General features: G+C 44.0%; 3 protein-coding genes across 4 annotated transcripts; all 3 read right to left on the reverse strand.

Annotated features, from left to right (window-relative positions):
• Positions 1–897: 897 nt before the first annotated feature.
• Positions 898–6821, reverse strand: adamts1 (ADAM metallopeptidase with thrombospondin type 1 motif, 1). The gene is made up of 8 exons (XM_030750158.1): positions 5799–6821; positions 4641–4981; positions 4407–4539; positions 3852–4309; positions 3558–3744; positions 3257–3435; positions 2882–3057; positions 898–2771 (listed from the first exon to the last, which is right to left on the reverse strand). Exons 1-8 carry the CDS (start codon positions 6421–6423, stop codon positions 2030–2032), a joined length of 2841 nt encoding a protein of 946 aa, XP_030606018.1. The 5' UTR covers positions 6424–6821; the 3' UTR covers positions 898–2029.
• A 3522-nt stretch (positions 6822–10343) lies between these two features.
• adamts5 (ADAM metallopeptidase with thrombospondin type 1 motif, 5 (aggrecanase-2)) lies at positions 10344–27210 on the reverse strand. Its single transcript, XM_030751089.1, has 8 exons — positions 25898–27210; positions 19285–19417; positions 18917–19084; positions 18098–18381; positions 16562–16745; positions 16280–16455; positions 16016–16191; positions 10344–14709 (listed from the first exon to the last, which is right to left on the reverse strand). The coding sequence occupies exons 1-8, from the start codon at positions 26984–26986 to the stop codon at positions 14001–14003; spliced, it is 2919 nt and encodes a 972-aa protein (XP_030606949.1). The 5' UTR covers positions 26987–27210; the 3' UTR covers positions 10344–14000.
• A 5648-nt stretch (positions 27211–32858) lies between these two features.
• LOC115791069 (sodium- and chloride-dependent GABA transporter 2-like) lies at positions 32859–48961 on the reverse strand. 2 transcript variants are annotated; one of them, XM_030745162.1, is made up of 15 exons: positions 48836–48961; positions 47759–47998; positions 47398–47531; positions 42861–43001; positions 42669–42759; positions 42446–42578; positions 40646–40780; positions 39860–39963; positions 38097–38221; positions 37730–37842; positions 37493–37630; positions 37280–37382; positions 35257–35357; positions 33230–33400; positions 32859–33133 (listed from the first exon to the last, which is right to left on the reverse strand). In XM_030745162.1, the coding sequence occupies exons 4-15, from the start codon at positions 42976–42978 to the stop codon at positions 32996–32998; spliced, it is 1470 nt and encodes a 489-aa protein (XP_030601022.1). In that variant the 5' UTR covers positions 42979–43001; positions 47398–47531; positions 47759–47998; positions 48836–48961; the 3' UTR covers positions 32859–32995. The 2 variants fall into 2 exon arrangements, with proteins under 2 accessions (XP_030601022.1, XP_030601028.1); XM_030745168.1 differs by lacking the exon at positions 48836–48961 and adding an exon at positions 48136–48653.
• Between the last annotated feature and the right edge of the window lie 22475 nt (positions 48962–71436).

The following is a 71436-nucleotide window of genomic DNA, read 5'->3' on the forward strand; positions in this document are numbered from 1 at the left end:
AGTTTTGTATGTGTTGCCCCAGACTTCCACACAGTACTCTAGGTATGGCAATATAAGTGGACAGTAAAGTAGACGGAGTGATTTGTAGTGCAAAAGATGTTTTGCTGTACTCAGTACAGAGATGCTTCTTGACAGTTTAGTTTGTATATGCTATATGTGAGGTTTCCAGCAGATTTTATTTAAAGGCTCGCTCTATTTCGACATATTTATCAGGATTTTAACTCCAGCATCTTTTCTGCAATTTCTAAATAAGATAACTTTAGTTTTGTTCAAATTTAGTGAACTTGTTTCAATCAAACCATGTTTTCAACTATATAGCAATATATCAGATGTTGTACATATATCATTGACGTACAGGATAAACAATTTTGTTCCCAGTAATTAGAGCTCGATTTTTAAGACCGATACTCATACCGATATTTAGTGATTTAAAAATTTAATATATCTGCCAATATTTTTTCTTTTAGAAACATGAAACATAAATGGATTTCCCTCATATTTGTTAAGAGTAGTTATAAATGAGTCCTTATTAAGATAATATGACAATTCCATTTAAAAATCATCTAGGATTACTTGTTTACACTCCGCCATTGCAGAGTGCCCTCTGTTGGACAAATTATGCAATGTCAACACCGACCACATGGTTCACAAGTGTTTGTCCTTTACTCTTAAAATTTTCATTTCATTATAAATGCCAGAACCAAGATATTGGCAAATAGCTAATATCAGCTGATATAGGCTAAACTCTACTAATGATGCATAACTTTGAATTTTTACTCGCCCCCTGTACAGTTGTTATAAAGGGGCATGTTTGCTAAAGAGACCAAAACTTGTTAGAATAGATGAGAAAAAAGGTGAGGGATTTAGGGTCACACAAACCACTCTGGAGACATTAACTGCACAAGTCAACGTGATACTTTATTCATGAACCTAGGACCATTTATATATATATATAAAACACTGTATAAATACTCTATATATTCTACTTCCTTCTTTGACCTCAATAACAAATAAAAATATTAAAAAAGCCACATGATTATATTTAACAGGCTGTACAAAAATAAATAAAGTTTGGATATTCTATACAATAGGAAGAAAAAGAAAAAACTATGGTGTCTTCACAGAAGGCAGGAGAGACTTACTTATGAAGTAGTAGTAGGAGACAAGTCCCTCTTTAGGTCTCCACACACACACACACACACACACACACACACACACACACACACACACACACACACACACACACACACACACACACACACACACACACACACACACTCACACACTCCTCTTTGGTCTTTGAGGAATTCCCTCATTGAAGGCTGTGTAGAGAGGGCAGGATATGGCTAAAAGACACTGTACTGAGGCATTCAGAGAAACTGGGTGTTACATGTGCCGCTGGCTAAAAAAAATAAAAATAATAATAAAAAGATGAAGTGCTTCAGGTTTGTGATAAATAAATGCAGACTGAAGTTTGGACATAAACATTATGACTATGAGCTATCTTATTTTCCATACCTGATGGGCTGAGCACTTAGATTATGTGCTATTCTTTTGAATTGTCTCTTTATATACTCTGTAATTAACCTCCCCAATCCCAACCATTGTTTATCTGTCCAGCCCAGCTCGGACAAACATTATACACATGCATTAAAGACACACACACACGCAGTCTGACATTCGCACAAAAACACCCAAAGGCATGACATTGGCATGATAAGCAGCATCCTCTTTTAGGGAAATCAGGAATTGTCCATGCGTTCTTCCCCTCAGGCAGCAAGCTATGTTCAGTCATTGTTGCTGCAACTAACTGTTCAACATTTGACCCCCAAATTGTTGGAGGGAATGGCTAAATATCGATAGTTACAGTGACAATCACCGTGGACACACTGAAACCCATGGAGTTCTGTAGCACTCTTACTCTGGATGTAAACATTCGTTGGCCTTTGAAGGCAATAAAGATCAGAGTTTTTATCTCATGTCTTTCTGAGTGCTGGTATAACAGAAGGTTAGATTGCAGATGCAGTCCTTAGCAGGCCCTCTGATTGCATAGTTCCAGCAGGGGTCGTGGCTGGTCTTTGGGGTCACAGCTGTCGTTGGTTAGCGTGCGCCCGTCGTGGTCGATGCACCGCAGCTGACGTTTGCGAAAACCTCTTCCGCAGGTCTTGGAGCATAATGACCATTCTCCCAGAAGCCAGGAGGGGCAGGACTGGGGGGAGCAGGACCGCGAGGCTAAGGGGCGAAGCTCCTCTGGGCAGTCTCCGGAGGGACGTCCCTGGGGGTCCAGACACACAACCTCTCTCTGTTGCATGCCTCCTCCACAGGTTTGGGAACAGGGACCCCACTCCCTCAGAGTCCACTCAGCCCCACCCACCTCTCGGATGGCATTGATAGGCTGCCGACGGCCTCCGTTGTTGTTGGAGGACGAAGCAGCGTGGTTAGGCCGAGGGGCAAAGTAGCTGTACTTAACTCTGGGCCTCGGGGAATCCCCTACGGAAAGCACCTGGATGGTAAGGGCCTCGGGGAGCGGGGCGAAGCTTCTGATACGCTCCAAGGTGGCGGAGGAGCCACTGTAGCGCAACAGTGCCCCTCGGAGGGGAATGTCAGTCTCCATGGTCATCAGTTTGTAATCACCATTAAGTAGATAAGTTCCATCCTGGCGCCGCACTGCCAAGTAGCTGTTATCAAGGCGGCTATTGCCTGGAGCACGCTGCTTGATGTCCAGGTGTGTGGCACCAATAGGGATAGTTACAACATCCTGGTAACCAGGCCTGAAGCAGAGACAGATGGAGGTTAAATTTAGCAATAAGAAAAATCAGATATGAGGGCAGTTAATATTTTAAGGTTATTAAAAACAAAAAAAAACTAGTTAAACATCTACCTGGCACGCTCCATAGAGCCTGACACTTTCTTGCAGGTCGAGCCATCTCCGCCACACACGCCACACTTATCGAAACGCCGGTTAGAGCCGATGATGCGATCACATCCGGCCTTGACACACTGGCCCTGGACACAAACTGAGGTGGAGTCTGGGCTGCAGGGTGTGCCGTCAGCCACCTGGGGTCAGCAGAGAAACACAAATGGAGCTTAAGAGTTTTGCTTTGAAAGATTTGCCAAGACTGAAACCTAGAGGGTGAAAAAAAACTACAAAAACTAATCCTCGAACTTGCATGTCTGCACAGCTAAGAGGACTGTTGGGAGTAATAACAAACACACACAGTGTAAATATGATATTGTAGCATTTAGAAACTCTCACCTTAGACTTGAGGACAAAGAAGTATCCGGTCCCTTTGGCCCTGCACACCAGCTTGCAGCGGTCTTTGGGTGAAACTCCGGCATACTTGGGCACCCACTCGACGCCCTCGCCTGAACCCAGTGACACTTGAGCTGACATGTCATTGTAGGCCAAACACTGTTCCTCACGGAAGGACAGGCCTGAGAAAGAGATGAGGAGAAGTCAGATTTAGTGCTAATACACACTAAACTGCAGGCCAAGTTTCTCACCCAGTGCACAAGGTCAAGTTAATTATTTCTATGTGATAACCAAAAATTCTTACCATTGGTATCTGGGCAGGCTTCTGTGTTGCAGGATCGGTACTGGATCCTCTTTCCCTCACAATACTTTCCTCCATTCTTAGGCAGAGGGTTATCACAGGAACGGTAGGAATACTGCACTCCTCCACCGCAGGTCCGAGAGCAGTCACCCCAGGGACCCCACGGACCCCAGCCGCCATTAACAGGAGTCTGAAAACAGGAGAAATTAAAAATTATAATTTGATTGGTCCAGCGGGAAAGAGCGCCTAGGCACAAGCTTGTCCTGAAGTGTGATTAAATCAGGTCTGGTTCCTTACCTGGTGTTTGGCAGCCTGGCTCTTAGTGAGACACTGCCCAGCCAAGCAGTAGCTGTCATGCCCACAGGGCGTCCCATCAGCCCAGGGGAAGTTCTTGGTCTGGCACACTAGCAAACCATTGGATGTAGTCACGGTGCACCACAGAGCTGCGCAAGTGGTGCTCAGGTCAGTGCAGTGCTGGGAGTCTTCACCAAAGGTCAGGCGACACTGATGGTCAGCATCATAGACTGCTCCAGGCAGGGGCTGGGGCAGCGGCTGAGGTTTAACGGGTTTATCTAGTAGGCACTGACCATGGCCATTGTCCAAGAAGGTGGTGACCATGAAGGCAGAGCAAGGAGACCAAGGCTGCTGCTGGTCCAGGTTAGACAGGGTGGAGGCCATCATGTGGGAGCCCCAGTGTGCACCATTGATGCCAGAACACAGCTGGGCATCATCATGAGGCATGTTAAACACGTGGCCTGAAGAACGAGATGAAATAACAGTCATTTAATCACGTCTGTGACTAATTTAAAAGATTTACCAACATTCTTGCATGCAAGAAAGTTTTGGACTTACCGAGTTCATGTGCCACTGTAAATGCTGCTTGCAGTCCATCATCCTCAATAACTGAGCAGCTTCTGTCAGGGTCGCACACAGTGCCAACATCTGCCATGCCCAAAGTATCACAGGAGTGGGCACCACACAGGTCCTAATGAGGCAGAAAATAAGAGACCAGCATTGTGAATATTCCCTGTTTCTCCACATCTGTTCCATTATCTGTCTTAACATAAATCAAATACTCCAACTTACCGTCCTGGTGAAGAGCACAGCCGTGTCGTAGTGCTCTGGGTGGCGGTCGCTTGAAGGGTTGTGCTGCCGCTGCCACTGGCAGAAGTTGCGGAGGGTCATGGCAGCATTTGATGACACCTGAGGGCCTCGCTCCTCCTCGTACACCACCAGCAGCTTTACCACTGCCAGGCTGATTGAGTTGTGGATGCTTGGGTGGCGGTAAAGTCGGGATGCCACTGCCATGATGGTCAAAAGGTAAGGTTTGAGCCCTGCACCGTGAAACTCAGCCATTGACTGGTCAGCCACCAGCATGATCTCCAGGAAACGAGGGGTGGAAACAAAACGCCTGGTCCTGTGGTGGGCTGAGAGGAGAAAAACACAGGGGTCAGACCAAAGTGGGCTCAGAGGTTATATGAGCATATTTATTGACAGCTCTAATTTTAACTGCATTGTAACCATTTGAGACATTTATTATAAGTGAAATTATTCCGTTTATCTGGGCAGTTTGCACCCTGCACAGAACTCTGCAGCAGTGTCCTAAATAGCAGCTACAGAGGCCCTTTTTTTTCAGAGACACAGAGGCTCCCAAGAGAGCTCCGGATGTGCCTGGAGCAGCCTGGCTGCCGTGACTCAGCGTCACACCACTGGCGGCTCCTCCTCCTCGGGGTCCACATTCTTAAACTGACCTTCTCTGGCGGAAAATTATGCGAGAGAAAAAGGGAGAAAATCCTTTCTGGGGGGAAAATGTCTGCCGGTGCGAGTTGTACCAGGAGGCGAGTTTACACGCCTCAGCGCTACCGGGCTCTGACTGGCCCCAACCCCCTTCACCCACACTCCTCCTCTTCTTTCCTCTTAAAGTAGTTTACCCACCACCACCACCACCCCCTTCCCTCCCCTCCCTTCCTCACTGGTAGTGCGCTGAGCGAGCTGTCAAAAGGTAGCCGAGTGCATTGCGCATACTGTGGAACCCTGACACATTAAATATTGCTGTGAGAATATTTAAGATAAAATGTAATTTTTGCTTTTTTTTTTTTAATTTAAAGCTGATGATAAGCGGAATATTTATCACTTTTTGAAAAGTAAATTCATCACTTTATTTTGCTTCTTTTACGCTGCTTGTCTGTGTATTTCATAAATCATAAAAATGAGTAATAGTGGGTAAAATGTGCTCAGCATTACCTGTCTGGTCTGCGTTAGAGGCTCCGTGACTGGCCGCCTTTTGCAGATTCTTTGGCACCCTCTCCTCGTCCTCGTTGACCCCACACTTGGAGCTGCTCTCCTCAGCCAAAGTTGCTCTGGCTCTCCGGCGAATCGAGTGCACATCCTCATCAGTGCTCAGGAAGTCACTCGAGTTAAGGGGCTGAATAAAATACTCTTCGCCCTTAAAGTGGAATCCCCCCCTGAGTCCATGGCACAGGTTGAGCGCAGCGGCGTAGCGCACATCGCCATTCACCGTGCCCGAGTAGAAACAGCCCGGCTCGGCTCCGCTATTGGGTTTCGGTGTCGGTTCGGACTCGGGAGCCCCCACAATGTGGAAGACAAAACCTGGCGCCAAGAAGGTCTGGTCAGGCTCTAGACGCAAAACCAACTGCATGCCAAATACGTCCAACCGGTACAGCCTCATTTCCGCCTCCTTCTCACTCTCCTCTGCGGAAAGAGTCCGCCACGGTTCGGTTTCGCTCCCCGACTGGGCTGTCGGGTCTAACCTGACCGGCACGACGGTACCCTCCTCCCAAGCGCCGTGCGCCGCGCCGACGCACAGAGCGGTAATTAAACCAATGGAAATGTGTAAAAACGACATCATATGACTGAAATCCAAAAAGTGCAAAGATAAATTGAGAGTAAAAATCTTTAAAATGAATCAAGTCAATCCTTTAAAAATCCACCATGAGCTAAAAAAAACCAAAAACAAAACAGGTCTTTCAACTCCCACAAAACTGTCCGCTAAATTACGCACACGCATATAAATCTAAAATCTACCTAAAAAAAGATCAAATCCAGTGCAAAACTCGTTTAAAGTTATGTGCAGATTTGAATCGTTGCAAAGAAGTCCTTTCATTAAATGACAATAAATGCTGCGAGGAGTAAATTCCAACAGGTCGCGTCTTTTTCTCTCGCCCTGTCTCCAAAACTGAGATGTCTCCGTATCTAGATCTAGCTTTGAGTTCAGAGGCAGGTTTTTGCTCTGCAGGACCTTCAAGTCTGTTCTGCCTTCTGTCGGAACTGAGCCGGTCCCTCCTATTTATCCCCATGTCCCGGGACCACCCCTTTCCTGAGGGCCCTTTGATCTGAGTAGCGCCAAATCCCGTGCGCAGCGAAAACGCACCAACGACCTGGAGTGTTGCCACGATAATCAATCATTGTGGAGAAGAGAGAGCTATGGGCTGAAAAACTTTTTCTTCTGTGGTCCGTGCTTATCTGTTATCCTTAAAGTCCCTCATTGTATCATTACTATATATACATATATATTTGAGTCTATATATATATCCTCTACCCTAGTCTTTTGAATACTTTCATTCAAAAGATCTTTAGGGTCCTTTTAGTGTATAAGTTTGTCATAAAGGCAGTGTTCTACTTTCTCACTTAAAGAGCTGTATGACTTTATTAAACTTTAACCCATTTCCAGCCTGGCGAAGGCGGGTATAGGCTGATGTGGAGCAGTGCTGTAGCGTCACTGCAGCTGGAGAAGGGAAGATCGGGAATGGTAACCATATCGTTCTGGCCTGTGCTCCAGAAGCCGTACGCACCTTCTCTGTGCCAAGCCGGCTGTGGTGCGCCGTGGCCAGGTTCCACAGCTCTGTTCCCCGGGGAGAGGGAGCAGAGCGGGGCCGCCGAGGTCTTAAGGTGGAACGGTTCCTCCACCGGGCTGTTTCTGAGCTACGGCCACGGTAGGCACAGCCCCAGCCCTCAGGCTTCTTCCCCCGCCCGCACTGACTGCCGATCTCCTCCGAAAGACAGGAAGAGTTTACACTGGAGTTTCATTAAAAGTAACTGGCAAAGCAGGGATCCTATTATATACAGTGCTCTAAGGAACGTTACAAATTATTAAAAAAAAAAAAAATCCTCCACAAAAAGAATTAGACTTTTTAATTAAGAGAGTTCAGCAAAAGTTCACCAAAATAATTATCCAGTGTTTAAAGAAAAGCATACTGAGATTACCTTAAAACCTCTAAATGTAAGGATTAAAAAATGATCATAATCTTATAAACTAATAATATAACGAGCGCGGTATTATTGAATACATTTTTTTTTGACCAAGTGCAAATTTTGATATAGCTCCTACACTGCTTATTATCATGATTTCTTACTGCTGACTTACAGAACCAGACCTCAGTGATGAGTCTGTGAATGAGCAGATCATGGAAGTCCACCTTAAAAGCAACAAGTTCGAAAAAAAGAATGACTGTAACGTCAACAACTTCCAGTAGATGGCAGGTCAGTGTTTAGGAATGTCTCCAGACATCAGGCGAAATTCCCCATTACCCCACAGATCAAGCATAGGTTTGGCCGATAGGTGGCGCGCTTGCATCATAAATGAGGGTGAGGTACTGACCACATGGAGGCAGCCTTCCCACATAAAGCACTATAAAGGAACCGTGTGGAGAATGGTACCTCTGCACAAGTGTGCTCATCATGCAAAGCAGAAAGATTAGGAGATGATATCGGCAGCTGGAATATATTGCAAATTTTTATATTATTTGTGGTTTTGCACGAACACAGAAAAGAGAGACAATTGATTTAAGCGGTTTCTGCAAGGAAAAAGTGAATTGTATGAAAAATTTCATGAGCTAACATTAACACCAAGATAGGCATTTGTCCACTCAGGTCAAATTCAGAGGTTTTCTAGCTCTAATATCAGTGTAGGAAAGTGAGCAAACTCCACTGCCTTTAAGAAGTTTCTAACTGATTATGTAGCTTGAATTTTGTGGAAAAGAGTCACGGGAAAAAAAAAATGCATATCATAAGTGAAAAAAAATTGAAAAAAGTACATTAAGGCATGTCAAATATTAAGCAGTAGTGAAAGAAAACAAAAACAAAAAATACTGAAACTGAGAGGTTTGATTCTTTATTGAAAAATATATGCTCATTTTGAATTTGATGCCAACAATATGATACATAAATACTGTGAAATCACTGGGAATCGCTTCTTCTTTAAAAAACTATGTAAGCAGGGGCTAAAGTGGGCTTTGGCAGGTTGGGGAACCCTAAGATGGGGTGTAGTGGTGCAGCGAGGGAAAAATAATTACTTAGAAATCCCATAATAACTTGTTTTGTGAGTTCCAATAAATTTTTCTTTGCGTACAGACTGTGATCAGCTGACCTGGTCTGCTACTCCATATTCTCTGCTCTTCAATAAGCAAATGTTTCATGAGCTATAAAGCAAGTATAAAGATAGTATTAAGATAGAAAGGTGAATATAGTCAGCATCATCACTGTAGATATAAATCTGCCACCCTGAATGTTACCGAGCATTGACCATGAACATGACAGCCTCAAAGCAGAGCCAGTTGAGGTGGTTCGGGCATCTGACTAGGATGCCTCCTGGGTGAGGTATTCCGGGCATGTCCTACTGGGAGGAGGCCCCGGGGCAGACCCATGACACGCTGGAGAGATTATATCTCTCAGCTGGCCTGGGTACGCCTTGGGGTCCCCCCCGGATGAGCTGGTGGAAGTGGCTGGGGAGAGGGAGGTCTGGGCTTCTGTGCTTAGGCTGCTGCCCCCGCAACCCAGCCATGGATAAGAGGAAGAAAATGGATGGACGGATGGGCGCGAGGACATTACATGTGAGTTTTAAATTTGCTGAGCAGTCATTACCTTTAATAATAATCTCTTATCTTCCTCTTCCATCCTGTCTTAAACATTTTTTTTCCTCTCCCTGGGAAATACAGAAACTGTACATTACTTAGCAGACACACTGTGCGACAAACTGCACACGCACTGTTTGTTACGGTTACACTGTTCATGTTTGCTCCTCTTCTGTAGTGCTGGCTAGCTGCTGAAGTCCAGCGACTGCAACTTCATTTACATTTGCACCATGAACTCATCACAGGGATGAGAAGAAAAAAGGATGTGTCGAGAGTGTAAAGCAGACCTTGGGATGTCAATATTTTCTTATTAGGTTACTGAACAACTAACTCCATGCTGTCACTGGAAGCAGTGCCAGGCAGATGTGCAAGTTGTCTATGCCATGTAAATTAATATCCCACCCACTGATAACAGGCCAAATGTTTCCTTTCATTGACTACAGGACAGATTTTTTCTTCACCTCAGTCGATCTTTTATCAGCTGAGGCCCAGAGAAGGTGTTTTTGCAGCTCTCATGTTTTTTTCTTTTCATGGTACAGTTTTAATTGGCTTATTTTTGGATGCAGTGATGATTTGTGGTCACCAGCAGTGGATTTTAGATGTGTCCTGACACAATACAATTTCTACTGCTTGAATCATTGCTCTTTCTAATGTAGTGACACCCAAAGGTGTAAGGATTACGAGCATTCAATCTTTACTTAACTTACTCTACAACAGTACAGCTTTAGAGTACTTTTACTCAAGTATTATATACTTAGAGCGGATCCAATATCCATAGTAGAGTATTTGCCATTCAAAAATATGGGCATCTCCTATAGTAAAAAAGGTGCATACACTGCTGCATGACAAAAATGACACAGACACAAAGATATTTAAATATATAGATTTTATATACATATATTCATGTGAATGACTAGAAAAGAAAACACTATATTCTTACAAAGGAATGATTCAGCACAATCATATTCCTAAGTTAAATAGTAATTTGATACAAAATTACTATAATAAATAAAACTCATCTCATTGCTTTTTTTATTCACACATACCAGTTATACAAACAATAAATTACAAGTTCAGTGCTGTGTTTCTGTCATTCAGCGAGAGGGGTTTTCCCCACTGGAAGAGTCAGAGTCAGGTTGTGTGTGGAGTGTGTGTGTGTGTCTCTGAAGTGTGTGTCTGAAATACTCTGTGCAATTGTTGGATTGTGTGGATTGTTTCAGCGTGTCTGCACGAGTACATTACTGTTACAACATGGTTGAATACTAACACATATATGAATGATCTATGCATTGTACAAACATTGTCTACATTGTGTAAATAAATGTGAATGTGCGAGGGGCGAAGAGAAAACATTCTAAGAGTGACCCAGGCCACGTCGCGTCAGCAGTTGCTTCTTGTGCTTTGTTTTCTCCTGCATGGATGCCAGATGGGTGAGGTTGGCCACGCAGGAAAATGTAATGGGTGCCAGACACTTTTACACAATTACAGGAAGCTATATTCCATTAGGTGTGCAATTAACTTTACTTTGTAATGCTCGGGATAAAATATTATCTGCAAGAAGTGAGGTAAATATTAACTGTTTTTATATTTTGTCTCCAAAAAAAAAAAAAAAACAGATAAAAGCCTCTGTGGGGGATTTTAAAGAGGCAGTCTACTTAAATTAAACAAAAGCTTACAGTAGATAAAGTAATAACTACCATGTTGTCGCCTAAATGAATCATTTAACATTTGGAGAAATACACTTATTTGCAAGCTTCTAAACTTTAGTTGAGAAGATTGATTTACACCTTGGAGCAGCATGCTAGCTTAGCTCAGGAAACACTGGCAAATGTGCGTCAAATTTTTACACTTCAGTTTTTGTGAAATAAAAACAAGGAAGCTATATTGACTCATTTATGAACTTAAGGGGTGCTCACGGCTATACTTTTAGTCTTTTTTGAGTGTATTTTTAATCTAAGATTAGCTTAAAGCTAGCCAAACTAGTTTTATTTTCAAACCATACGTTCACTTTAACATGACAGTTAAGGTAAAGATTGAGTGGCAACAGTCTTCTCATTTAACTGTCGGCAAGACACCCACGTATAATTCCACAAAAGTCAAATGTTTAGTCTTTGTCTTCTTGTCATAATTCAATAACAACATCTCTTTCTAGAGTGAGTGTTCACTGGCTAACATTGGAACTATGGCTACAGTAGAAAGACAGTAGTTCCAATAACATTAATGACAGCTAAACCAGAAGACTGTATGAAATGCTACTGTTTGCTGAATTAAAAAAAATAAATTCTGTAATCAAATGGAATTGCATTTATTTATTGGGTGGAAACACCAGATAAGCTAAGGCCTCAGTCACGTAGGCCTATAAACTGGTCGCAAATGCCCGGCAACCACCAGTTGCAAAGGAAAAATGTGTAAATGTGTTGGTGAGTGGATGCTGGAGGTTGCTGGTGCAGTCGCCCGCAGTTTTCACAGACTTGTCTGCAAACACTCGCTCTATACTCTCTGAGCTGTAGCGAAACTTTAAAAAGTGATGCAAACCAAAAATGGGAAATATTTGTCTCAACAGTAAAAGTTGTGCCTTACCACTGCAGCAAACACATTTCAAAAGGCACAACTGTTTCAAGGTGAGCAGTCTGTTTCTGGTTTGCGTTACTCAGTTTCACTTCTGGTGGGTCGTTTGCAAGTGTTTGCAGACAAGTCAGCAACTGGCAGTTGCCAGATGGTTGCAGACCACTCTCTAGACCTGAGTGTCTAGGGCTTTAGCAATCGATTTTACAGTGTCTGTTAGCAACCTCCAGCAACCACTCACCAACTGGTACATACACAATATATGTTCTTCCCTTGCAACCAGTGGTTGCCAGATGGTTGCCAACTGGTCTCGAGGTCTGTTTGAAGAGTAAAAGTCCACTAAATGTCAGATATTACACTTTAAAAACCACCCATAGGATTGAACAATTTCATCCCTGTTCCAACAGAATGTTTTGTGACATCATCATAATTTTTTTGTAAAATGGCCAACTTCACCCATCAGTGCTGAAAAAGGAATTGCACACAATATAAAATGAGTAAAAGAGTAAAGCGTGATGAAAAAAAAGGAGCTGAATTGCAAAAGGACAATAATGACTGCATTACTATTTCTCTTGCTGTCGTTGCGAGTATCCAGGGCACACAATGTCATATTAGCATCATTTCCTAAACAGATAAACAGGTACTAACACAAAAAAAAATAAAAATCTTCAGCACCAGCATAATGACTGACATAAATGGAGCTGAGAAGAAGCTTCAAGATGTAGTAAAACATGTTCACGGTATATACTGAATGTGCTTAAAACACAGGCCTGAGTAGTGGCACATAACATGCACACACATACTACACAGGCATTAAAACCAAGCACTGCCTCAGACCTGTGAGTCATTATTACTCTCCATAAATATTAAGGAGTGTCATGGTCACTTTGCCCCTTAGTCGACTTCTTTTTCAAGATACTGTGCTGCTGTTACACCGAACGGGTGGTTATCGAAGTCAGTAGAATCAGTACTGGTGTCTTCAGGGTAAACTTTCTTCCTGAGCTTATTCTGAGGGGGAGGCAGTCTTGACCTTGGTACATTTGATTAATTCCAGAGCTTTAATGCAATATGTCATCCATGTCTGGGTTTTCATGTTCGTTCTTGGTCGAGTCAATCTCCTCATGCACCCTCAGCTGGAAACTGTATTCATAAGCTATCTGTTTTCATTTGAATTTTCATTTACTCATCACAATGGGAAATAGTTCATGTTAAGTCTCTAAATCTGATTTTAGTCATCGACTGGATCAGTCAAAGAAAGACGCAAATGCTTGAAGTTGAGACATATGGGTAGCTGTGATCTGTCTGCATCTCCTGTAATGTGGATATTTCACTCACATTTCTATAAGGAAAAACATTGATTGGAAGAATATGGACCACTATTTAACAGAATGGAAGGCTGCTTAATGGAAGACACCTTTTGTTGGTCAGAGCTGCCTTTTGTCACTATTCAGTTGTGAGCCACTAAAATATCAAAAGGTACAGGAGATAGCGATCTAGGATCATGACATGCAGTGTGAAAGTTGTGGGACTGATTAAGTATGAGATGAGTAACAAAGGCTTACCATGGTTGGGGCTCTTGTCTCGGACACTCAAGACAAAAGACAATTTCCAAATTCCCACAGTGAACAGAACACATGGAATCATAAGAAGACACAAAACGCATGCCATTACAGGGCAACACACACTAGGCCTCCAGAATTTGGAGACTGAAGTAAAGACAATTAGTTATTGTCCATGTGACGTGCAACTTAGCCACGGCAGGGCAATAGTCATCACTGTTATATCAAAATTGCCCTCTGTTCTGCATAGCTATTGTTTTCCAGGTAGTTCCTCTTCCATATAGTCAGGTGCATCCATGCCAATCTGCCTCTGAATGTCTTTGTGTCTGGTCTGGGCACTATCTGACAACATTCACTGTCCTGTTCAAGGTTCAACATCTTTAATTCATTGGTTCATAGTTCTACATCCAGCACTTGAGACTTTTATCAAATTACACTTTTCTCTTGCCGCCTCAGCATTTCTTCACCAGACAGTGTCTGAAGGCTGAGGGGCGGGCACCCAGCACACATCCTTTAGACAGTTTCCCATCCTGGTCCTTACACTGCACTGTCCGGCTCTGCCAGCCAGTGTCACAAGTTCTAGTGCAGGCCATCCATGGCCCCATTACCCACTGCGGCCCTGGGGTTGGGGTTGAGAAACCTGGAGCTGTGGGTGGCTCCGGGACAAGAAGAGGAGGAATGGAGGAAGACAAAGTGGTACTACTAGTGGTAGTGGTAGTGGGGGTGGTGGTGGTGGTGGTGGTGGTGGTTCTTGTCGTAGTTAACAGTGTTGTAGCTGACTTTGGATTGGGGACGAGAGGAAGTGCCCGTGGCTGAGGATTTGTCCGGCGGGGCATGAAAAAGCTATAACGGACATCCAGGGGCTTTTTGGCATCTGTAGCGAGAATCTGAACCACCAAGGCTTCTTGAAGAGCCCCGGGGCCCATGCTGTGAAGCCACTCGTCTCTCTGGCTCCAACCGCTGTAGTTGAGCACAGAACCGTTGAGTGGGATGATTGTCTCGGAGGTGGAGATCATGAACTTGCCATTTAGGAGGTATTCACCATTGGGCCGTTGGAGAGCCAGGTAGGCGGTGTACCGGGTTTGGTCCTTGGCCTTGTGCTGACGAACCTTGATATGAGAAGAGCCTGCAGGGATCTTCACTACGTCAGTGTAGCCCTTACTGTTTGGCAGTAGAGAAAGTAGAGGGGTCAGATCAATCCATAAGACATGATTCTGTTCTAACAAATTTAAAAGTAGCCTCCTGTGATTGGATCTGCTATCGTGTAGTAGCAAATCTGAGTAAATTTAGATTTGTCTAGATACACTATTAGCAAATGCAAATGGAAGAAGTTAAAGAACAATAATCAGTAGATATAGGCATAAGTAATAATGTGTGGATACATTTTAGATTAACACTTATTACGTGGCAAACGTGGCAAAGTCTGTCAGCTGATTTTACAAGCCTTACAGTGGCATTAGCACAACAAAAAATGTAATCTTAAGCAAACTGATGATCAGATTTAACATTTAGTTAAACCTTAATCAGAATTATATTTAGGCCTGAGTATCACATAGTTTTTCACGGTACAATACTATAATGACACAACACAGGTATCACAATGTAGCAGTTCTGCTACATCCAGTTATACTATATTCCAGTTATACTGGAAGACAATCAGCTGTGATATATCACAACCTCTGTGTAACTAAAGGTAAATACCACTAAAAAAACAAACAAAAACAGGACTTATTTAGTGCACTGTGTTAGCCGTGCTTGTGAATATAATTATTAATTTGTAATGCATCCATTCAGTTAGCTAACTTATTCAAAGTCCAACATTTTACCCTGCGAGTTTCTTCTTTACTGCAAATTAGCGTCCATTTACTCTGCCTTGATGTTTTTCACAAGCACCGCCATCAGGAGTAATGAAGTAGTGGTGCTGGTATCTAAATAATTGCATGAGTGTATCATGACATGAAGCCATATGATGCATTGGAGTATCACTATTCTCTCCCAAACCTATTGACATTGGGGTGGCTGTGGCTCAGGAGGTAAAGCAGGTCATCTACTAATTGGAAGGTTGGTGGTTTGATTCCTGGCTGCTCCAGCCTGCATGCCAATGTATCCTTGGGCAAGATATTGAACCTCGAGTTACTCCCGATATATTCATTGGGGTGTGAATGCGTGTGCGAATGTTAGCTAGAAAGCGCTTAGATATAGGAAAAAGTGCTCGTATGAATGTGTGTGTGAATGGGTTAATGCAAACATGTTGTATAAGCGCTTTGAGTGCTCAGCTAGGGTAGGAAAACGCTTTATAAGAACTAGTCCATTTACCATTTTAAACAAACTGTATAAGTCTCTGGTGAATAATACTATAGTACAAATGTTTTTATAAATAACTTGCATGCACAAACTAACCAGCTTTAAACTAATAATCCCTCTCATGCATGTATGCAATGGATCTATAATGCACAAAGTTTATTACCTCTTCTTCGTGAAGTTTCCCACCACGCGTATGCATCCTGTGCCATCACCTCCACATATACCACATTTGTCAAACTGAAGCTTGGAGCCAATGATGCCATCGCACCCCGTCCGTATACATTTCCCTTTCACGCACACCGAGCTGCTGTATGGACGACACTCCGTCCCGTCTACCACCTGAAAAGAAAAAGTCGTTATGACTATCAATCCTGTGCATCCCGCACTCCATTAAATACACTGCACCACTGTTATGTAACTAACTCACCCTTTGAGAGAACACCACATAGTAGCCAGTTCCTTTTGCTCTGCAAGTTAACTTGCACACATCTTTAGGCAGAACTCCTGCATACTTAGGCACCCACTCAACAAAGGTCTTCACCCCTTTAGGATCTGTCTGGGGACCGTTGCGCACCTCACACTGCTCCTGGCGGAAACTCTTGTCTGCAGAAAAGTCCCATTAAATGAGGTTTGAAATGAGCATCTGCGCACTAATATTGTACACGTTTACTAATAACTCATGCATTCTCATGTGTGCTCCCACACTCACCTGATGCCGGGCACGGTGTGACATTGCAAGACCGATAAATGGCCCTCTTCCCCGTGCAGTAGCGACCGTTGTTGCGTGGTGGCGGGTTGTTGCAGAGGCGCTGGGCAAACTGAACCCCACCTCCACAAGTTCTGGAGCATGGACCCCAAGGACCCCAAGAACTCCAATTACCATGATTGGATGCCTGGCAGAGGGAGCACAAGTGGAGGAGAAGAGAAGGAAGATGAAAGAGGATTTGAGAAAAATGACAGCAGAGGAGAGATCAGAGGGTAGAAAAAGGATGAAGAGAAAGGGAAAAGAAAAAAGAGATGAGAGAGAACAATTAGCGCTTATCAAACATGCAAGAAGCTGGAGTCGGCCAAACCACGTGTCATAGGAAAAGCTGTTTGGAGCGAGATCTGTGATAAAGGAAAATGTGATGTTCACTGTGGAAAAGAGACAAAAAAAGAAAGGCGACTATGGTCATGTGATAGTAACTCTGTTTAAAGCCCCTCGTTAGTGCAGCAGAGAAGGATCTATCTGTGGTCAGAGCTCACATGCTTGCCCCAGAGGAACAGCCTGAATGAAATTCTTCAGGTAACATAATTATTTTTGTGTTTTTCCTACCAGCCATCTATGAGTCATCAGTGATAAAAATGACTGGATAAGTAGCTCTCAGCATTTTATGAGACAAACTTAATATTGTAATCCTTCTACTTCTTTGGAAACAGCTTTCCATTTAGTTCCACTGCTGAGTCTTTATGGTCCTTGAACAATTTCTTTCCACAGTAAAAGCTATTTAGTCTGCAATCATACTTTCAAGAAATATGAAGAGGTTAAGAGATCCCGAAGTCTAGCACGTAGGGAGTGAGTTTAAGGTTGCTCTGAGCAGTAAACTGCTCATCATACAAGGCAGCGAAAATGAAGTGAGTCAGAACTTGGGCCACATCTACTCATACAGATGTCTGCCAAGGATCCAATCACTCTCATCAAATGTCATGTGACAAACACACACAGAGAAAATGTTCTCTTCCTCACTCCCAATCTTTTCTTTTCTTTGACGTTCCCTCTCTTTTCCTTCCCTGATGCAAATACACACACACACACACACACACACACACACATGCACACAGAGTCGACAGCCTGCCAAGAACAGATGGGATCCTTTAACTCATTAAGGCCATATTCAATTTAGGTCTGTTTGAGTAAGGCCGACAGAACAAATAGCACAGATCAGCAGTGGCTTGAATATAGCAGACCACACAATGAAGCCACAGAAAGAATTTGATCTTCTGTTCTCTTTCATTTTCTGCTGCCTTTCTACTTCATCTTTTTCTCTCTTAATAGCACCCCTGTGTACTGTATATAAAGTTTATCCTTTTTCATTTGGTCGCCCACAAAGAAGTTTGTCCAACGTGGAAACGAGTTCTTAAAATATCAGTTTTTGAGCTATAAACAGAACTCTATTTTCAATTTGAGTCCCTTTTGTCTCTCCTGACAAGCACCTTCTGTCTCAGCGTCTTTTACCTTACATTCTGACACCACCTCCCCTCTTACCGAGTAGTGCTTCTTGCGGGTCTTGTCCACGCACTTTCCCTGCAGGCAGATGCGACCCTTCCCGCAGGGCGTTCCCTCCACCGCTGGCAGCTTCTTTGTCAGACACACCATCTGTCCCTGGCGAATCACTGCGCACCACAGCCGAGAACACACATCCATGCCCGGGCACACCGTGTACTCGGGGCCGAAGGCCAGGCGACACTGGCGTACGGCGTCGTAGCTCTGCCCCGGGAGCTCCTCGGGACCGAGAAGGGGCTGATGAGGTGAGTCCAGGAGACATTCGGCTGTGGAGTAAGGAAGAATTTTTAAGAATCTGTGCCTTGCATGCTGTTTGTGCACTGGTGTATGAATGCTTCTTTCAGCTGGCAGATAAACTAGGCCATTATGACCTATCACTCAATAAAAGTGCTGGTGCGGCAGCACATACTGTCAAGCCTTAAATCATGCTGTCGGTACACATAACACGCCGAAAGCCATGGAGCTGCTGAGCAAAATGTCAGCAGCTGTAGTGTTTTATTGTGGTCATGAATGAAATTGCCTGATCAAACTGGAATGCAAAGTATGACTCATCCAGATCTTCAGTTGCACTGCAACTCTGCTCTTTAAAGAACTTAACAGGATTGTAAACAAGCCTCTGTTAACAGAGATTATTGCTTTGCTTGGCAGTAAAAAGCTCTCAGTGATAGGTATCGCCAGTCAAATTCACATGGATACAATTTGGAGATGGCAGCCGGGGAAAAGTTCTCACTTTTAGAAAGAAATTACAAATATGTTCTGAACCACAAGCATCATTGTTCTCGATTTTTCTCCCACGCTCACCGTTGCCGTCGTCGAAGAAGTCGGTGATGGTTGCCGAGGTGCACCGGCTCCAGGGTTTGGAGGCATCGATGGAGGTAAGAATTGAGGACATGAGTCGCTTGTCGCTGTTAACTCCAAAGCGTTCCTCGCAGAACTTGGAGTCGTCGGGGGACAAACCGAGTAGGTGACCTGGGGGCACAAAGAGAAAGGACTTGTGTCAGATTTGCACAAGCAGCAATATTGAGAAAAGAATACATACCTCGTTTTTATCAGATGTATGACATCAGGGAATACTGACGTGATAGTAATCAGTGAGAGAAAGACACAGTGCAAGCCATGGCTTGTTTGCATCTTTGCGTTGCTCTGTGTGTGTGTGTATCCATGCCTACCTATCTCATGGGCGACAGTAAACGCGGCGTGAAGCCCATCGTCCTCGATGACAGCACAGCTCCTCTCCGGAGAGCAGATGGTGCCGACGTCCGCCATGCCCAGGGTGTCGCAGGAGTGATGGCCACAGAGGTCCTGGACAAAGAAGATACTGCACATTTAAATCTAAACCTGATAATAAAAAAGAAGAAGCAGTGACTTCATCTTCAATCAAGATAATTGAAGGTTGCTATTGTTTTGACTTAGCTTGCTCTAGATGAAGCCAACTCTAAATGTGTATTATTGTGTTTACCATTTTGGCCACTGGCTACCTGTTTGAACCGTAGACTCTATAGAAGACTGAGGGCAGCTATACTGATTGCACCTCTAGACGGGATAGTAAAGTATTACTGTGCAAGTGTACAGGGTGACTTCCAGATATGGTGGATATCTCTGCAATATACAGAAAGTTGTAGTGAACTCTGACAGCTGTTCACATTTAATTCATCCTCTGCCTCCACATCTCTCTGTCTGCATCGCCAGAGAACATAGTATTGATCCTTGTTTTGATTCCCACACATGTCCGTGCAGATGATGCCTCAGGCAGCACTGCCTGGCCGCGCTGAGTGCTGAGATCAATCAGCAAATCACACCGCCCCACCAGCACACACAGGCCTGCACATGAGCCTGTGCATGTGCATTCACACTTACAGTGCAAAAGGACATGCTTAAAATATGAATTCAGTACGTAGATATGCATAGATATATTGAGACAAACATTCATGCATGTCCACACACACACACAGCCCATGGAGAGGATGAATTGTCATGTTAAATGGTGCTGACAGGCCTGCTGGGTGGTGTGTGAGAGGCTCTGTGGGGAGGGTGTTTACCCGTTCCGGGCTGATCGGTTTGGAACAAACTGCCTTGTGTTCTGCATTCAGTGACTGGGTGGGACATGCTCACACAGAAACACACACTCAGATAGCTATAAGTAGCACTTTACTGGAAACTCACAATGCACACAGATACAGAGTACAGGAAGACAGTATGTGCTTTTGCCAATTAACTGCTGGATGAAAGAGGAGTAAATGAAGGCGGATTCTGACTGCACAGATGGGTAACTAGAGCCAAGCTGAAGTTTCTGCCTGTGTGTGTGGACAAGCCTGAAAACTACAAAAGGAAGCTTGTTTATTTTGCTCAGAAACTTCATATTTTGGCTGTTTCTCTCTTCCTTTTTCCCATACTCTTTCACCCCCACTGCTCTCCATTTCATTTATTTATGCATTCATCCCCTCCCACATATTAATGTGAGAATGGTTTTTATATACACGGCTTTCATTGATATAACTCTGTGTAACAAGTGGGTAAAAAACTGGAATCTCCTGTTTGATAAATAGTAATATGTGATTAATACAGAAAATACCCCCCACCCCCCCAACTTCTTTCCTCTGCCAAGACTTCCTAAACTTGCTTTCATCCGAAGGCCTCTACAGACAAGCAGTGAAAAAGAAAAGCAGGGCGAGTAAAGAAAAATAAGTTCAGGAATCAGTCGCAGCTGGGAAAGGATGGAGGGTTGCCGGAAATTAAGGAGAAGAACAGAAAGGACAAGGAGTTATAGTAATATTGGCAGAAATAACAGGAGAACAGGTGGCAAGCTGTTTGCAAAGGTTGAGAGATGATCAGACCAGTGTGTGTTTGTGTGTGTGTGTGTGTGTGTGTGTGTGTGTGTGTGTGTGGTACGAGACCACTTGCAGTCTAAGCCAAGGTTAAACAAATAATCAGCCAGACCCAGGCACACAAAATAGTCCCTCTTGCAGTGAGAGTTTAGCTCACTCTGTGAAACCCGCTGCAGGTTGATTCCTGCGATTGCAGCCAAACACTGACTGTACCAATCACGAATGATTCACTGCCAGTAACAGTGACGAAAAGCTGACACGAATTTGTCACAAGGTAAATATTAGCCCCTTATTGGGTTTTTCGTGTTCTTTATGGTTTTCGATATGCACAAAACACGACTATTATGTGGTCATAATAGTAGTGATTAGTCATAAAATGTCCTTAAATACGTAAATTTTTTTGAAGCTAGGGTAAAATATAAGAGGGATGGACTGTCCACTTTAGTTTATGACCAAATACCTTTGAGAACTGACATTCACATTAGCCTTAGCCATGGTTCTTTGTGCTAAGTACAAAAGGTTTGCATGCAACTGCACTAAAGAGTTGGAACCAAGTGGTTGAGACATATCGTCATGAGCTTGTTAGCATGCCCAAAATTACCTAGGCATAGATGATTTTACACTGGATTTGACAATGTGGCAGCATGTGCACACTGAGTAAAAGTGGTCCCAGTAATGATCCCTGGAGAACACCGTAGTTTATCAAAGGACAGAAGCACTTCTGTCATCTACTTGATAGCAGTAAACATAGGATGCCATAGTCCCTGCTTTTGGAGGTGCCACACAACAGTAAGGCAGGTTTAATAATGACACAGGGTGGATTAAGCTGCACTTGGTGCAGTTCAAAGGAAAAATTACTTATCACTTAATGAGAAAATAAATGAATAGTTTGCTGAAGCAAATAAATTGTGTTACCCCCCCCCCCCCCCCCCCCCCCCCCCCCCCCCCCGTGGCACACGAACCAATCTTTAGTCCAACATCAAAGGAAACTTTAGAGCATGACTGCAAACAGGAGTGTGTCTTAAAGTCACCGAGGGAGTGAAGAGGGTGAGGCTCATGTGTTGGTATGGGACAAATCAAACTCCTTGAATAGTTATGTAATGTGGACAGACAGACACGAGGGCCAGGGGGGTCGAACGCTTGGGATCCAAAAGCTGTCTGCAGGTTGTCAACATATGCCAGACGAAGTAAAGCACATGTGAAATATCAAGAACACTGAAAACAAATAGAGTAACTAGCTGTGACGGGGGCGAGGGCTGGGAAATGTACACTTCAATGCATGGACACTGGAGAGGAGAGGAGGCAAGTGCACAGGAAAGGGAGGGAGTCGAAATCATACACATGTTTATACTGCTAGAGGCCAAATGACTCCAACTGTGTGGAGGGAATGGATGGTGTACAGTTTGTATCTACATTAACATGCTCTGGCATCTCTTACGCAACATAAGGATAAACACTAAAACATTTATTGTATTTTCCCCTAATTTATGTATTTATCTAACTGCTGTCTTTTGAGGAGATGTTCTGGAACCAATTTGGAATAATTCACACGCCCAGAAATTTACCTCCAATCCCTGGACTGTGTTTGGAGTCCAGACTGAAAACTCACAATCAGCTACTACAATACAATGTGTGGAAAGTGGATTCTGAAATGCTTAACCTATTTGACCTGACTAAAATCACACTGACCTAATCTCAACCCCAGCTGAAAAAAAGTAGGTCCAATATTTCTGGCATCACGAGTACTTGCTAGCAATGTCAATACAAATATTTGAAGCAAATGGGGGGGGGGGGGAATCAAATACCAGAATGAACACACACACATATATGTCAGTATATCCACAGCTCTGCAGCTCTGGCTCCCCTTATAGTAGCGCTTTGTCTACTGTACACAACAACACGGCCAAATAGTGTCCCAAGTCCCCTCAATGTCCCCTCAATGTACCCGTTGTATTATTCTTGTGCTGGTATGTGTGGAACTGGGTGACACGGCCACACGGGTCAGCACACTGAGGGTACTGGGTGTTGGAGTAATTGGACCCAACCACAAAAGGGGCGCGTTCCCTTCAACCCTGTGCACTCCGGCCTTTCCGTGTGGGAACAATGGAGCGGTCTGACTCCACAGTCACCGTGAGCTCTGGTTCTACTTCGGTGGACGCCAACAATCAGGCTCTGCTTCACAGTCGCTCCAAACGCACAGATGAAAGGTTTTCATATGAAAACTGCTGTCCTGTCATTTGACACCTCTGACATTTGGTGAAACAGACTACAAGGAACACTGAGCTCAGTCGAGGCTACATTCAAGTTTCCATTTGGGCTACAAGTTATGTTCCTGAGAAAATAGCTAACACTTAGTTAACATTTTCTTTTTCAAGGCGAAAAGCGGCAAGGTATGAAGCACTCGAGCACAATCAAGTTATTTTCTTTCTGGCTCCCAGTCAGTGGAAACATTAATAGCTGCATTCTGTGTGTAGGATCTGCAGCTCTTAAGCTTAACTCATACTTATTAATTAAAGGCAATAATGAATAACTAATTAATTAATGGTAAAATATGCGTGTTTTTCTCATGAAGAATGGGGATAAATGGACATTTCTCATGATGTCAGCACCTTTGCACTCTGCAGCAGTGTGGTGAAAATGTAACACATCTCAGCCCTGCTCGTCACACAGGGCGACAAAGTAAAGCAACAGCAATCTAAGTGTTCACAGAATCCTGATAATAAGCCTTTAATAGCTGTAAACTTCTCTTTGATTTATTAAGATCATGACCCCAAAGCTAGGTCACGCATTACCTTATTGTGTTTATGCTTATTGCACATGCTAACCACATTTAGGAGCAGTTGGGTTCATTTTTCCTGCAGAAATGAGACAGATAGAAATCAAGAAGCCACCTTATAAAGTTCCTTAGAGGACTTTACTGTGTTACAGATGATTAAAGGCAGTGCTGAGAGGCTGCATCTACCGCATGACCTCCAGGTTCAGCAGTGAAGGTGAGATGGATGTGAAAGAACACCCAGAGACAGATTTGTGAATAATGCAGGAGCTGCGATAGGTGACACTAAAATATTGTGCTGAGTGATATAGTAAGGATAATATTGGCCATTTTGGAACTTAAAGTACATCACTGTACCTTTAGGTATACAGTGGCCTGTCACTTTGGCAGTATGTGGAATCCAGTCTGAGTTAAAGCTTCAAGTTGCACTTGAAGGCAACTTTTAGCCCTTAAAAGGGCATATTTAGTTATCTCGAGGTCGAAGAATTAGGCCTAGGAGGTACAATCGTGTAAGCTGTACCTATAAGGACAGAAATGGACTTTTATATTATCGACATTTCGGAGCATGTGCATGATATTGCACTTGAGTTTCAAACTGTGCAAGACGGTGAGCTCTTCTATAGGCTGCTGAAGGTGAAAAGGCAACTTAAACCAGTAGACTGACACTCTGATGGATGTGTTATGCCAGGGTGAGCATGGGTATTTTAATAAGATCAAAGCAGTAGAACAGCTGGAAAAAAATCACAGTACACTGCCTGTCATGTTTCATAAAAACTCCCTGTCCACTCCGAGTCTGTCTGTCTGTCCCGAGTCTGCCTGAGTATCTGGATTAGTGTTTCCATGCCCATCTGACCTGCCAAACCCAAGAATGCCACTTCCTCCTGCCTGAGCTGTCTCAGTCATACCCCTGCAGGTGTAATGGCAGAGGAACCATGAGGTGGTTGGGCACACAGAAACTGTGCTGACCTCAAGTATGCACTACCGGCTGTCTTGCCAGTGCACGACGGTGCCAAGTATGCACAAGTGCAGGAGACCCGAGGTAATACCATTGCTACAATCTTTTTTTTTTTTTCTTCGCCCAAGCCATGACAAGACCTTGCATGACTTAAACTCACCGCAATCCAAGGCGAAGCCATCTGACACTGGAGCTAACCACCACAAAGCCACACCCGAAGAGGTGAAAAATGCATGCAGATCTGCTGTTGCTGCCCTGCGGCTTTGGGCCAGACAGTTAGGGAAGGAGGAGGAGGAATAAGGAGGAGAGAGAAAGGGATGGTGAAAGACGGGATAGATGAGTGTGGTCTCAGTAAGCGTAGGGCTTCTCACAGGGTGGATGTGTTTGTTTTTCTGACAGCTCCCAACCCCAGCTGACAGACACTGGAAAAGTAGCCGGGACAAAAAAATGTGCAGACAGGAGTGATGAGAGAAAGAAAAAAAAAAGGGGGGGGGGGGGGGTGAAAACTGGGATAGCTACCTAATTAAATGCTGCTTCAGGGGGAGTTTTAGGGATATTTCTACACTGCACCCTGCAGCTGAGTTCAGATCTCCTACCCTGCGAAGAATGCGTGCGCATGACCGCGGACACGCGCCTCGGATCACAGACTCCGAGGCTTTGGGGCTGTCAGGGGACTGGGAGGGGGTAGATGGAGACAGAAGGGCCTGCCCAAAAAAACACCAGGCGCAGGAAATACGGTTTTTATGGCCGTTTCACACACACGCTGCGCTACATTACGCACGCGAGATTCAACAAAAAGAGGATGGGAGGAAAACATAAGGGGCAAGAAAATAAATACTATAGGGGGTGAACATAACCTGAAATTTGTGGGAAACAGTTTTTTTGCAGTTTTATCCCGGTTCACTCAAGGGAATTGTTCAAACATCTGGCGTTTCCCCGCCGGCTTAAATGAAAATAACTACTATATAAAAATACGTGACGTGTGCGAGCTGTTGTTACTTCAGCGTGTTTGTGTGCAACGAGCCACTGAAAGGTGTGATATGCTTAGCGAGAGTGAACCAGCTGCAACCGCGTGCACCATCAAAATCAAAACAAACTGTGGCGTCACTGCCACAGCTGCCTCGGCATCACACCGGGGCGCTAAGCCGCCTCTTCCCGGCGCCTCTTTGTGAGTACGCAAGGTGAGAAGCGACAGGTGGAGGCGCGTAAAGCGAGGGAAGTCTGTTTACCTGCCTGGTGAAGAGGATGGCGGCATCGTGGTGGTGCTGGTGGTCATCGTCCAGCGGGTTCTGCTGATTCTGCCATTTGCAGAAGCTCTTCAGCGTTGCCGCCGCGTTCTTGGACACCTCCAGCCCCTTCTCCTTCTCAGTGACCGTGGTCACTTTGACCACCGACAGCCGGATGGGGTTCTCGATGCTGGCATGCCCATACAGTTTAGAGGCGATGGAGGCCAGCGTGAGCAAGTAGTGGTTCAAGTCTTTGCCATATTTCTTAGTCATGGTGTCGTCCGCCACCAGGAGCAGCTCCACATACCTGGCGCGAGAGACCGATCTCTTGCGCCGTACACCAGGCTCTGGAGAGGGTGCTGTGGCGAGCCGGCTCAAGCATCTCTGCCCGTGCCCGCCGTGGTCATCTTTGCTTTCCGATTTGAGCCCCCCACGGTTGCGTATACCCTTCCCGCGACCTCTGCTCCGATGTTTGCGTCCTCTGCGCCTGTCGCGCGTCCCGCAGCTCTCGCGGCCATCGCTCATTTCTTCGAAGCTGAAACTTTCGCGCGTGAACACGTGGAGCGCGCTCTCCGCATCCTTGTCCTGCAGGGCGCGCACATCGTGCTCGTGTCCCTTTGCCCTGATGATAGGAGTGATGATGTACCGCGCGTCCTTCACTGCGAAGAAGCCCTCGAGACCTCCTCCGCAGAGGTTGAAGACGGCCAGGGACTCCGGGTTGGTGTTCACTGTCCCGCGGTACACGCACTCCCGCTGCAGAGGCGCAGGGCTCTGTCCCATCATAGCGAGCGCATAATGGGGGCTGAAGTGATGCGACAGCACCGACTCATCTCGTTCCATGTCTAGCTGAAACCGGCTCCCATCCAGGTACACCAGGTAGCCAACCTTCCCTCCTCCGTGGTAAATCCGGTCAATAGTCCGCACAACCCCGTCTGTCCTCCGGGCAGGTGTCAGAAGCGACCCGCTCGCAGGTGGAAGATAGAAACCCTGGAAAGTAGAAAGCCCTGCTTCCAGCTCCAACTCCACGACGCACAGCAACAGTAGCCGAAACCAGAGCATGCTCCCGGTCAGAGCACCAAGGAGCTGCAACATTGTTCAATACTACCCGAAAAACATCTATGTATCCACTAAAACAAACCCGTACCAGCCGAGGATACAACTTTTAGTGTTTGTTCCTTCAAAAAGCGCATCCTCTCGGTGTCCAGATCTCCCATGCAAACAACACACAGCAGTAACCAACAGGCAAGCAAACAAAACCATTGAGGGGGGGAAAAAATAGAAAGGAAAAAGAGCAGCAGAGAGGAACTGTGTCAGGCTGGAGAGCACCGAGCTGAACTTGGAGAACAAAAACACAAAGTTTGCTCTTAATAGGACTCGGAGAGAAAAAGTCCTGCCCCCTTTGCGCTCAATCACCACTCCTCCACCCCCACTCTTTTCTCTGTCTCTCCCTCTCTTCCTCAAATCAGAGTTAAGTCAAGTGCTGGAGGAGAGAAACCTTAACAATGCTGTCACTGGAGTATTTTCTCCTGCCTCAGCAAAGGAAAGAGGAGGCTGTTTTTTATTTCCATCCGGATCATTTCTGAGATGCAAGAAAGTGTAAGAAACGGAATCTCTAAATGATGACTTTAAGTCACTTCAGGCTGTGAAGGAATAATAAAAATATAAAAACTTATGGTTTCATTAGTTTCGAGATCTCAACATCACTTCTAGTTTTCAATAGAAAACTTCACCAAAACAAGCTGGCCACGGAAGGGCAGACCGCTGCTTCCGGGACCAGCAGCACTTTATTCAACTTGAACATTTCACCATTAAACACCAGCCTGTTATTTTTACACTTTTTACACCACTTTGACTCCTTTAATAATTGAAGGCCAACAAGATTTGAAAGGAGAGTGTCAGAAAACTTAAAGCAGGATAGATAATTTATGGCCATTCCTGAATAAGAACTCCGGGAGTTCACTGTTCCCGTGTGAGAACATTTAATGGTGTGTGTGTGTGTGTGTGTGTGTGTGTGTGAGTAGTAAAAGGAGGCGATGGAGGGAAATCTGTGAGCGCGCATACAGTAGGCGGTGTATTGCTCCAACCGGGAATGAGAAAGAAAAGGAAAAGTGTGTGACTCTGCAGGTGTGTGGCTGTGCCTGAAACTGCCCTAGGAGCTGTCGTGATTATTTATTGTACCTTTTAGGGGTGGGGTGGGGGGTGTATGGTGGTGCCAACGGGATGTCATACTTGTGCGCTGAGAGTTATTTAGCCACTCGCTGGAGCTGAAGTCACCGCGTCTCACTCATGCACAAACAAGCATGCTCTCAGAGGGCAGCCAAACAGGAGAGTGGCTTTTCTTAAAAAGCCTTCCAAGACACTGCTCATTTGCTGACTCACCTAACAGCTATTACCTTCACACACCAGCGAGGGGGGTGGGGGTGGGGGTTTCAGTGCGCGTCTGTGTGCCGAGAGGAAGGCCTCGCTTTGTGGATAGATTCCCTTCCTCCTCCTCCTCTCTGCAGAACTTGAGAACAGATATTACATTTCAACTTTGCTGCGTCAAACGGTGAGAGAGCATGTCAGCTCTCCTAAAGAGCTATAATCCAAAGCCTTTTGGATGACTGAGTGGTGTGGGCAGTACAGTGCACAGATGTAGCGGGGAGTGGGCATGAGAGCGCGTGTGGGCGGACGGCGGAAGCTGGGCCAAAAATGGGAACACGGTGTGCCGCCACTGTAAACCCTGACACCCCCTGTCAAATCCCGCCATGGTATGATCCACCCATGAACCATCCCACACTAAAAATCAAACTAAAGCAACCCTCCAGACAAATGTCACAACTTAGGGGGTTTACTATCTAAAACTTGCAGTAGTTTCTGGATTCAGATTTATTTATTTATTTTTTGGGATTAATTGCAAATTGTTAGGGGCTCGACACACGGGGAGCGACGTCGCTCGCTCTCCATTCATTTCCTATGGAGCTTGTGCGATGAGGCGACAATCGCTTGCCCTCCTCCAGCTAAGCGACCGGCGACGTTCGTGCATGTGAAATTTCGAGCTCGTACACGTAGACGTGCACACGCGACCAGGCGACGCGACACAACAAAGTTGGAAAATGTTCTACTTTTGTCGCTGTCGCGTGGCACTAAACCAATCAGCAAGAGTTTCATTGACTGACCAATGAGCGAAGAGTATGCTACACACTGCAGTTTGCAACCACTTTCAGCAGGAAGGAAAGCATCGTTTTAGCTGTGTTTGACTTTCCTATATTATATGACACTTCACGCAGTGATTATCGAGTTAAACATAAAAGGCAGCCGTATGAGAACGTGTTGGTGCAAGACTAACATTAAACAGACGGATAGAGAGGACTTTTGTGCTAATATAGGATGAACGCGAGGTTGTCTTTTTCTTTTGTAGAGGTGACTTAACAGCAAGATTTCTGTCAGTTCCAATAAAATCTTCAGACTCCTCATCTTTATTCCCATGTCTGACACGGACTGCTTTGAAAATGTCTAAATCCCTCCAGTTTCATAACCAATCACATTTCTTGGAGACGAGTGACGTAAGAGCGCGATTCGCAAAGCTGCCGTCGCTATCGCGTCCCGTGTGTTCGGTTTCACCCCAGTGGCGATGCGACCCATTCGTCGCTGTCGTTTGTCGCTCCCCGTGTGTCGAGCCCATTAGAGTGTGTGAAGGTGTGCATGTGTGTGTGAGAGGTGGTGGTGGTGGCGAACTTGGGCTCATGACCTCCTAAAATCGTTGTTACAGCCCTGCTGCTCAGCACTAAAGCCTGCTACACTCCCGCTCAGTGGATCCAATATCAAGCTCAACTTCATGTCCAAATCAGCCAGCTGTTATGCAATATCTACACCCCCCCCCCCCCAGCGCCTCTCCCTTTTCCCCTCCCTGTCCTCAAGTTTCGACCCCCCCCCCCCGTCTCCTTTACACCAAACAGTCAAGTGTATTGCGGCAAACAGACGCCCATAAAGACGGCTCAAACCAGAGTTCCGTTTGCGTGAGAGAGAGTCTTTGATTAAGATGGACCCTTGGTCCTTGTGTGGTTGAGAAGCCATTTATTTCTAGTGCCTCTGAAAGTTAACGTTTTGGGGAAGTGTGTTTTCCTATAAGTGCATGAGCAGGGTTTCAGATATTTAGTATCGGGAAGTAATGTGGCCAAAATGTTTAAATTTTTAATACATGTGTTGAAAAGTGCTGCAGCTGCAAGCTGGTGGCAGTGAGCCTGAGCAAAAAAAAACAAAAAAAAACTTCTCCCCAGCATCTTTCAAAGCATCCACAGAAACTACACACAGACACATGCTTTGGCTCATATCCTTCCTCTCCCTCCCTCTTCCTCTCTCCTCTTTGAATCTCACACACTCAGCCCATTGGATCATTTTTAATCCCCATCATGTGAAAGCAAGATGTATGCCAAAGCAACCATATGGACATGAACCACCCCCGTTCTCCTTGCGCGCGCGCGCACACACACACACACACACACACACACACGTATATGCACAATCGCATAGTAACCCGGATCACATGTGCAATAAGCAGGCTGCATACAGTATCGCACACCACCAAAACAAGATGTGTGCGTAAACCCCGCGTGCCGAGCCACGTGTGTGCGGGGGACCAATCCACGTCCTATGGCGGCTGCTAGGGGAGGGAATCCAATACGGTTAATTGACAAGCCGAGCCTTTTACATAACCACCGGACGCTGTCTAAGTGCTGGTGTCTGAATCTCCCCCACACACACACTTTTTTTTTTAAGTCTCCATGACACCATCTCCTCCTCTCTCTCTCTCACACACACACTCTGCATCTCTGCATGAATGAAGAGAACGGCAATCACGTAGCTTGTTCTCGGCTGAACAACTGATGAAGTGGGTGCGTGCGTCTCCCATCTCCTTTTTGCCTCCACCTCTCTTCTCACTTTCCACCTTGTTCGCCCTCCTCGTGGAAGCCAGGTGCGGTCTCAGCATCTGTTATCACGCCACCGAGGGAGGCCAGTGTCCCCTGAGCCTCCTGGTGACTCAGCTGCACACGCACAGCTTCTCACTCCGCTTGAAAAGAACACAGTCAGCACAAACTCTTGTATCCACAATGTATATATTATATATATAGTCATTTAGAAAAGAAAACAAACATACACATCAAGGATTTCAAAACACAGCGACACGTCTACAGCTGGATCAATCAGAAGCAAATGGAAGCCTTTCAAAACAGACTAGATGGAGGTCTGGATGTGTGTGATTATAAAAATCAAAAACAGATCCAGGTTTGAATGACAGCAGCTTCAAGTTTCCATAAAATTCTCTATATCTTTGAACATATTGCATTTGAACACGTCATGACTGCTTAAAAAAATATCCTGGTTTTCATGTTTTTTTTACAGAAGCATTTCCAGTGAAGAACACAGTGTCCTAAAGTACAGTAAGTTGCTGGAGATGTAAAGCTCAGTAGGCTGAATGGTGATTTAAAAAAAAAAAAAAGGTAGATTGTAAATTATTAAAACCTCCTCCTGTCTTACATTTCAAGCCCCAACACTGTGAACTGAAGTTGTTTACCTGCCATTTTTGACAAACACGTACACATTTCGTCATCGCGCTTCCTGCGTTTTCCCATCACGGCGTCAATGATGAAAGAAGACAAAAATCTCTCTATTACCATTTGCATTACTGTCTTCGAAGAAGTATAAACGTCCCTACTGCATTCAAATGTTACAGTTGCACAGAGAATCACAATGAAGTGGCTGAACAATTAAACATTTAAATTCAAAACAAGTGGTGCACTAAATAAAACAGTTCTGACAAAGCAGCAGCAGCAGTACTGTAATATTAGTCGTACGCTGATTCTGATGCTCTGATTGCATGTTTCCCAGCTCGACAAATGATTTTCAACAGAGTGCAAAGATGCCTAAATAATGCGGTCGATGCTTATAAAAACTGCACAACTGTGACAGGAAGTGTCAAAAACTAAACATCGCTGTTGACTTTTTAAACAAAAGACGCATAGTGGAAGAAGCCTGACTGCAGCGCATTTCAGTCATTTTGTCAATAATAAAAGTGTTAATCACGATCTCTAGTTAAGCACTTGGTGAGTTGGCAATTAAAAAGTACTTGACTAATGCAGCTCTAGCATTAGCTCTATTTGGTCTGAGTATAAGACATAATATAAACCATTCAAACGCTGTGATATTGCCATCAGAGAGGGTGAAGAATAAGAAAAACAAACAAAAAAACATCTCCATAAATTCCTGCATAACACACGTCTGACTCATGGAGTCATTTCACCTTATATCTTCACCCAATCGAATCAATACACACTTTAAGTGGACTTGAAAGCTAAGCAGTCATGTCGATGCAAGCAGTAATCTCTCAAGCTCTCATAGAGAGTATAGCTTTATGTATGCATGACTGCTGGCAAACACAAGGAACATTAGCACTGCTATTTAGCTGCTTCCAGCTGTCCTAATATGGTCCTCAATCAAAACAAAAAAACAAACAAACAAAAAGCAGGTGAGGAGATAACATGGTTCAAATCCAGAAGGGTGTGCTGTTTTACAATAACCAACTCTGGCAGCTGAGAGGAGGGATGTGGGCCCGGTCTAAAAGGTTAAACAAACTATGTCCCAGCTCAGACCTGGACCCTCTGCAGAGACCTCCAACCTGAAGAAGCTAGCTCCAACCACAGCCAGACAGCAGTAGCTGGATGGTGCATTCAGATAGCCCTTGTTTAGTTCACTTTGGTTTTCTGGCTTTTCATTGGACTAATTCAAAATAACCTTCTGAATGTAAATATGTCTTAATTTGATCAAGATCACCTGAATGCTGGTTTAATGAAGGCTGCTAAAGATACAGGGGTGGGACTCAGAATTCAGCTGAGAAAAAACAAAACAAAAAAAAAAACAAATTTTATATTTATATTTTTATATATATATATATATATATATATATATATATAAAAATAAAATGAAGTTGGAACTGATTACAACAGATTTATTCTGGTCTCCAGCAGCATTGACTTAACCTTGACCCTCCTGCCTCACACACCCAACTGGCTGAGCAGCAGCCAATATTACATTGCTGTTGACTGTTTGTCAGGTCATCTTGTCCTAGATGATTTCTTTTAATGAGTCCTTTGACTTCTCAGTGAGAGGAAGACTCGGGCTGCAGGGGACCGCTGACTGGTCGGAGAGGTGGTGGAAGGTCAGTGACGGGGTTTCAACGGGGCTGCACAGAATTTGGAAGCGCTGCGGGATCAAAAGGTTGGAGTTAGTACGTCAGCATCATTAAATGTATACGCAGTTTAACATCCAAGGGTTAACAGCAGCAATACACGGTATAACCTGTGTCAGGGTTCCCGGGGTCGTGACCAGGGCGTAGATGGCCCAGATGGGAAGCAGAGAAACGGATGAGAAGGTAAGGATCCAGCCCAGCGTGGTGGCCCAGACTGGAGCAACCAGTCCTTTCCCCAGGCTCAGCGGTGACCAGCGCACAAGGGAAAATATAAAGGTGGCCTTAAGAGGAGAGAAAGGAGGATGGGGTAAATACTGAAGGTCTAAGGCTAAGAATTCTGTTTAACAACATTTTAGGCCAAAAATAGTAAATCAATGCTCCACAGTTTAACTGCAGCAGGGATGAAAAACCTCCCTGAGAGCCCCTTTGATAGTAGCTGGCTGTAGATGAACAGGTGGCTATTTACTCACTTACTGTTCTGCGGTCGATGAGATGGATCTTAATGCTCTCAATAAATATGACTGGAAGGAGTCTGGCTCTGTCCAAAGGCAATAAAATGCCTCTATGGCCCAATAAAAACATGCCGTACCTCTCAGACTTTCAAAAATCTGGTTAAATGTTCGCTGATTAGATCTGTATACTAAATTACAACTATGTTGCCAAACAAAAGAGAGAAATGCAGTGACTGAAAAACAACCATCTTTATGCCTTAAGGCAGCACTGCATTAAAAGCAGGCATGGTTCTATACTGGAAATATTTAAAAAAAACAAAAAAACAACCAAATATCACTCAGTTTTTTGCTGCTTCCACAAATTGCAAATTAAACCTCAGAAAGCATCTAAAAAAAACCCTCAACCAAAAACAACAACAAAACAATTATATAAACAAGGTCCAGAGACGATGCTGCCTTCTCTGGGCCAGGACTGATTTAAGATGGTCTGCCTACATACAATCCAAGCTCTCTTTTGGCGAGGAGGATGAACTTGGCCTCCTAAGAGGAGAGAAAACATTCAGCTTGTTTTCAGAACACAATTCAAACCCCAGCATCTAAGCTGTTATTGGCTACATTAATGAAAACAGAATGGGTGATGGCACCATTAATGCTGACGTGTGTATACAGTCACGTGAAAAAGCAGGAGTATCTACCCCTTACAGCTCCATAGGAATTTAAGAGGGGAAGCAACAGCCAGGTGCTAATCAAACGCCCTTGACTGAATGATCATCAGCAAGTGTGAGCACAATTACGCAATAAGAAAAAGATTGAACACGTACTTTTTTTTTGGATGGCTTCCCATAAAAAAGCCTCTTGTCTTTAAAAACAGCATAGCTCAGGTTTGCAAAGTTGCATCAGAACAAACCACAAGACTTCTGGAACAACGTGTTCTGGACAGGTGAAGGAAAAAAAAAAAAAGTGGAGATCTTTTGCACGGCACCACAGTGGTGAGACAGCATGTCAGCACAAACAGGTCCTACCAGCTGTCAAGCACGGCCACGCAACAAGACTGATCCCAAGCGCAGCGGCAGATCTACAAGTGAATGAAAAAAAGAATAAAGCTGCTGCAATGGGCCCAGTCGAAGTTTAGACCTCAACCTGATTGAAATGCAGTGGCGGGACCTTAAGAGAGCTGCGCATAAATAAAATAAAAGTCAAAAGTCAAGACCAGCCACCTACTGGACACATCAGGAGCACTAGGAAACACAAAAAAAAGGCCCTGAACTGTCTGCAGCAGAGTATCTGGATTTCAGTGCCTCTGCTCCAACTTTTTTTTGTTTTAAATGCGTCGCTGGCATCAAATTCAAAAGCAGAATTCATTTTCCAAACAACATCTGACATGTTGTCTTTCAGTTAAATATAACCTTAAATTATTTGCATTCCGTTTCCATTTCCACGTCAGCTTGTCTGGAAGCTGCTTGCACACAGTACACACTGAGTCCTGCCAACGGAGCTCACGACTCATTTTCTTCTCTGGAGGTGGTGGAACGAAAACCCAAATTCACTGATAGAGACGACTGGCACACAGACGGACCCTGAGACATTTTCCAGAGAGGCAGAAGGCTGAATTTGTATGAGATGCCACACCTGTGCTAATGCATATCCTATCCCACAGCGAGCAGCTAGCGACAGAGGTTACTCACAGTGCACACGACCGGGGTCAGGTATTTCCAGCACAGGTTGAAGAAAGGAAGGGGGCTGTAGCCAGTCATGTCCCTGATGTTGCCGCTGAAGCGCTCGGCTCCTGTGGCCAAAACAAGAACACAGTGAGGTTTGGTTTAACATCGTGGTTTGGTGGCAGCGGCCAACTATGCTTAGAAAACATGTTTTTCTTCCTCCTATTCAGCAGTAGAGCAGAAAATACAAAAACATGAGAGAAAAACAAAGAATTACTGAAATCACTGCCTCACCAGCGGTCCAGCCGAGCTGCTGTTTACAGCCTGTCCAAACTCATGTAATGATGTCACACTGAAGGTGACCTTTGACCTTTATTGTCTTATATTGTGTGGAATTTCACTGTAACCTGCCCATGAAAAGTTCTGATATCCCGATGAAGCTGAGGACATATTTAGAGCAAACCTCCTGAAATCCAGTGAATCTTCTCACAGGATCATTTCACTGTCTGCTTTTACACCCACTCGCTGGTGGCAAATCTCCGGACGTTTCCCCGCCCCGTTCTCAAATGAGTTCAATCGGACATGACAGTGACCCCCGTGCGAGGGAGCTGACGGAGTAAAGACCGTCAGGCATTTACGTCCTCGCAAACAGCTCCGCTAGTTTCAGAATTACCTTTCTCTCTCTCTCATGACTTTGTCTCTGGGGCCACATAACCAAGGGTATAAGAGTGTTAGTGGTCTTAAGAGTCCTTAAAAAAACTGTAAATTCCCACAACCATTAAAGGAAGGGGTGGGGGGGTGGAAGGGTGCAGTCGAGTTGTGACCGCTGTGTCACAGAGTCCACTTAAAACCCCCTCTGCTAAACTGAAGGAGAACCATAAAAACAAGCTTTCTTGGTCCTCATAAGCACACACACGTACAAACACACACTCTGCTGGTCTCTTCAGCCTATTTTTTAATTTATTTATTTTTTTTAACTTTTCTGGGAATTAAACCTTCACCAGATATAAAGTTGATTGTCCAACCTCACTGAGCATTTACTGCATTGTCCTGATGTACGTATATCAAATATTCCCTCCATTGCACTTTTAAACAAACAGTGTTTTTGCGAATGCTTCAGACCTCCATGTCTGGCTGGAGTGGGGACTCCCTGGGGCCAGCAGACTGAGACTGAGAGGCGACAGGGCCCGGAGGCTGATTTAGGGCCCGGAGGAGACAGACAGGGGCCTGGCTAGGAGCCAGTCTCCCTGCAACAGTGGGTAGCTGCAGCCATGTTAATGTACTGTCTACTGCCTCTAAGTGGAATGCAGGAGGAGGGAAGTGGACAGTGAGCCTGTGTGTGTTTTATCAGATTTAATGAATTATATTCATTAGTGATAAAAATTCTTCTTTTCATTTTCTATATAACAACCACCAGCTTAAGATTATGTATAATCTCATTATCGTATTGTCTGAGCGCCAACAGAATTTAATTAAATTCAGACTAGTAAAAATGGCCTGGACAATATTTTCCATAAATTTAGTGCTACATTAACAGAAAAAAAGTTATTATAAAAAAATAAACAAACAAGCAGAGGGAAAACCAGAGCAGGGGAAAGGAGTGGAGGGAAGGAAAATCAAAGAAATTGCAGAAAATGGAAAATGGCTAAAGAGGAGGGATAAAAGGAGGAGATAAATAACAGGATAGGAAGAATGCAACAGAGAGGAAAAGAACAAGAGTGGAGAGAAGACGAGGGATAGAAAAACAGAAGAGGAAAAAAGGAAAAGGGAAGGAAAGGAGGAAATTAAATATTATATTGGAAGAGTTTGTAAGGGATCAGAAAGAGCAGTGTGAAGAGGAGAAGGAAACAATTAAAAACAAAAGAAGGAAAGGAAAGATTAGATTGACAAGCAGAGGAGGAAAGGAAAAGGAAATAAGAGGTAACAAAACAGGAAAAGGAGAAAATTAACACAAGCAGATCAGAAAAGGAAAGAAGAAGAGTGAAGAGTCGAAAAAAACAGAAAATAAATGAGGGAAGAGCGAGCAGCAGGTTAGAAGTGGGATTTGTACCGTAGACCCAGCCGATGGCCAGAGACTGGAAGATGGAGAGGAGCAGCAGACTGGCTCCACTGCAGGAGAAATGGTCATAGATCTGGAACACGTACAGACCACCCTGCACCACACAGAAGAGGAAAAAAAACTCTTTATTGCACATCATTTAAAAACAGGGCAGAGGATCAGGTACTTCTCTGACACTACACATCCATCCAGAGCGCGACTTACTGGCGTGACCATGACCAGCCCAATCAGGAAGCAGATGATGCAGACAAACAGCAGCAGCAGCTCTCTGCGGTGACCTCGTCTGATCACGTGAGGGTACAGGTCGGTCACCGATGTCATCAGGGCCTCCAGACTCACAAACTGCACGAGACACGCGTGTCAACATATTTCCGTGATACTGAACAATACGCCAATGCCGAGCCAATTAAAAGTTTATCGAGAAAGTCGGTCTGCATCCACCTGTGTGTCCAGTCCCAGCATGATGATCATGAGGAAGAAGCACGCGGCCCAGATTTGGGGTATGGGCATCATGGCTACAGCTCTCGGGTAGGCGATGAAGGTGAGCCCAGGTCCTGAGAAGACCAGAGAAAAAAATATTACCAACACAGTTAATACAAGTTTCTCCTAACATAAAATACAGGACATTTTTTCCCCCCAACCCTCATAAATTCTGACCTGAGATTATTACGCTTCCTTCTTCTCATGCTTTAAGAGTTAAATTAAGAATTAAATCACCCTGAAACACCACAAGGTGAGAATCTGGACCCTCTTCCCCAAACAAGACTTCTGATGACAGTTATGCTTCTATATGAACAACATTTTTCACCTGATTGGGCCACGGTGCTTATGTCCACGCCCTGTTCCTCAGCCATGAAGCCCAGCACCGAGAAGATGGCGAAACCTGCCAGGAAACTGGTGGCGCTGTTCAGGATGCACAGCATGAAAGAGTCCCTGGAAAAAAAATAAATAAAAAAAATAACACATGCATACGCACAAAATACCATTAATTTGAGTAATTAATGTGAATTTGTATACAGTACTGTGCAAAAGTCTTGAACCACCCTTATTTCTTTATATTTTGCTAGAAAAATGGGAAATAGGTGCAGTGATTTGTTGAAATGTGCTGTTATACATGGAAATACAGTATATAAAAGGCAGAAACTGAGCTTGTACAATTCTAATGAACTTGAAAGTCAATATTTGGTTCCAATCTCTGTCACGATGATCCCACACTGCTTCAATAATGTTGAGGTCCGGTCTTGGGGAGGCCAATCCATGACTGATGGTTTTCCTGTTTGTTTCCTATCCAGGTATGCTTTTACTGTAGTACCAGTGTGTTTTCAGGCTGAAAAATGAAGCCCTTTCCAGTGCCAATCACATTTCCAGACACTGCATGGTGGATCAAACTCTGATGGTGCTTTTCTGCATTCAAAATTCCAGTTATGCCAAGATCTCCAACACCACTGGCTGATATGCATCTCCAAACCATGACAGAGCCTCCACCGTGTTTTACAGATGGCTCTTGCACCTCTTACCTGACCAACAGTCTGCACACCATGCCAAGATATGCCAAGCACCTGGTTAATAGGTCTAATAGGTTTTGGACCAATCACCTTGCAAAAATACTATTTTATGCCTTTCAAACTGTTACCGTTGTCGTTTTTCAGAGATTCAACTAAAGAAATGTGAACAAATTCAGTTTTTTTTTTGTGACAGGCTACTAGTAACAAAGTGCCTAAAGATACAATTTAACTTTGCCAAGTTCTCTCTTATGCATAGATAAATAAGTTTGAATAATTCATAGAGGGCAGCATGGTGGCACAGTGGTTAGAACTGTTGCCTCACACAGAAAAGGTCCTGGGTTTAAATCCACCAACTGTGTGGTAATAGGGATTCTAAATTGCCCATATGTGTGAATGTGGTTGTCTGTCTGTTTTTGTTAGCCCTGCGATGGACTGGTGGCCTGTCCTCTCGCCCTATGGCAGCTGGGATAGGCTCCAGCCCCCCTGTGACCCTGAATTGGACAAGCAAAAGTAAATGGATGGATGATTCATAAGGCAGTGCTAAGCGGCTTAATCCAAAAAAAAAAAAAAAAAACCTTGAAAATGGTCAGTTACAAGGACTGGACTGAAAATGAGTGAAAAAGCAGCCAATAGTTTCAGGTCTGGCTCCTTGGAAGCAAAATACACAGGGGATGGCTCAAGACTTTTGCACAGTGCTGCACTGATAACAAAAATGTCTATTTTAAAAGTGCCCTTTGAAAACTAAATGAACACAACCCACTGAGGTCTTGATCTGTCCTGTTACTGTAAATACGGGCCAAGAGTCAAGCGCTCGGCTCTCGCTGTGAGTGTGTGTGGGAGTCCTGCAGTGTGAGAAACACGGCAGTGAGGGCTTTTCTTTGAGGTGTGGCTCTATCACTGTGTTTTCCCTGTCCATTCCAGCCATTCCTGCTGGAAGCCATCGGACCGTCTTACATTTCAGCGACTACAGGTTGACTGAAGTCAAGTGGATGGAGAAGCTCTGTGGCTGGTTTGCTTTTATGGGGTTGCGTGTGTGTGTGTGTGTGTGTCTGACATAGTGTCTCACTTATAGCAGTCATTGTTGTATTTGTTGTAACTGCCCAAGGCTGTGAGACTTCCCAAGCAGATTCCATAGGAGAAAAATATTTGGGTACCTGCATCCATCCATACCTACAGAAACAAAGAAACAGAGAGCGAGAGGAGACAATGAAAGGTCACGTGAGGCAACAAGCAACTATCTAAGTAACTGATATCCTTTATCAGCCTTGGCTGCTGTTTTTGGGTTAAAGGTAGACCACAGAAGGCGTTCTATATTACACACTTTACAGATAACATAATAAAAACTTGCCTAATTTGCAGAATTTATAAACCACAGTGGCAGTAGGCTCTAATTAATTCTTTACATTGATTTCAACCAATAATAAGGTTTTGTACTAATTTGCTCACTGGTCCCTCATGCAGCCTCAATCATCTCAAAATATCTGAACTCAATTTAAATACCTTTATGTTTCTAACTTCATGCAAATACCAGTTACAGTCACACACGGTGAATAAAGTGTGTACAAAGTAACAAATCAGCTGTTACATTGTAATTACACAGTAGTTTCTCTCCTGCTAAAACTGTTTTCTCGTATTGCTAACAAAAAACACCTCTTTCACTCTTTTTTTTTTTTTTTTTTTTTTTAAACCCACACAACAATAATAGTCCTTACCGCTGGACCACAGATCTGGACCTATAGGAGCTGCTGTACGACCTGCAAGAACGACTGGAAGAATGTCTTCCAATGTGATGTTTTTAAATCTGGCACCATCTACAGACATATAAAGTGTGTGTACGTTTGTGTTTTTGTACCTGTGGGTCTGCCAGGCGGGTAACGTCGGGTTTGAGGTAGTAGATGATGCCCTGGGTGGCTCCAGGCAGGGTGGTACCACGCACCAGCAGCACAAACAGCATTACATATGGAAAGGTGGCTGTCAGGTACACCACCTAGAATGTACACACAGCGTGCGGGGATGTGGTCGCACAGACAGAGCAAACAGGGAGGATGTGACTGTGATGTCTTCAAAACATGGAGAAAATACTACAAGGAGGAAAGTTGGAGTCTTAAAATCTGTTGGCGGATGGCGGCAGTGGCACAGCAAATAAGACCCACAAAATGACTGCAGTGTCAAGTCCCTTATTTCTCATGTGCTACACAAAACGAGAATTATGTTTCTGACTTTGCCTCGACTCAAAGTTCTCTCAAAAGACTTTCTGTAACCATGAAAATGCATGCGCTCTTTATAGATATATTTATTTTTTTCAGCAGCAAATTAATGCCATTGATGGCATTAATCTTCCATTGATGATCTGTAAGTATGTTTTCTCACAATCTTTACAAACAGGAATAAGTAAACTAACCAATTATTCCAATATTCTAAAATTTAATTATTGGGTAAGGAATTTGGTTTTTAACAACCTTTATTTCTAAGCAGCCCTTTTATTTGGAAATATGGCAAAATCATCCAGGCAGAGTTATAAAATCCCCCCACTACATCCCTCCCTTCTTCCATGCTGGACAAAGCTTTGAGTATCCATTCTTGATTAGTACCAGAGCACCACAGTACATGAAATGGTATTCAGGACAGCCCGAGTTCCTTGAGTTTTTAAGCAGAGAAGCCCCGTGGAGCCATCTGCTCTGCTGCAACGCCCTTTAGAAAGCCGACCACTTCCAGTGACACCTATATTTACCTGGCCTATCTGACCTCTGAACTCTCAGAGGAATTGTGGGAATGTAAAAACAGTTTTCAGATACAGGTCAAAGCAGCTCCTCACAATATCCTTCAAGTGGGCAGGAAATGTTTACGTCAAAATCTGAACACTGAAACTGAGAAAAAGTCTAAAGCTAAGTGGCAGAAACGGAACATAATGATGAGCTCGAACACTCGTGTTGCTGCGACTTGATGTGGGTGAATTAAAACAAACACCCGGCAGCCACAGACAGCGGAAAACATGGACGAATGTCTGGGTTGGAAATGTGAAGCTAAAGTTGAAGTGCCTAAAAAACTCGCGCTCCACTCACTATTTGCTCTTCGGCTTTTTGACACCTATAAAAACTGATAATTTTACAGTTGTGTGTTTAGTTGCTGCGATTCAATTCAATCAGCAGTGCAAAGGAACCATGAAAATTTCAGGGTGAAAATGGGACAGGAACAGCAAAAAGACATAATTTTTGTTTTGTTTTTAAAAAGATTTTCTAGTATTTTTCATTTCACAAATAAAACATTATTTGACCTAATCGGTCCCTGTACATGAGTAACGTAATCTGCACCAGGTGTCTGTGCATATGTATATTTTCTTTGTGTAAAAATACGTAACTAAACTGGTTTGAATGATTGCTGGTAAAATTGTGAGTAAAACCTGAGTTTAAATATGGAACATTTTGAAGGAGCCTATATGTCATCATGAAAAGCCAAATAGCTGCTGAGTTTACGGGCTCAGTCATACTAAAAAAAAAAAAAAAGGATGAAACCGCACACTCATTGGCTAACAATTTATCAATCACAAGCCAATGAGCGTGCGGTTGTCACATCCGGCTTTTTATAACCAAGCTGCAGTGTTTCCTGACGTGTCGTCATGTTGCGTGACGATGTTGAGGGGCTGTCTGCTCACCTTTCCCGTAGACCTGACTCCCTTCCAGACGCAGAAGTAGCAGATAACCCAGATGACCGCCAGACACAGAGCCAGCTTCCAGCTGATTGGGCCGAGCTCATCCAAAGTGCTGGACAGGCGGAGCACCTCCCGCCTAAGAACGCACACACAAACACACACGCAGCTGTTAACACCAACAATGTTCCAAGCCACATCATCAATACTCTGAAGGTGCTACACTCACTCCCAAAACTCCATGACGGGGGAAGTGGCGTTCTCAGGGAGGCTGCTTGCATTGGCTGTCTGGTTGTAGGAGTCAAACAAGAAGCACGCCTCTGTGGCAGAACACACACACACACACACACACACCTTAAGGTTTTGCACGGCAGCATCAAATTGCAAAGACAGCAACTTCTAATTTTCTGTTTTTACTGACTTGTGTTCCATGTGTTGTTACAGTGCGACCACGGCAGCTCCGCCTGGAAGCTGTAGCACAGGTATAAGAGAGCCCAGGCCAGGATGACTATGTAGTACACACAACCGTGCAGGATCATCACCTGGCTAGCATAGCCGAGACCTAAGGAGATTTAAAAAGTTGCAGAGACGACAGGCAGACATGTGGTGAGTTATATTAGCATAAAGGGCAGCATAAATGAGCTTGGAAGCATCCGTGTACACACCCTCTATTATCAGTTCCAAGTCACTTGAGGCTAAGATGAAAGCATCCAGTTACTCAGACACTTGACTTGCAGCCCACACTGAGTACATCTTCATTAGATATGAATGATAGTCTTATGAGGCCCTGAGTGGGTTACAAAGTGTAGGTTGTTTGCCTAGACAAATAGCCGTCTGTGGGATCTGCTAATGAAATTCAGGCCTGTATCTAACGATGGGCACGCTAACTGCACAAGCCAGTGAGGAATTCCTACAGAAGCTTTTTCTTTGTGCGAGTTTGCACAAATACAAGAACATGTGCCTGGAGAAGTGCTCGATATTCTCTTTGCAGGAGTTTGTCCCTGTGCAAGACACACGGCCTTTGTGCAGCTAGCTGTCAACAAAAAGAGTGTGTGCATATATGTGTGTGTGTGTGTGTGTGTGTGTGTGTTTGTGTGCATGCATCTGCAGGCCATATGGGCTAAGGGGCAGAGCAGCAAATGCTGGGACAAGGATAACTTTTCCATTGAATGGGGGGAAAACACATATATTCCATTTATGGCTGGTTTCAGAGGTGGTCCAGCTACAGCTGAGAATGCCAAGTTTAACTGGAACATTCAGTCTTCTACACGCTCTTTGACCTTTTGGGCAACTTCTTTCACATTTTCTCTTGAAACAGTGCCATTACACCTCAGGGCCGCATTGCATGCATCGCTGGTTGGAACCTGTGAGACAGGTTAAGTATTTTTTTTCTCCCCCACATTACGCCTGAGCTTCACGCCGGGGCAAAGTGTTATGCAAACACAAACAGTTACGGGGCTCATCTAAAACAGACAGAAAAATATGACTGTTTTGTTTTCTAAGAAGCCTCCGGTGTCACAACGATATCCAGAAAAGGTGCCCTCTGGCAGGAGTGCGTGCAGAAAGCTGTGAATGAGTCTGTATGAGTGGAATGGGAGTGGCCTAAATCAAAACTTTGTCCAACGGTGACCGCTTGTTTCCAGTCCTGCACTTTGCTTTGCATTGGTTGTTCATCTCCTGACTGTTTCCCTTTGGTTTAGGTTGAGGCACTAAAAACTACTTGGTTGCGTTATCCCTCACACCGTCTTTCCTGTGGTGACTTCAGCTGCTGTTTTAAAGGTGAAGCATGAATTTGAAACTCAACTACATGAGCAAGAAATCATTTAGGTGCTCAGAAAAAAAAAAAAAAAAAAAAAAAAAAATCACTGAGAAAACTCTGCTTAAGTTTAAATGTGACTTAAAAATTAAGCATGACCTTATCGTCCAATAACAGCTCGGTCTGAAGGTCTTTCGGTGTTTTTCTTTGGACACTGGCTGCTTTTTCACTCATTTTCAGAGTCATGTGCATCCTATGTGCATTCATGTTTTTTTACCCAAGTTAAGCTACACAAATATGGCCGAGCAGATTAATGGATCAAAGTTCACTCTAGTGATGGCTCAGGTTGATATCCAGAAAAGAACTGTTCACAGCTGGAGTCTATACAGGTCTGCTCTCCCTGAGTGCATTCCTGCCATCCATCGTTTAATCGTCTGAACCAGCGTCCATTCCTAATGGGTTTGGATTATCTAGGCTCATGTGTGCAACTTCAACAATGTTTTCATTTCCTCAAAAAAAAAAAAAAAAAAAAAAAAAAAAAAAAAAAAAAAAAGGCATCACATGATGACAGTGGGTTCTGTTTCACCAGTGATTTTATGTGAGGTTACGTATTAACCTAAAACAGCAGATACAAAGGTTTTCTTTGTATCTTGCTTGGACAGCAAGATACAAAGAAAACAAGACGCTCTGCGTGCCGTCCTTGCCGTCAGCAGGGAACGTGTTGCCTTTTGCACTCTTGAACTGTTTTAAAAATACAAGCTGAGATTCACTATGCCCTGCACATGCACACAGCTGGCACAGACTGCCACATTTTCTGATTGCAGACATACTGTTTGTACAGGTTTTGTATTGATGCGGGCAGCAGAATGCTTTGAATCCCTGTGCCAGTATGGAAAAAGCTTAGGAAAAAAGGCAAGGGAAAAAAAACAAAAAAAACAACAGAAATGCAGTAAAAGTCCTGAGCCAACCCCATTTCTTTATTTTTTGCTTCCAATGAGCCAGACTTTCAATACTTTAAAAAAAACACAAAAAAAAAAGTCCTGGGCAATAGTTTTTCCGGGATTTCTGAAGGTCTTCCCAAGTTTTTCCTTTGGACATTGACTTGCTTTTTCACCAGTCCTTCCTCAGAGGAATGTTTTTTGTTTGCTAAGCCACTTGACACTGATCTATGGGACGGACCACTGCTGTGTCTACACATACCAGACAAAATTTAAGTTGTATCTTCAGGAAGGGAGGATGTCAGGAGAGGTCTACAGCCATCTGTAAAACATGATGGTGGCTCTGTCATGGTTCAGGACTGCATTTCTTCCCGTTTTTGATCCATCGCGGAATACGACCTGGAAAGCATCTGACTGGCAGTGGCATAACAATGATCCCAAGACACCGTCAGTGCAGTAAAAGCATACCTGCATAGGTAACACGCAGTGGACTACCATCAGTCATGGATCGGCCTCCCCAGAGCCCGGACCTCAACATTATTGAAGCAGTGTGGGATCATGTTGACAGAACAGAATAAAAAGGCAGAAACATCCAAGAAGAGCTTTGAATGTCCTTCAAGAAGCCTGGAGAACTATTCCTGAAGACGACTTAAAGAAATGAGAGAAAGCTGCCTCAGAGAGTTCAGACTGTGCTGAGAATAAAGGTGGTCACACCAAATATTGGCATTCAAGCTCATTAGAACTGTACAAACTCTGTTTTTGCCTTATATGCTATATTTCTACGTATGTTTGCACGTCTCAATCAATTGCTGCACCTATTTCCCAATTTCCTAGCAAAAAGTAAAGAAATGCAGTGGCTCACAGTATTACAAATGCAACCACAATGTAAAAAAGCATTACCGTATTTTCCGGAGTATAAGTCGCACTTTTTTTCATAGTTTGGCTGGGGGTGCGACCTATACTCCGGAGCGACGTATATGTGACATTTATAACACATGAACCAAAATACTCCAGCCACTTGACATCTCCGTGAACTGCAGCTTTAAGGCAGTCTTGCGTAACCTGTGGGCGCAGTGGATGATGGATGGAGAGCACAGCTTAACGCAACTGGGAGAATGCGCCACCCAACTTTCCTGGAAGTCATTGGATGGATCAAGAAACATGGGCTTCAGTGACAAACCATCCTGTTGGGATTCAGAAAGGCTGGAATAACTGAACTGCAGCTGACGACGAGTCTGACTAACGCGACACAGAAGAGGAAGCGGCGGCTTCGTCTACGGAGTGTACGGAATGGTTAGAAGTGACACCGAGGATGAAGAATTCAATGGATTGATGGTTTGGTTAACTTGTTAGTATGTTCTTTATGCTATGGTTATCTGAATAACTTAATGTTACGTTAACATACTGTAGCGATTCTCTTAGTTAGAGAGCGTGTTGATGTTGTGGGGATTCGGACTGTTCGGGAGGTTCGTGAAGGCAGCATGGAGAGAGAGAAAAAGACCGAGAGCTTGCCTGTGTGGTGTGTTGCTGTTCCGCTGTTGTAGTTGTGGTTGGCGTGGCTGTGGCCTACAGCAGCCGTTTTTCTGTTAATAAGACGACCTTTGTTGTGAATATCGCCGACTTTGGAAGTGTGTTACAACGTTACAATACCGAACACGTGTTCGTTGTGCGTCATGTAGCTGAATGTGCTACGTTAGCATAACGTAGGTGTAACCGTGTTCGTCCTGTTCTTTAATCCATTATTATTTTAAATTGCCGTTCAGGATGGAATTTGTGCTCTGAGTCTCGGATTCTATCAACCCCCCCCCCCCAAAAAAGTGCGACTTATAGTCCAGTGCGACCTATATATGTTTTTTCTTCTTTATTATGCATTTTTGGCTGGTGCGACCTATACTCCGGAGTGACGTATAGTCCGAAAATACGGTAATAATTCAGTTGCCTGTTCACATTAAGCTGAGTAAATTTGTGGAATTCCCCCCTTTTCTCTCTGTTTAGTCCTCACAACGGAAATAAATTAGCGTCTGTTTCGTGTTTTGAGATGATCATGATGGATTGGAGTAGCTGCTCTCCACACAGCCACGCCCATTTTGAAGAGGTGCAAGCACCAAGCTCTGGATGCGGCGATACCAACAGTCATATGTGGAATGCCAACATTAATACTATGGCATCTGATATAAAATTAATATATATTTGTTGAAATAATGGGAAAACAAGAAATATTACTTGATACTGCTGTTGCCTATTTAAAAAGAAAATAAGAGTACCTCCAAATAACGGCAAATAGTCCTCAGGCGGCTGACCCCTCCCAGGCTGGTGTACTGTCCCAGTGAGGTCTCCAGGAGGAACAGGGGGATGCCGCACAACACCAGGAACAACAGGTACGGTACAAAGAACACACCTGTCCCAAACATATAAGGCGCTTGTGAGGACCTTCTTCGATTACATTTAGACCACCTTAAAAACATTCATAACTGCACCTTAATTTCAAACTACAACCATTCTAACACTGAGAACTCCATTCACAAGGACGTAGCTTTTGAGAATGAGAGATTGTAAAAAAAGAGGAAAAGGAAAAAGATGACAGGAAGGGAAGGGAGAAAAAGGACAATTACTTCCTCTCTTTACCTCCTCCATTTTTGTAGCAGAGGTAAGGGAACCTCCAGACATTCCCCAGGCCGATGATCTGCCCAGCCACAGCCAGGAGGAACTCGGTCTTGGAGGCCCACTGGCCTCTAGCTTGAAGGCCATCTTGGTAGCTTCCTTCCCATTAGGCAGGCTCCCCTGGGAGAACTGCTTAGCAGCGTCTCAGCCGGCGTTGGAGGCATATGATCAGGCATTACAGGTTCTGGCAGGGATACGAACACACTGAAAAAAGGCGAAAAAGATAAGAGAGACCGGGATGAAGGAAAGTAACAGCTTGCCCCCCCCCACACACAAAAAAAATCCATAGAACTGGTTAGTACCATTGGGAGGAAAATATGATGTAAAACACAAGAACTCACATCTTCACAACCCAGACTGAACGACAAGAGGTCGAGTGTGTTTGCTGGCAGTTGGTTTGGCTGCCTCGCTTATCTGAGATGTTGGTGTCGAGGTCAAACTAACGTGGGTGTGTGTCCTTTATCTGTGGGCTGCAGGACGCTCCCTGACTAGATCAGTCAGTTTCAGCCTGACTGGGAACTTTCTCCTCCACACCTGTGTTCTGGGAATGCCAGCATCTAATATTCGGTCATTTTATCTACCTTTTTACCTTAACTACCTCAGATTATTAGTTTGGGGATGGGAGGTGGGGGCTGTTAACTTTGCGTAACATCGGCCCCACTCCTCCTTTCATAAACACTACTCGCCGTCCGGCCATGTGACTCCGAAACACTGATATAACACGCACCCCGCAGGCTCTTTTTGGCGCACCTTCCACCGCGACCGGCGCGACCATGACACCGACAAGTAACAGAAAATAATGACAATGTAACCACACGTGTGGAGGTTCGGTTTTCCCTTCCACTGAAAGTGTGCCATGTAACAGCTCCACGCTGAGGTTAAAGCTAACGGCCGGGAAACTGAGCGCCAGAGGCGGGATTAAGACTCAGGATGCTCCAGAAATGACGGCTGCAGTTATTTCCCTCAAGCTACACCCTTATATTCGCTTGTTATTTCGTATGGAATTAAACATTTCAGAGAATTCACCGTGATATTTTCTACCTCCACGTTTCCAGTAGTTCTAACAGCGCGGTCACCCCCGTGTACCGGCACGAAAATGGTTTGTTCCAGTTACCAGCGGCTGTGTGTGTGTGTTGTGTGTGTGTGTGAAGGACTGCTGGCACCGGCGCGGTGGCTCAATCCAAATTTATACAGGCTCTATGTTTGGGGCTAGTCTGGCGAAGAGGATGTTAACCCGCAATATGCAGGTTACAAAATAAAACACAAAGCATCATGGGTAATGAATGCTTTTTAGCGTTACAAATATCAACGTCACCACGCTGCTATTGTGCACCTGCTCACAACCGTTCAGACCTATTCTGTACCAGCTCTTTTTCCCCAGGCGTTTGCCGGATATGCGTGAGTCATGTTTGCCGAATGGGTGTCTCAGAAACACGTTTCTGTTGGCTGTCACCATTTCTTCTTTTAAAGTCAGTAAACTGCTCTTTCCTGCTAATGGTCTGCTTTTAGGTCCTCAGTCTTGTTGCCTGCAGGCCAATAATGATATACAGATAGATTAAAAAAAAAAAAAGCTAACTTTAAAAAAACACATTATTACACAATATAAAGTATATGTCCGGGCACATTGTTTCAGACTTTCACTTTCGTGCTACATACCTCAGGTTTTTATGTGATCACCTTAAGGACACACTTCATAATTTTGTTTTTGATATGGAAACGCAAGAAAAGGTTATGCAAATAATAATAATAACATTCAGTACAATTAGTCAAAATAAGTGGATATTAACCACATCCTTCTGCACTGTAGCTACTTTGCCTGTGCTTTCTCACATTTGCCTTTTGTGGGATTATATAATCTGAAAAAGTCGCAATTATGTGGCCCAGATGCTGAGAGTTTCTGGTGACATACTGATTTCCCCACATCTATCTGTGGAGCATCATCTGCCACACGCTCATCTCATGCTGTCCTGCTTGCTGCCACTTGCTGTAGGGCTTAGGAAGGTTCCTAAGTGAAGTGGCCCAGAAGTATCTTCATGGCAGTCATGGTTAGAGCTGGCTGAATTATCTAAATACTAAGGAAAAGTTCTTTTATTATCTCTTCTAATGTACAGGGGTTGGACAATGAAACTGAAACACCTGTCATTTTAGTATGGGAGGTTTCATGGCTAAATTGGACCAGCCTGGTGGCCAATCTTCATTAATTGAACATTGCACCAGTAAGAGCAGAGTGTGAAGGTTCAATTAGCAGGGTAAGAGCACAGTTTTGCTCAAAATATTGCAATGCACACAACATTATGGGTGACATACCAGAGTTCAAAAGAGGACAAATTGTTGGTTTACGTCTTGCTGGCGCATCTGTGACCAAGTCTCTGTGATGTATCAAGAGCCACGGTATCCAGGATAATGTCAGCATACCACCAAGAAGGACGAACCACATCCAACAGGATTAACTGTGGACGCAAGAGGAAGCTGTATGAAAGGGATGTTAACCCGGATTGTATCCAAAAAACATAAACCCACGGCTGCCCAAATCACGGCAGAATTAAATGTGCACCTCAACTCTCCTGTTTCCACCTAAACTGTCCGTCAGGAGCTTCACAGGGTCAATATACACGGCCGGGCTGCTATAGCCAAACCTTTGGTCACTCGTGCCAATGCTAAACGTCAGTTTCAATAGTGCTAGGAGCGCAAATCTTGGATCTTGAAACATGTATTGTTCCCTGATGAATCCACCTTTACTGTTTTCCCCACATCCGAGAGAGTTACGGTGTGGAGAAGCCCCAAAGAAGCGTACCACCCAGACTGTTGCATGCCCAGAGTGAAGCATGGGGGTGGATCAGTGATGGTTTGGGCTGCCATATCATGGCATTCCCTTGGCCCAATACTTGTGCTAGATGGGCACGTCACTGCCAAGGACTACCAAACCATTCTGGAGGACCATGTGCATCCAATGGTTTAAACATTGTATCCTGAAGGCGGTGCCGTGTATCAGGATGACAATGCACCAATACACACAGCAAGACTGGTGAAAGATTGGTTTGATGAACATGAAAGTGAAGTTGAACATCTCCCATGGCCTGCACAGTCACCAGATCTAAATATTATTGAGACACTTTGGGGTGTTTTGGAGGAGCGAGTCAGGAAACGTTTTCCTCCACCAGCATCACGTCGTGACCTGGCCACTATCCTGCAAGAAGAATGGCTTAAAATCCCTCTGACCACTGTGCAGGACTTGTATATGTCATTCCTGAGACGAACTGACGCTGTATTGGCCGCAAAAGGAGGCCCTACACCATACTAATAAATTATTGTGGTCTAAAACCAGGTGTTTCAGTTTCATTGTCCAACCCCTGTAGGTTACACTGGGCATGTGCAGAGGACAGGTAGTGGATATACCGGGAAAGGATGCCAAAGCTGGGACTGCCAGACAGGAGGAAACGAGGAAGACCACAGAGAAGATTCATGGATGTAGTGAAGGAGGACATGCAGAGGGTTGGTGTGACAGAAGAGGATGCAAGGAATAGGGTGAGATCCACTGCAATATTCTTTGATTGTTCTACGACGGATAAGTGATGCAGATAATCAACTGTCATGTTTTCCATCTTATTCCACAACTTCCTAATATATGGTTAGGTTTTTAGATGTTCAACAGTTTGTGCCGCACGCAGGCAGCCCCTGAGTATTACACATCAAAACCACTTTTCCAGCACGGGTTCTACAATTAGCTACATTCAAACGAACAAAATGATTTTAGTCAGTCTGCATTTGTGGTATCCTCATTTTGGGTGTCGCCGTGTTGCCAGTCTTTAGATTATCAATAATTAATTTGACCTCAGAGATCCCGAAAGCCGTAATAAACACTAGAGTTACAGTGGATGGAGTGGACGGGACTCATTCATTTCACTGTTGTGACTGGCTCGCTATTCTCCGTCATGAAGTGGTAATTTTAGCCCCGCTGTCCATGTTTGTACAGCCTTCATTAAACAACACAGTGAGAACACACGGGACAAAGCCTAGAAAATAGTTCAGCAGAGCAGACGCCAACAATGCGGGGATAAGACGACGAAGTTTGGGTGAGCATCATCGTGTCATGAGACTCATTGAGTATTAAATCAGCTATATCTGTAATTCATCATTAATGTTACAATATATAGTTATATTATTTTAATATAGACTTCATTTTACATATTTATATTGCTCAAAATATGACATCTAACAAATTTGTTACATTATTTATGTAATCACAATTAAGTCATTCTGATTTTCTTGACTGAGATATTGTTTGTTGACCTAACACCAACGCAGAGGTGTTTGCTGGTAGCTTATAATAATTACACCTAACAACACACAACAACAACAAGTGTCCTGCTTGATTCATCACATTTTTGGGGTTCCCTGTGTTGCTGTTGAATGCAACATTCTGGGTTATTTAAGGACAAGAACAGGATATCTTAACTTTATTCCTGCACGACTGTATGATCATGTAGTTAAAGGTTAATGATTACACAGTGATAGATATATGTCACTTATTGCATGTTAGCAGAGGCAGAGATTGTAAGAGGGAAAACCAAAGTAATTAGGACATCCACATATGGACAAACAAGCACCTGCACTCACATGCTCCACCAAGCTGACAACCCATACACACTTTGGTAATCACATTGCAGCAAGTCGGTGCATTTAGTTCAAACTGGGGGGGAAAAAAGGTGATTTAAGTGATTTTGAATGTGGCGTGATTGTTGATGTCAGACGGGCTGGTCTGAGTGTTTCAGAAACTGCTGATCTGCTGGGATTTTCCCACACAACCATCTGCAGGGTTTACAGAGAATGGTCTGAAAAAGAGAAACTATCCAGTGAGCAGCAGCTCTTTGGGTGAAGATGCCTTGTTGATGCCAGAGGTCAGTGAAGAATGACCAGACTGCTTCATGCTGACAGGGAGGCAACAGTAACTCTACTAACCACGAGCAAGGTATGCAGAAGAGCATCTCTGGATGCGTAACATATCATATGCTGTGAAGCAGATTGGCTACAGCAGCAACAGACCACACTGGATACCACAGCTTTCACCTAAGAACAGGAAACTGAGGCTACAATTTCCATGGGCTCCTCAAAATTGGGCAACAGATTTTGATGAGAATTGATTTCTGCTGCAAAATCTGGATGGTGGGGTCACAATTTTGGTGTAAATAACATGAAAGCATGCATCCATCCTGCCTTGTACCAATAGCTCAGGCTAGAGGTGGTGATGTAAACGCCATAGCCCGAGTTTCACTGCTGACCATGTTTGTCTATGACCACAGTGTACCCATCTTTTGATGGCTGCTTCAAGCAGGATAACACATTTCAGCCTGTTTAAGAATCATTTCAGCTACATTTATAAAAAAGCAAGCAAAACATAAAATCCACAATAATGTGCTGACCGTTTTCCTCAGTCTCCCTCATTAGTTGAGGAAATTCCTTCAAGAAAAATTGCAAAGTCAAAGGTCAAGAGTCAGGAAGTGGTAAATAAAAGTCTTGAAATCATATATGATGTAGAAAATCCCTAACTACATGTGCGCACTCCACACACAGCCTCAAGATTCTTTGCTTCCCAAGGGTCAAATAAAAGCCCAGAGTTAAGGGTCTTTCAATACAGTCACCATTGTTCAAACCTGTAGCCTCTGAAAATGTGGTGCCACGGTATGTAACTCACACAGGCATAATCATGCTCAATTTCTAAATGCTTTATAGCTCCTTTTATTGCCGTCTTGTATCCAGGGCACTAGGTTGCTGATATACAGTGGGAGGTATTGTGAAACTCTTTTTTTTTTTTTTAAAGCGAAAGAATCACTGTAACTGATTAAAGAAAGGGCTGAAGATTCACCGTGACTGTGGGGCATCTGATTAGAGTTCTTCCAATAAACACAGTCACAGTGTGTTTGTGTGTGTGTGTGTGTGTGTGTGTGTGTGTGTGTGTGTGTGTGTGTATGTGTGCATTACAGGCCTGGGCTTTACAGGAAAGTAGTTGCTCATATTACACAATGTGATTATGGGGTCCATCTGCTTTGAGCTCTTCTTATTAACACAGTCTGAGTACTCACATAAAGCCGGTCGCTGTGCAAAAACACATGCAAACAGAATTACTGCATGGTTTTGAGACCTTATTAGTGTCTGCTGTTAGATATGGAAAACTTAAACTTAAAGCGATTAAGTGGAAGCTATTGGCATTAAAGATACTTCAGCTGGTATGAGCGGGAGCACCGTTCGTGTTGATTGAGAAGGAATGCAGTCCTTAAGCGTGAGTCTATGTCATGATCCTGGGCCGGTGGCCCAGTGTTTTGAGTTCTATTGGTGAAGTTCTGTTTTGTTCTTGTTCTATTTCTAGTTTTGGTTATAGTTTTTGTATTAGGATTGTAGTTTGCCTTTGTTTAGTTTTTCATGTTAGTCCTGGTCTCCCCTGCACTGTCTGTCTTGGCCCTTCTGTGTTTAGTTATCTTCCCATTGTTTTCTTGTAAATGGTATTTAGGTTCCCTCCGTGTTAAGTTTTCATACGCGTCATGTTTAGGCCACTTCCTGTTTTATTTTGACAATGTTGTGTCCTTGTGCTTTGTGTTTAGGTTTACTTCCCCTGGTCGCGTTAGTGTATTTTGTTCACCTGTGTTGCCACCTGTTTCCCTTTTCCCTCATTATGTCTCTGTGTATTTAAGGTCTCTCTGTTGTTTAGTTCCTCGTCGTGTCGTCAGTCTTACGTCAGTTGTTTGTTGGTTTTTTCTGCTGTGTGCTCCATGCCACGTCCTTGTTAATGCCACGTTCAAGTCTATATCAATGTCACGTTCAAGTCCATCCATCCATCCATCCATTTTCTTCCGCTTATCCGGGGCCGGGTCGCGGGGGCAGAAGCCTAAGCAGAGAAGCCCAAGCTTCCCTCTCCCCAGCCACCTCCTCCAGCTCATCCGGAGGGACCCCAAGGCGTTCCCAGGCCAGCCGAGATACATAATCTCTCCAGCGTGTCCTGGGTCTACCACGGGGCCTCTTCCCGGTGGGACATGCCCGGAACACCTCACCCAGGAGGCGGCCAGGAGGCATCCTAATCAGATGCCCGAGCCACCTCAACTGGCTCCTTTCGATGTGGAGGAGCAGCGGCTCTACTCTGAGCCCCTCCCGGATGGCCGCACTCCTCACCTTATCTCTAAGGGAGAGGCCAGCCACCCTTCGAAGGAAACTCATTTCTGCCGCTTGTATTCGCGATCTTATTCTTTCGGTCACTACCCAAAGCTCGTGACCATAGGTGAGGGTAGGAACGTAGATCGACCGGTAAATCGAGAGCCTCGCTTTTACGCTAAGCTCCCTCTTCACCACGACGGACCGGTGCAGCGTCCGCATCACTGCAGAAGCAGCCCCGATCCGCCTGTCGATCTCCCGTTCCCTTCGCCCATCACTCCTGAACAAGACCCCGAGATACTTAAACTCCTCCACTTGAGGCAAGAACTCGTTCCTGAGCCGGAGATGGCACTCCACCCTTTTCCGGCTGAGGACCATGGCCTCAGACTTAGAGGTGCTGATTCTCATGCCAGCCGCTTCACACTCGGCTGCGAACCGTTCCACTGCGAGCTGGAGGCCCTCCCCTGATGAAGCCAACAGAACCGCATCATCTGCAAAAAGCAGAGATGAGACTCTGAGGCCACCAAGGAAGAAGCCTTCCGCCACCTGGCTACGCCTAGAAATTCTGTCCATAAAAATTATGAACAGAATCGGTGACAAAGGGCAGCCCTGATGGAGTCCAACATCCACAGGAAACGAATCCGACTTATTACCGGCTATACGGACCAAGCTCTCACTGTGGTTGTACAAGGACTGAATGGCCCGCAACAATGGGCCAGACACCCCATACTCCCGCAGAACCTCCCAAAGAACACCCCGAGGAACACGGTCGAATGCCTTCTCCAAGTCCACAAAGCACATGTAGACTGGTTGGGCAAACTCCCACGCACACTCGAATATCCTTGAGAGGATAAAGAGCTGGTCCAGCGTTCCACGACCAGGACGAAAACCGCATTGTTCCTCCTGAATCCGAGGTTTGACTAACGGACGCACCCTCCTTTCCAGCACCCTGGCATAGACCTTACCGGGGAGGCTGAGGAGTGTGATCCCCCGAAAGTTGGAGCACACCCTCCGGTCTCCCTTCTTAAAGATGGGGACCACCACCCCGGTCTGCCAATCCAATGGCACTGCCCCAGATCTCCACGCGATGTTGCAGAGGCGTGTCAACCAAGACAGCCCTACAACATCCAGAGCCTTCAGGAACTCAGGGCGAATCTCGTCCACCCCAGGGGCTCTGCCACCAAGGAGTTGTTTAACTACCTCAGTGACCTCACCCCCAGTGATGTTCAAGTCATCCCCCTCATCCCCAGACTCTGCTTCCACTACAGAAGGCGAGTCAGTGGGATTCAGAAGGTCCTCGAAGTATTCCTTCCACCGTCCGACTATAGCCTCAGTTGAAGTCAGCAGCACCCCCCCCGCACTATAAACAGTGTGAGTCAAGCACTGCTTTCCCCTCCTGAGTCGCCTGACGGTTTGCCAGAATCGCTTCGATGCCGTCCGAAAGTCTTTCACGAAAGTCACGTTCAAGTCGTTTGATTAAAGCCTTAAGTTCAAACCTCCTCGTCTGAGTCATGCACTGGGGCCCTCTGCCTTGCCTGCACCAGCCAGAATCCTGACAGTCTATGTATGTGTTGTATTTAGAAAAAAATGCTGCATAATAGACATTCAAAGGAATTATGGGTTTTGAAGTTTCTGGTATACCTTTTCACAAGCGTGTGTGTAACTGAGGTGTATACTGTGAGTGGACACGGAGATCCTTTGATAAGCGTAAGGTGTTGGGTGTAGTCTCTGACGTAGTGCCTGCCGAAACGACACCCAATATCTGCCTACTCACTTAGGGTGTCAGTCACAGGGTGATATACAAACACACTCTTTGTGTTGGCTCAGGAAGCCATTGCAGGCTATGGATATTTGTTTGTGTAAGGGTTAACCAAGCAAGTTATAGGTAGATATAAAGTACACAAAACAAAACAAAAATCTAAAGTATAATATCATAAAGTGCTGAACACTTTCTGTAACTCAGCCTGCAGACAGCATGAGCATCACCGTCTCCTTCTGTGGCACCGACTGGCCAAATGAAGTCAAAATATAATCGTTTACTTTCATAATTAAAACCAGATGCAGATCGAGTTTGACAGCTTTAAACAGATTTAATAATCTGAATTTAGTTAAATTAATAATGTGTTTCTTGACAGGTTTTCTTTGTAACCTATCCATTTTAGCGAGCCGAATGTTTGACAACACCAGTCCATCTATTTGATTACAGTCTTCTAGCTAGCAGACCAGAAAGGTGAGTGTAATTAAAGTTTTTGAGAGCGATTCTATTTTTTCCAGCCTGACACATTAATCAAATGCCTTAACCTTCAAGTCAGTCACATTGGAACAAGTTAAAATGGTGATCTTGTCTCATTTGAACCCTTTCAAAGGGGAATTTTTAAGGGCCCGATGCGGTCAACGTCTTCCGCTTCCCGTGCTCTAAATAGGTAAACATTCCTGTGGCTTTCCCCCTTCTGCTTCAACCTGTGTGAAAAACACACCTTGTAAAAAGAGGAATCATTCGAGTGCAACATATGGCCTTATGTCCACACTGTAGTGGGTTCCTCTGAGGTTTGTGGTGGGCTGGATTATTTGGTGCTGATAATCTTTCCTGGAGATTTTTAAGTGCTTATTGCAGCAGCAGCCCCCTGCAAGATTTTCTTAACCACAGGGCAGTGGTGTGAGTACAGCACCACAGAAGCAACTGGGCCCAGTGGTCTTCACCTTACACTTTAATAATCCATTCTAGGATTAAAGAGAGGCCGTTTCAGCCAATTAGCCTTTAGATTAAATGATCTATTTTATTGATTGCAACCCTGTGCAATGAACTCGTGAGCTCATTGCCTTTGAAACGGTTGTGTCGAAGATGGGGACCAGGTCTGTGACCGCTCGTGGTCAGCTGCCGTCTTCAAAGGGACTTTGGTGCATCTCGATGGAGTCAGTCGGCTCTCAATCTGCTATCAGTTTGGAATTGAATGGGGCCAAACTGGCCATTATGTGCAAGCTGTGTCGCTTTAAAAGCATTGCCATTGGCAGGTGCTGTACGCAAGTAAAAAATTAACTGTGATAAATTGGCAAAAATCTTTTTACATTCAGAGTCCAGCCAGAACCTCATAGATTTGAAAAAGAACAGCAGCACAACAGTTAACGGCAAAATGACCTAGGCGCTTGGCAACTTTTCCTTTTTATAGGAACATAATGAGAATACAACCAGTTGGCAGCAGTTGCCAAGAGCTGTGAGTTGCACCCATCGGTGCAGACTGATTCAGATCACTTGCGATGTGTTGGCATGCGCCCGTAACAGAGGGTAATTGGCAAACCTGTCTGAGGGTGATTGGTCCACATTGTCTAAAACTGAGGATTGTGGCCCACATTTTCTGAGATTTTATCCAGAACAAAAAATGTAATGTGTTGCATGAAGCCCCAAATAGCAGAATAACAGCTGAGGAACACCTCCACAGCTGGCCAATGAAGCTGAAGTTGTCCTGGTTTCTGACAGAGACACCCCTCTAATGTTTGAAGACATTTTCCTTATCCTAGCACAGGAATTTGAGGATAGCCTAAAGTCCCTAAAGTCCATTGATTAGCATGCCGTATTTAATTTAATTACCTACAAAGATCAAATGTAAAAGCTTGACAAAACCCGACACGGTTAATACGAGGACAATAATCAAACATACTTTAAACATAACTTTCTTCCTGGAATTTCTGACATCCAAAGTGGTATATGCTACAAATAAGCCTTTCACACCTTTGACTTAAATATGTTAATAACTTGCCAAAATACACTTGATATATGGTTCTCAGGCAAATATAACTTGTCCTCATGCCGAGCTTACCTCTTTTGTTGACGTGAAGTCTCACTAAGCCTTCAAGGTAGCGCCTCAATGGTGCTTGATTAATTAAGTCGCTGTTAAGTCTGGATAATTTTACAGAGAAGTGAGTACGACCCTGTCTCTCTTTCCCCTGGGATGAACTGGGCTCTCAGGCAAATCTGGGAGAGCTAAACAAACCCAGATTCCTGTTGCTCACCGAGCTTGAAACCAGGAGCTAAATGATCACATCACGGGACTTTTATAAGACAGGATGCTGAACTCATAAGGACTTATTTACTTTATTTTGCCGCAAGCGTCAGACAGCTGGGATAGGCTCCAGCCCCCCCGCGACCCTGAACAAGATAAGCGGAAGAGAATGGATGGATGGATGGATGGATGGATGGATGGTTTGTCAGTTTGACAGCCAAGAAGCTAAAATTCAACACTGCTGAAATAAAGATACATTGTACTTTATACAATATTTGATACAGGTAAACTTGCTTGAAGCTGCAAAGTAAAGAGTAATGTGTTATTGTTTCTTTTTACTGTGCAAGATAACGATAGATGTGAGTGTGTGGAAACAAAGCCTTCAGCCAGCAAGTCAGCTATAGAGTAATTAATCCATCTAATCTGGCTGAAGCTGCCAGACCTTCACACTCTGGACTGAGTTTGCCCCAGAGAGGAATGTAGCGATGGATTATCTCAAAAACATCAAATAATAAGCCACTGAGACCACTGGCAGCAAATGAAAAGGCCCCAGCTTTTCATCCCCATGAAGAATCAAAGATATGAAGAAAACTCTGTGGGGATCCAACTTTGGCAGCAGGTTGATGAATTAACTGGATGGAAGTTGCTATTTAAAGCCTACAAAAAAGAAATTAATAACTTGATTAATTATTGGTGACTTGCACCCAACATATCTCCATTGTTGGGCACATGAAAAGTTGTGGGGTACCAGCAAAGTAATTATATCATCACAGGCCACTGCTTCCTGTATAACCTGATTTTATTATTTTATCACCATCTTCTTTGCTGGCGGGGTTTTGAATTCCATAGATGACCGTTTCATACGCTTGGATGCGGAGAGGCTTAATTGAGGTTAAGCACCTTGGTCAAGGAGTGCCACACTGCTGCACTGGGAATTCTGTGGAGAGGCCCTTTAACTTTCTGACCAACCAGACTAAATGAAGACATGGCAGGGGGAGGAAGTGTTTAGACAGAAACATTTGGGGAAAATGCCATGCTGATTTGGTTTGTTAGAACAATTTGTTGAACTGAGGTGAGGTGGTTAAAATCATGGCTGCAGCTATGGTTCAGGTCAGGACCATAGTTAGTGCTGCATGAGGGAATGTGGGTCTTTTGACAACCTAAAGCTGCAGCCAAACTAGGAAAAATCCATGTTTGGAGGCTGCAGCATGACCAAAATTACTGTGACTGCATGCGGTGAACTTGCGATCTTGTTGACTTTCAAATGGTTGTTTCGAAACCGGGGACCAGATCTGTTGACCACCCACAGTCAGCTGCCATCTTTAAAGCAATTTTGGTGCATCGAGATGCTGATAAAACGGCAATAAGATAGAGCCAGTCTGCTATCAGTGTGGAACTTAAAGGAGGTCAAGCTGACAATCTGTTTGTGATAATTCTGCAATTAACTGTGATAAATCAGCAAAAATTGCAAATCTGTTGCAAATTCACACTAATTACTTACAGAGTCCAGAACTCTGGATGTAAGCAGTTATTTCCATAGATATGAAACAGAAATTCCTCCACAAGTGGTGACGTAGTTGCTGCAGGATGGTGATTTAACAGCAAAGTGACAGCAACCTTTTATATAGGAATATAATCAGAACACAACCAGCTGGCTGTCAGTTGAGTTGAATGCGGGTGGTCTTTGTCCTCTAAGCTTAGGTCCTCTACCAGAGGGTCCTGTGCAGTATCTTGGCTGTTCCCAGTATTGCGCTCTTCTGGACAGAGATCTCGGATGTCGTTCCCGGAATCTGCTGGAGCCATTCTCCCAGTTTGGGGGGGGTCACTGCCCCGAGTGTTCCGATTACCACGAGGACCACCGTTACCTTCACCTTCCACATCCTCTCTGGCTCTTCTCTCAGCCCTTGGTATTTATCCAGCTTCTCATGTTCCTTCTTCTTGATGTCGTCATCACTTGGTATTGCAACATCTATCGCTATAACTTTCTTCCTCTGCTTGTCCACCACAACTATGTCTGGTTGGTTAGCCACCACCAGTTTGTCCGTCTGCATCTGGAAGTCCCACAGAATGTTAGCTCGGTCATTCTCAACCACCTGTGGGGGCGTATCCCATTTTGACCTTAGGACTTCCAGGTTATACTCGGCACAGATGTTCCTGTATACTATGCCAGCCATTTGGTTATGGTGTTCCATGTATTCCCTGCCTGCTAGCATCTTGCAGCCTGCTGTTATGTGCTGGATTGTCTCAGGGGCATCTCTGCACAGCCTACACCTGGGGTCTTATATGTCATTCATATATTATATATATATATATATATATATATATATATATATATATATATATATATATATATATATATATATATATATATATATATATATATATATATATATATATATACACATGGTCCCCATGGACCATATACATCCATCTTCAGTGGCATGACTGAGGCCTGCACAAGGACTACACTAGCTTGTGACCTCTTAAGTCTGGGTTTGTGTGTCCTCCTGGTCTTGAACTGGAGAGCTTTCGTGTGTAAGTTTGTGTGCAAATATGTTAAATGCTACACAATGAACATCAGAATGTCTGTACTGTTACTTTACTCTAAATTTTTTTTGCAATAAAACAAAAATTTTAAATAAAAAAAAATTGCACTGCACTGTAAATCAGTTTCTATATTTGAAAGTTTACTGAAAATTTTCGGTGGCTGGCACCATGAAGGATAACCCTGATTGCAAGCCAGGCTATTATAAAAGCTACCTATATTGGACAATATTAGAGATGTCTTTAAAATGTGCTTCCAGTGGAGTGACAAAATTATATTTCTGTGATGGAGGATTACTCAGAGCATCCACCCTTCTTTAGTTACATAAGTGAATTTTAATACAGCCAAGGTTCGTAAACACATAACAGCGTCAGTTTTCTCCTCCTGTCACTGACATGCAGTTGAACCTCGAGGATCTTGGCCATTGGTTGATGCTGTTGGGGGGGTAAAATCAGCCCGCGTTGCTGGTTTCAGTTATTCTTTTTTAATTTTGCTGCCAACAACACATCAAAAGGCTTTAATGAAAGCCAAAGTTTCACATGGTGATGACAGAAACCCACATTTGCCAAATGCAAGTAGCTGCCTCAGCACTGTGGTCAGATCACAAGAAAGGCTTGTGGTCACCTCTGGCAGGCCTTATAAAGTCCATGCAGCTAAATAGGGGCTGCAAATAACATGCACACTTAATGCAAATGACATCACTCCATAGTAGCAGAGAGAGATGAATGAACGACTTAATGCATAGACTGTTTAGCAACCATGTGGGTGGCCACACCTAAGTTTAAACAGAAGAACAATAGCATGTAGTTGCAGTTGCTGACTGATTGCCTAGATAGACACAAATAAGTTGAATTTTAGGGCAAGCAGCTTTTTCTTTCTCTTCAGTGAGAGGGATTTTGTCAGTAAGGGTTCATTTTTTTTCACAGTTTGCATTAAAAGCCTTCAAGGTGGCTCAGCTAATCGCAGTTGGGAAAGAACAAAGTCAAAAACGAAACTATAAAATATAAATAACATCTGCAAATGTTGTGCTAACTGTTTGGTGGTAAAAGCCTTCAAACCTCTCCTTTCAAAAATGTTTCTTTGCACTTTGGTGTCATGCTCCAAATGTTGATTTTTGCATAATTCCATCGCATTACTGTTGCTGGAAACCTGACACCCAATAATCAGAAGTTTTGCTGTGTCACGCAGGCATGGGATTGTGGGTGCGGTGTACACCGAAGCTATGACAACAACAAAAAAAAAAGTGAGCGCCTGAATTCCATGTGTAAACAAACATGTTTGACACTTTTGTTATCGAGCAACACGTGATGCAAAGGTCTAAGATCAGGATAGGGAATGTAAAGCATGCCGTTGTGCTGAGAATGACTCAGCTTTTCCCCCACATGAAACTGAATTATTTCTTTTGCATATCACAAGGAAAAGGCTGGGTTATGAAAACTGGTGTCAATATTTGCTAACAAAGTTGCTTCACCTTAAATTAAATCAGCATTACATATGATTTTAAATGATCCTATATCAGCTTTTTATGTGACATAAAATGACTAAAACCAACACAATATTTGCAAGGTTTGAAAATTGGGTTATTATTTGTCCCAGGTGAAACTAGACACACGCACACACATGGCTACACCCGCATAAATATCTTGCACCTACCTGGTAACTTGACACTGGTCTCTCTGTAAGTCTTGTCAGGTGCTGAACCATAAAAAAGCAGCCTGTGCGGGAAGAGTGATAAAATATACTCATGGATCAGGTGGGAGGAGCTTCTACCATTCAGGTGTGCTGGATCTCTATTGTTTGGTTTTTTTCCTGAGCAACTGATCTGAATTAAGAGCCTCAAAAAATATATATGCTGTACTGGGCTTGGTGATGCGGTTTAGGGTGTGCCATTCCTTTCTAAGGCTTTTAAAGAGCCTCTCATTGTGTGAAGGTATGGCCATATGTCAGCAAATACATTTATGAAATCCTTTAGAAATTACACAATGATGCTCATTCTTCAGTCAGTGGAAGGGTTTTTTGTATTGCTAAGTAACGCCATTTATTTTTATGAAAAGGGTTGCATAATGACATCTTGCAGCTAAAAAAAAATAGGCGTAAATTTCTTCTGTCTTCTGCATTTTCCAACTCCTTAAAATCCTAAATTCTAATTCTATTATTATTTAGCCTAATTCTATTATTTTATTTGTATTTGTTTTAGAACTTTCTTTAGATTGTTATGTTTTTTGTGCTTTTTAATTTATTTTAATTTCATTATTATTATTTTTTAAATAATTTTAATTGTTATTATTTTTTTTTTTTTGTTGCAAAAGTCTGAGTAAGCAACTTATCTCTGTCCTTAACCTCTTAACTTTCACCGGGTCACCGACGGTCTGTGTAGGGTTGGGTTTTGTTAAAAGTGGTGTGCACGATCCTGTCTAGGAGTTAAAAAACAGTACAGCGATGAGTGGAGCAGACACTAATGCATTTAACACTAAACAATGTCGCTAGTCAAGCCTTAACTTGAATAATGTAACCTCCACAAGCTTTAACATTCAGCATTCGTTAACTTAGAAGCTAGAAGAGCATCCAGCTCTGCTGGCCGTGATGTGATCGAGTCGAGCGCGTGAGGCCAGGAGTCAGTCGGGACACTGACAGCTGACATGCTGGTCTTAATACTTCATAGCCAGTCATCTTGGTCTTGGACATCATTACTGGAATAAATGTGGTCTCAGGCATTTCTATGCTTCCCCTGTTGTTGGTGTCAGATTATATCTAACACAGAAGAAGCTACTTTCGGCTGCTCCCTTGTCACAAGGGGTCACCACAGCACATAGCGCCGCATGTTTGACTTGGCAGAGTTTTACCCAGAAGGCCATCCTGATGCAACCCCCCCCCCAAAGGGGGATATGCACCCAATTGGAATCAAACCAGCAACCTTTCACTTCCTAATCAACCATATTAACCAATACACTCTATAGCCATAGTTTAATGTTGTTCAGTGTTACACTGTATTTTTTCCCATCCATTGTGTGATTGCTTTTCACATTTTTTTTTTCCCATCTTCCCAAACAACCTGTCACCATGACTAGTCATATTTTCGGTCTTGTCACTACCTGTGAGACAAAATTTAATAAAAGCAGCCCTGCCAGCAGTCACGGCTAAGAGCTGTTCTCATAACAGAAGAGGGGATGTGTGGTGCATTTCTGCGTCACTCAGTTTTGTTGTGGTATTTTGTGGATGAGATCATGATTTCTGAAGGAGTAAAATGCTTGTTACCTCAATTCTGGGGGACTTAAAGAGGATCAGATGAAACCAGAGGTCATACTCAGAATCTTAGTAGCCACGTGGAATGGCTGGACTACTTCACAAGTACAATCTGGAGACTACAGGGCGGCGAACAACACAAAGGAAATATACTGAGGGGAGTAACCAGCCGATTAAACAAAGGTTAGGGAGAAAACCCCCCAAAAAGTGAAACTAGCCCACATATTTTGTCACACTCCTCATAAAATAAACACTCACTTCTTTACACTACAGTTTATCGTGGTTAACACTGCGGTGCAGTGGTTAGCACATGATAGTTCCCCCAGTCTGAAACTGGGAGGAGACACAAACCCGGTTTCAGGGGTCACAAGCTAGTGCCAGTCCCAAACCCCGATGAATGGTTTTATAAGTCAATCAGATTAAATTTTAGTAACACTAATGTCACCGTGAAGCATACAGAAAGTCGTCTTTGCTTATTTTCCCAACAAAAATGATATTTATTCCACTCATTTCATCCCATAAAGTTACCCCAGTCCTCTGCTCCTTGTTATTATCTCTGCTAGAGGTCAGTTGGCCAGGTGAAGACCTGCGCTTCTCCACAGCAATACATCATGTTAATGTGCTGTTTGTCTGGCACGCATGCGAGGAAAGCCTGTCATTTTAGGGACCTCAAAAAAACCCAAAAATAAATGAAATCATGATGAATTCCGGTAACATGTCAACAGCAGCCCAAAATGCTGCTTCAGGGAACAGGGAGAAACTGTATGTTACAAGTGAAAACAGAAATGACACACAAAGTAAACCAGGCAGAAGCTACACACAACAATTCAAACTCTTTCTCAATGAGGACAGCCGCATTAGGCTGCATGGTTGCTTCTGTCTTTTATTGGCACGTCATCCCAAACTGTTGTGGCATGTTCATCACCCTCCTACAGCCTTCTAATCTCAACGCTCACAGGCAGTCTGTGCTTTTGTAAACGCGGATTTCTTACACAACTGTGTGTCTCCGACTTCATGCGTAACACAACTGGGAATTTCTCGTTGTGTAACGCCTCCAATATTCATTTTTATGTATAGAGATGCAGCAGATCTTGATACTCGATTGGTGGCTTCGTTTGGCGGGGCAATCTATCGTTAAACTCACTGTGTGAGAACCCTTTGGTTTCTCACGGGGAACGCTCGCGCATGTATGCATGCATAGCCTGTGTACGTGATTGCAAAAGCACAATTAGGCGTGTGTCTGTTTCACTTCAGTGGTTTCCTGTGAGAGAAAGAGAGAGAGAGAAAGGCTGACTGGTGGATAACAAAGCAGTCTGCCTTTTGGAGACCAAAACAAGACCAACATGGTCTAATAACCAGGTTCCATTGTGGTCTCTCTCTCTCCTTCCTTCTCAGCTTCTTCTTTTTTCTAGCATTATTTTTGTATGGTGTATCTGTAAAAACAAAAACATGATTCAGTAGCTTGAAGAAACACCTTTAGCAGCAGTAACTTTAAGTAATCATTTTCTGTGTGACTTCATCAGCCTCTCACATCATTGTGGAGGAATTTTGGCCCGCTCTTCTTTACAGTGTTGCTTCAGGTCATTAAGGATTGTGGGTATTTGTATATGCAGAGCTCTCTTAAAGTCCCAACACTGCATTTTAATCAGGTTGAGGTGTGGACATTGACTGGGTCATTGCAACACCTTGATTTTTTTTTCTTTTTAAGGCACACAGGTCCAAATCATCACCTCTCCACCACCGTGCTGACAGTTGGTATGAGCCGTTTGTGCCGATATGCTTCGTTTAGTTTTCTTCAAACGTGGCGCTGTGCATCACGTGCCAGACATCTCCACTTTGGTCTCGTCTGTCCAAAGGACATTGTTCCAGAAGTTTTGCAGTTTGTTCAGATGCAGCTCTGCAAACCTAAGCTGTGTAGAGAGCAGAGGCTTTCTCCTGGCAACACTTCCACACAAGCCATACTTGTTCAGTCTTTTTCTAATTGTACTCATAAACTTAAACATTTAACACGCTAACTGAGGCCTGTAGAGTCTGAGATGTGGCCCTTGGGATTTTTGCGGATTTTCCCAGCACTACTCAGTCTGACTTTGGGGTGAATTTTTCTGCACTCCTGGAGGAATCAGGAAAAACAACCAACAACATTAATGCTGTGGGATAAACTGCCTGGAAATGCACTAAAATGCTTCCAGTGGACATTGGAACTATAACATGAGATAGCAATCAAAACATGTGACGTTATGGACTTAAAGGAACTGTGTACCTTATTTTTTGACCTCCTAATTGTTCTAGCAGCACTGTCAGAAACTCTGCTCTGCATTTTTCTCCCCGTGCCACTCTGCATACTTTGCCTTATTCCTGTAGGACCATATCCCACGACCTCCGCTCAGAGTTGGTATCTGGGACTGTCTTATTATTTGGTGTCAACATTAAATTATTTGGGACATTCCCAGACTCTGAACCAGAGGTTAGACTTCTGTGCAACACAGACACTTGTTCCTGACTGCAAGATTTCCTAAACTTGCCCCATAAAACTTTCATTTTTTAACATGATGACAGTTTCTTGCAAAATGGCTGCGGCAACAGATAATTGCTTTAATCTGCTTATACTGTGATACTTGAAACTATCATTTGTGGTTGTAATAGACTGGCGTATTAAACAGCTGTTATTTTACCCGCTTGCTATGTGCTGATGGCAGTAAATTTAATTTTTCGCTTTTTTTTTTTTTTTTTAGGCCAAGGCAGATGCATGCTTGCCATATGTTTATGCATGAGGTGCCTTATTCTAAAATGAACAAATTGCAAGCCCCTCGTAATGCAGGAAAATATGATTAAGCTAATAATGCTAAGGGTTTTCGGTTCAATTCCAGCTTCCGAAATCAGCGTCGCCCTCGTTTTTATTTGCCCCTCTCTCTGCTTGTTTAGGGTCACCGAGCTGGAATGAGGGTGGACGGACAACGATGCTGAAGCCTACTTGGCACAACGCTGTGGTGACAGAGCCAGACATAAGAAAAAAATGCACAAAGAAACTGGGTTGGTCAATAAAATGCAAAGAGGAGACAAAGAAGGGGGAAATTGTAGCAGTTATTGTGTGGTTTAAATAGTTTGCTTTATATGATGACAGTAAAACTCAAGTATGTATTGTAGAGACTAGTTAAAATCAATGTCCCGAACAAAGCAGTGGTAAGCCTTCCAACACCGCAGTGACAGCAGCCAAACCAAATTCTGAGGCCTGAAATTATGACGTTGCGCTTGTTGAGCCTGAGTCCGCTGCAGCCGGCTTTCAGATGAAAATGGTAAAAACTGCGGGGTTTGTTTTGGTTTTTTTTTTTTTTTGGGTGGGTGGAGGCCAGGCACGCAGGCCTCTGACCAAACAGTGACAAATAATGTGTATCATCTTGTTTTTATCAAGTTTCGTGCCCTCGCTTCAGGAGGATGGCTTTCAAAATCTGTTGCTGAGAATTTATTTCTCAAATGATCTTCCCTTCAGATTTACTGCACCAATAAACGTGTTTTCAGTGGGGACAACGCTTGTAGACAAGTTGATCTACATACAAATGTTGTCTTGAGAACTCATCTGAGATCTTCCTCTCCTCTCTCTACCTTGAAAGTGTGTGAAGTTGTGACAGAAACCTCTATTCTGGGTTGGGTGGGGTGGGGTAGGGGGGGGTCGGGGGCAAATTCAAGAATGACAGAAAAAGTACCCCTACAAAACACGTGTCTGCACTAATCTGTCAGATGTATTATTAAAGACAGATACAGTCATTTGTGGTGTAATTACACCCACACCCTTTTCCCTTCTGACAGGAGGAAATGCATTCCAGGCATCCTTGCTCCGAGCGTTTACTACATTCTGACACGCTGTCACATTTATCTGATGGTTTAGTCTGACTGTCGGCCAGCGGGAGGCGAAAGCAAACACCCGAGGGCCCGCAGGTGCATTTCACAAGTTACTCCTTTCCTTAGGTCAAGATATGCACAACTGCAAGCACATGCAAATGCAGTGATGCAGGTGGGACAAAGCAGAGACAAATGTTTTTTCCATTTATGTTTGCATAAATGGAAATAGTGCGTATGGAAATAAAGAAATGGGGGGTGGCTCAAGACCTTTGCCCAGTACTCTACAAAAGTGGAGAATAAGTATGAAGTTTTCTTAAATTAAAAGGATGTATTTGAGCCCATCTAAACATTTAATCTCTGTGATAATGGCAGCACCACACGAACATTTAAAATTCTTTGTGATTAAAAGCAACTGTTGCTTACAGAGCTGAGTTAGGGTAACACACCTTCATGAGACTCATGATTGAAATGGCACCTACGGCTCTGAAGCAAGAACCCTGTTGAGGGATGCCTGGAAACATGAGATTGCACTAAAATGGTTAGCGTTGAATACCGGGTGTGTGTGTGTGTGTGTGTGCTTTCACCACTTGACAAACATACACAGCACTGGTGTTGTGGTGTGTTTGCTACGCCTGAACTGGAAGTTTCCTCCTTCGGACTTACAAATCACGAGGATTCATTTGTCGTCAATAAAACGAGTAAACAAGAGCACCTGTAAACTGCTTTGTGAGTAATTCGCTCACGGTGAAATGTTTTGTCCTCATGTGAAGACGCACGAGCTGAGATTCCTTTATTACGCCCTCCATCTTTCACCGAATGCTTATTTAACGGAGGTGGTGAGGGACGAGGATCTAACAGTGGATAGGGTTTCTGTGAGGAGAAGAGCCTCGTCTTGCAATGACACATTTGAATTCCTGAGCAGTAAACAAAAGGGCTGTGATCAACAAGTGCAGCCGTGCTGCCAGGACACGACTCCAGCGTTTTAACATTCTTCTGGAAAAATCCGCTGATTGCAAGAAGAGCCGAGGAGAGAAGGGTGGGTGGTTGTGTCATGGAGTGAGGCGTGTGTTCACGGTTCTTTGGCAGGGGCAAAGCTGTCTTTACAGACTGTATGTGTTTTTAATCCCCTCGCATATTTTACTGACTTTGTCGTGCAAATGTTCCCCCAAGAAAAATGGGATTTGTGACCCGTCTGCAGTGTGTCGAAGCAGCAAACTGTCAGAGGAGACATTTCAGAGAGATGGAGGGCGGGGTCCCCTCCTCTGGTCCAAATCTAGGCATATAACCTCATTATCCTCTGGTGGGACTTCATTTTTAAGAACCTTTGTGTGGTTTCTGCTCTTTTGCCTTAATCCAAGTCAGAGTTCTGATTCATGAAAAAGACTTTGATTTCAAAAGAGGCTCCATAATAAAACCGTAACCTCCTGCATGCTGCCTACAGTATAAAACTCTTTGTTGGTGCGACTGGGGCCTTTTATCCAACATCAAGCGAAGAAACATATTCTCCGTTGGACTGAGTCAGACTGAAAGCCCTTCGTCATCATTATATCCACAGAGAGCAATGGAAACACCTGCGCAAACACATCAATATGTAAGGATCAAAGTGCCAAACTCACAGGATACAATCATTCAGTGCAGAGGCTGCACATTAGTCATTTTCTTTTGTTACGAGCTGAGGAGAGAGAAACAAATGCTGAAAATACAGCAGACAACGTGCAATGTGAGGCTGATGGAGGCCAAGCAACACATGGCACTAAAGTTTTTGACCACCAGTAGGTCCACTGAGCAATGCTCAAACTTATACTTGATAAAGCTTACAGTTAGGGCTGGATCAGGTGATCCTGAACCCTCCCTCGGTTATGCTGCAATAGGCCTAAGCTGCTGGGGGGTTCAAATGATGCACTGTTTCGTCTTCACTCACTTCTTTTCACTCTGTTTATACATCCCTCCATATTTAATTAATCTCCGGCTCTCCCCCCTCACCTCCAACCGGTCACAGCAGATGACCGCCCCTCCCTGAGCCTGGTCCTGCTGGAGGTTTCTTCCTGTTAAAAGGGAGTTTTTCCTTCCCAGTGTCGCCAAGTGTTTGCTCATATTGGGTCATTTTGACTGTTGGGTTTTCTCTGTAATTATTGTAGAGGTTTACCTTTCAATATAAAGCGCTTTGAGGTGACTTTTTGTTGTGTTTTGGTGCTATATAAATAAAATTGAATTGAACTGACTTACAGCACCAGTCTGGTACTGTATAAGATCTAAAGAGATGTTAATGCAAGTGAAGGAGGCCATCATCAGGCTGAAAAAACAAATCAGAGGGATAGCAAAAACTTCACTAGTGGGAAAATGAACAGTTTGATGTAATCTTATAAAGGAGGATGATGAGGATGTCTCACTCTCTTTCCCCAACTTTGACAAACAGGCGCATCAGTGTATGCGGCACCAGCTGTCCACTGACCCCCCCCACCACCACCACCTTTTGGAGGCACTTTTGAAGGCCAGGAAAACTAGAACCTTTGAGAATAAAATGTTAAATATGCAGGTTTACGCGTGCCTTTCTCAGATTGTCCTATTGGAACTCTGCTGCAGCTGTAAATCTATCAAAGAACACTGAAAAGTGTCCCCACACTTAGTCTACTTCGTTTTTTTAGTTTTAGCGCAGATTGCTGTAACTGCTCTCCACATTTTCAAGCATCTTGTACTTTTCTTTTCCCGAACCTAAGGGCCTCTTTCCTATCTAAGCTCTTAAGACTCAGTCAAATAGCATTCCACAACATTAACACATCATAAAGCCAAAAAAAAAACGGGTTTTCTCGTGGATCTGTGGCTCCCTTGTCCTCAGTGGTGTTACCACTGCAGCCTGCATATGAAGGGTTGGCCTTCAA

This window comes from Archocentrus centrarchus, chromosome 2, assembly GCF_007364275.1.
Source record: "Archocentrus centrarchus isolate MPI-CPG fArcCen1 chromosome 2, fArcCen1, whole genome shotgun sequence".
Lineage (NCBI taxonomy): Eukaryota > Metazoa > Chordata > Actinopteri > Cichliformes > Cichlidae > Archocentrus > Archocentrus centrarchus.

Bases quoted from the DNA above. Each gene is read 5' to 3' on its own strand.
- adamts1 (XM_030750158.1), bottom strand. From the start codon at position 6,423: ATGATGTCGTTTTTACACATTTCCATTGGTTTAATTACCGCTCTGTGC. The intron at 3,745-3,851 runs GTAAGGAACCAG...TCCTGTTTTCAG, and splicing joins GCCAGGCTGCCAAACACCAG to ACTCCTGTTAATGGCGGCTG. The intron at 3,058-3,256 runs GTGAGAGTTTCT...TGCTGACCCCAG, and splicing joins TCTTTGTCCTCAAGTCTAAG to GTGGCTGACGGCACACCCTG.
- adamts5 (XM_030751089.1), bottom strand. From the start codon at position 26,986: ATGTTGCAGCTCCTTGGTGCTCTGACCGGGAGCATGCTCTGGTTTCGG. The intron at 19,418-25,897 runs GTAAACAGACTT...TTCTTTGTCCAG, and splicing joins CCATCCTCTTCACCAGGCAG to GACCTCTGTGGCCATCACTC. The intron at 18,382-18,916 runs GTGAGCGTGGGA...CTTACTCCACAG, and splicing joins CTTCTTCGACGACGGCAACG to CCGAATGTCTCCTGGACTCA.
- LOC115791069 (XM_030745162.1), bottom strand. From the start codon at position 42,978: ATGATCCTGCACGGTTGTGTGTACTACATAGTCATCCTGGCCTGGGCT. The intron at 39,964-40,645 runs GTACAAAAACAC...TTGTTTCTGTAG, and splicing joins CCCGCCTGGCAGACCCACAG to GTATGGATGGATGCAGGTAC. The intron at 37,631-37,729 runs GTGGATGCAGAC...TGTCTCGTGCAG, and splicing joins TGCTGGGACTGGACACACAG to TTTGTGAGTCTGGAGGCCCT.